At 41.1% G+C, this 72,089-nt stretch overlaps 1 pseudogene; it reads left to right on the forward strand.

Annotated features, from left to right (window-relative positions):
- The first annotated feature begins 9,604 nt into the window (after positions 1-9,604).
- On the forward strand, positions 9,605-56,549 carry LOC110543473 (baculoviral IAP repeat-containing protein 1a-like; annotated as a pseudogene).
- Positions 56,550-72,089: the final 15,540 nt, after the last annotated feature.

Consider the following 72,089-nt stretch of genomic DNA (forward strand, 5'->3'; position numbering starts at 1 on the left):
CAAGTACAATGTTGAAGAGATATGGAGAGAGTGGGCAGCCTTGCCTTGTCCCTGACTTCAGTTTAGTTTGATGTTGGCTATAGGCTTGCTCTAAATTACCTTTACTATGTTTAAGTATGTGCCTTTTTTAACTTATTGTTTGAGAGTCTCAAGTATATATATTTGATTAAAGATATGTCATATATTTTTATGTATGTGATATACATATATATTTTAATTTTTTTCAAAATTTATTGACTATATATTCTGTGAGTTTGTGCGTTAAAATTCTTTGGGCATTTTCTTTAAAGCTTTTAAATTTTATTATTTGAGATTTCATACATGCATGTAATGTGTCTGAATCATCCACACCGTGAGGCTTGCTCACACATCCCACACAGGTCCCTTTCTCATCCTCATTTTCTTCCATCTCTCTCTTTCTCTTTCTTTCTTTCTTTCTTTCTTTCTTTCTTTCTTTCTTTCTTTCTTTCTTTCTCTCTCTCTCTCTCTCTTTCTTTCTTTCCTTCCTTCCTTTCTTCCTTCCCTCCTTCCTTCTTTTTTTTTTTTAACAATAATCAACTGAGTTCAACTAGTACCATCTATATGGGTTTTGGGGCCATCCTCTGTACCATAGAGAACCTACAACTGTCCACATCTCAGGGAGAAGAAAAAAAAAGACTCTGTCCAAAGCACCCATAAACTCCCGATATGCTAGTCAGTTAGAGTGGGACCTTCTGAGACCCTCCCTTGTCTGTGCTGGAATGTTGACTGGCTTCATCCTATAACGTCTTATGCAATTAACTACAGGTGCTGTTGAATTCATGAGTTTAATGTCCATGTCATTAAAAACAACATTTTCAGCTTCTTCCTCATTCTCTAGCTCTTAGTTTCTTTCTGCCCTCTCATTTATAATGTTCTCTAACCCTCATGGGGTGAGGTTGGTATGGATATCTCATTTAGGGCTAATCATTCAAGAGTCACATATTCTGAGCACTTTGACCAGATATGAATCTGTACATTGATATGTCCACTGCAAGAGGAACTCCTTTGACCAAGACTTAGAGCAGAGCTAATCCATGGGAATAAATATTAATACTCAGACAGCAGTTTGATTTACCTAAAGTAAAACATCAGTAACAGGTTGCTGCCCTGGTTGGCTTTGGAGGTCAGCTTGACACAGTCTAAAATTTTTCTAAGTGGCTTTTGGCTTTTGGTCATGGTATTTATCACACTGTCATAGAAGAAAAGCAATTAGAGCAGTTTCTCCCTAGGGTCTATGACCTCTCAGCTCCACGCATTTTGAAAAGATTTATTTTAACAAAGGCTGTCACTCAGTAGCTTTAGCTGGCTTGGAACTTGCTATGTAGACTAGGCTTACCTCTAATTCATAGAAATCTCCCTGCCTGTGCCTTCTGTGTGCTGGGATTAAAGACAGGTGATGCCACACACAGTTTAACCAAAGGCTTTTAACTTGGTTCACAGTATGAGGTATGAATTTCTCCCAGGTGGAGCAGGCCTCAAATTTAATGAGAAAGCCATTCACTACCCCCGTAACACTCATGCCACTATGTCACCACTGTGCCTCTCTCACCAGAGATTCTTTGGAGAAATATAAAGCTATTGGTGGCTACATGGGAACCCAGAGAAAAGTTACTACCATCTGTTAAAGATAAAAACCCCTAAGAGGAACATATATAGAGAGCAATGGAATGGGTTGACATGTAATAAAGGAGAGTTAAGACCCTCCACTGTACAGGTGGACAGAGGGGAAAATGTACAGATTCACAAATGGTCTGAGACAGGGTTCATGAGAACAGTTAGTTCTGTGACTTGTTTTGACCCAGAGACACTGAGGAGGTACATGACAAACTGGCCTTCCTCCGCCTCGGTGAACCAATGGGGTTCACTGTCTCTTTATCTGTCTCATACACATCGGAGATGAAACACCATTCTTATGTTGTTGTTTTGTTTTGTTTTTATTTTTTATGTTTTTTTAAAATTTATTTTTATTTTTTTTACTATTAATTACACTTTATACATTTTTTATTCCCCCATAAGCCCCTCCTTCCTCCCCTCCCTATCCCACTCTCCCTCCCACTTCCTTATGCATGCCCCTCCCCAATTCCACTGATAGGGGAGGTCCTCTTCTCCTTCCTTCTGATCTTAGTCTATCAGATCACCTCAGGAGTGGCTGCATTGTCATCTTCTGTGGCCTGCTAAGGCTGCTCCCCCCTCAGGGGGAGGGAAACACCATTCTTACATAATATCTTTAGTTTTTGTTCCTCACAATTACAGACACTCAATAGGTATTCTGCAGACATCAATAACTTTACTTTTCTTTTAGTTTTTTTCTTCTCTGTGTGGAGTGTGGTTCATGTGTGTACACTATGAGCATACAGAGGCTAGAGGTGAGCCTTGGTGCTATTTCTCAGGGATATCCACCTTTATCGTTCAGGCAGGCCTAGGGGTACCAGTTCTTTGGGTTGGCTGTCTGTCCAGATAGACCTAGAAATCCACCTGTTTGTCTTTCTGTACTGCTGGGATCAGAAGCTTGCATGGCCCCTTCCTTTTACGTAGGTTTCAGGGGTTGAACTTGGGTCATCATGTTCTGGAGGGAAGCACTTTCACCTCCTGAGCCATTTACACCACCTAACTTTGTTCTTGCTTTTGTGCTCATGAAAATATTTCTTTTGTTCAGAACTCCATGACATAACCCATGAGTCCTGAAACTGTAGAAATAATGGTAGAACTCTTAGGTAGCAAAAAATGGATTGAAGGGAGCTATGGAAGGGGTGGTTTAGTGTGAATGACTCATTTGTTTGTGTGTTTGAATACTTGGTCCCCAGTTGATGGAACTGTTTGTGAAGGGCTAGAAGGTGACTTCATGTGTCACAAGGATGGCCTTTGAGACTTCAAAAGCCTAACAATTCTCAGTGCACTCTGTTTCTTGCTCTCCTGCCTGTGGTTTAAGATGTGAACTCTAGGCTGTTCCTGCCATTCTGCTTTCACTCCACCATCAAGAACTCTAACCCTCTGGAGCCATGAACCCACTTAAATACTTTCTTCTATAAGTTGTATACCGCTAACTTGTATACCACCAACTACTGGAAGGATTGTCTTAGCTGAGCAGTTTTCTAAGCCATTTAGCAGGGAGAGAGTTAAGCAGCTTCCTGTTACAGAGAGTGGCAGTTATGGCAGCTTCTCTGTGTGGGATAAGAAAAGGGAACGACTCAGCATCTTCCTGATGCTATTGCCAATCCAAACCATCCCAAGAAGGTGGTGCTAAAGCATGGGTCCTCCTTACTCCAGACAGCTGCTGAATGCTTCCCAGAAGTCAGACACACCCCAGCATTTCAGGCCACGAGGTCATCAACAGAACTGTGTGGATACAAAATTAGTTGCTCACATAGGAAATGCCATGTGGAAGCTTAGTGTGCAGCTGTCATGGTCATGAGCCCTGATATCCACTGAGGTGAACGTCGGGATCTTTGTTTCTGCCCAAGGACTGTGGCTTGTGCAAGGAGAAACATGGTGGTTTTCTCATGTTGCTGTTTTCAAATAAATGAATGACTGCATCACCTTTTCCTATAAAACGGAAAAAAAAAGAGTGAATTAGAAGTTCGGTAGGGCTAAGAAGATTGAGGAGAAATGGAAAACCAACGAGTACTAAAAAATACAGTTCGTTCTTTTGGGAGTGGTAAGTTGTTTGAAAATCACTGATTGTACCAGTCTGGGAATGTCCTAAAATCTATTAACTGCATTGCAAAGAGGAGAATATATAATGTGTGCGTTGTGTCCCAATAACATTGTAATATTAATGGTGAAAATGCTTGAAAGTAGGAATTTATGTGATAAACTGCATGATTGTGTCTTACCTGAACTACTAGAAAGGATAATAAGTTATCTGAATGGAGAACCTATCCCTGACCCCAGCTCTGAGGCAAGAAAGTTCATGAATATCAACTTTTTGGCTGTTTGCAGGTGCTGAATAGAAACATTTGAATAACTGAGGCCTACTTACATATCTACTTTGAAACACTCTATTTTAGTGGTTCTCAACTTTTTTTTATGCTGAGACCCTTTAATACAGCTCCTCCTGTGGTGACCCAGACATAAAGTTATCTTTGTTGCTACTTCACAAGTCCAACATTGCTACTGTATGAATCTTAATGTAAATATCTGTGTTTTCTGATGGTCTTAGGGAACCCCTATGAAAAGGGCCTTTGACCACAAGGGTTCAAGGCCCACAGGTTGAAAACCATGGATCTATAGGCTCTCTGGGGAATGTCAAGAGATTCAGCCTTCATTGAAGACACAGTATATTTGATAACCGTTATGAATTATTTAAAATTCTCTTATGAGGTTTGATAAAAAGTTGATACAGCAAATGAATTGTAGATGATAGTGGAGGTACTAAAGTGTAACCTTCTACTTGCTTCATTCTGAACTGAAAGGGTTTTAAGAACATATTGTCTAGATAGCTCAGCAAGTAAAGGTACCTGTGTGGAAGCCTGATAACATGAGTTTGCTCCCTGGGATACACCTGGCAGAAAGAGAGACCTGATATGCACTCACACACACATACTTTCCAAATGTAATAAAAAGAATTCATTAAGTTATCTAGGATTTTGGAGAGCAGGGCACAAGTTTAAGGCTAGCCAAGACTATATAGCAAGAGTGCTATAAGCCTGGGGACACTGGTGCTCTAAGCAGCTTGCACGTGCTTTCATTATTATTAACCTTATTTTAGCAAAAAAGTAAAAATTAAGCCATGCAAGTGGAGAGGATTTAAGATGCTCTCAGAGGATATTTATTTATTTGTTTATTATTCTTTTTTGGGAGAAGGGAGTTTTAAGACAGAGTTTAGCTCTGGCTGTCCTGGAACTCTCTCTATAGACCAGAATAGCCGAATGCAGGCTTCTGCTCCTGAGTGATGGCACTGAGTGATGTACCACCACACTGGCTATTTCAGAGGCAGTAGAAACCCTCTTGCTTACTGCTACAAACTGTTTAATGAAAAGTGTCCATTTGATTCAACTGGGAAGCACAGCCTCATGGCAGGAAGGAATCAGGTTGAACTAAAAGTTCCAGTTCATCAGCTAACCAATAGGAGGGGCTTGTTAGCTGAGATAAACAGCACTTAACAAATGGGAAAAATTTTTATTTGGGTTACTCTAAAAAAAACCAATTTTCAGAATTATTTTACTAAATACAAGATGGAGATAAGATAGACCAAAAATGGGCTTTGTTTCTTGATTGCTGGAGAAATCACATATCATGTTTGAAATTTTTTGCAAACCTCTATTTTCAAAGTTTTTGAAAGGGTTGGCTTGGGTGGGTGTTTGGAGTTCACTTTATATGTGGCTTTGAAGAACAGAAGGTTCTTTGGGAACTTGAAATAACCACTGACCAATAGATTATGATGGAACCACACAAGCTCAGTTTCACTTACTTATGGCCATGCGTGGAGGCCATGCCTGTCCCCCAGGATGACCACTGGGGTGCTGGACTTGGACGTTGCTGCAATGCCTGACCAGGCTTTTCTCTTGGGAAATCAGTTTTTGGTTTGTAAGCAGACTTTAATTTCTGTTACAGAGAGACATGGAATTCTGATATGTGAAACCTCATTGCAGGAAACCACCTGAGAAGAAGCAGGACCCTGACCTTACTGAAGGTAAAAGGAGCCCAGATGACCATTAGCAAGGCCAGTGCCTGACAGACACCCAAACCCTTAAGAGGATGCATGTGTTTGACTCAGCAATTCTTATTTCAGGAATTTACTCTGAGAAAATGTTTAAACTTAGGGAAAGGTTTTGTTTATAGCAGTTTGAACCCATCTTTGTTTATGAAGAGAAAATTGCTTGGCATAATTGCTCCAATGTAGCGTGATTAGCCATTCAGAAGTCAATGAACTAAACAACAATCAAACAAAGCCCAAAGCAGTGCAGGTAAAAGAGATTGCCTTGTAAGCCTGAGTTCAATCGCTGGGTTCCACTGTGGAGGGAAAAACCAGCCTCACAAACACACTGTGGCCCCTGTGCCCACACTCACAAATCACAAACACTCACACACAGCCTATTAGGGGGAAATCAAGGTTCCCTTCTTGGGTTCTTGGTCTTGTTAATTTTTTTTTTAAAGTTGAGATCAGAAGGAAACTCAGGGATCATTTTATTAGAGTTTCAGAGTAAAACGATGAGGCAGGTAAGGTATAAATCACAGCAACTTTCCAGAAGGACAATGGAGAAGAGAGAAAGTTACGCCTTTGAGTTAGGACCCAAGTACACAGGCAAATTCAGCAGTGGAGTTCAACAAGCAATGTGTGGGTTGGGAGTGGAGGTCATCAGAGAAATGGAGTCTAGTGTGTCAGGAGCCCATGCTTAGGCTTTTGGTCAGTATCTAAAAAAGAAAGAAAAGAAAAGAAAGAAAGAAATAGGAAAAAGGGAAAAGTTACAGGCTTAAGGAATTTTATTTATTCATCATTTATTTTGGGTGTAGGTGTGTTTTGTTTGCATGCATGTCTGTGCAACCAGGTGCATGCCTGGTGCCCATGGAGGCCAGAAGAGGGCGCTAGATCTCCCTAAAACTGGAGTACAGACCATTGTGAGCTGGGACTTGGGTTTACTGGAAATGGAACCCAGGTCCTCTGGAAGAGCATCCAGTGTTTGTAACCCTGGACCCCCTAAGCTACAGTTTCCCTGTTAGAACTAAGAAAATTGGGCAGGTTTAGCAGTGCTGAGGGGTGAAAGCTCTGTAAATACAAACATTATCCTCTGAGGAAATAATTATGCCTCCCAACTTAGCGTATCTTCTGGTGAGTCAGATTCCCTGTGGAATGGTCTCTTAGCTGGGTGAATGGCAGGTTAAATTATCTGTAACGTTCTAATCTTATCTGAGTTCTCAGATAAAACTCAGATAGAACTCAGATAAAAATCCTGATTGCTCAAGCCTTGACTGCAGGGCAGTCTCTAGTACCTAGCAAACCAATAAATATGCAGTGGGAAAATAAAAATGGTTTACTCTTGCAGGAAACCCAGAGACTTGTGTCTCTGTCTACTATTACCCAGCTATGTCCCTGTACTGCCCATGGCTGTGCTGGCTGAGGCAGCTCAGAGGTGGGGTACTTTCCTGGTATGCAACAGGTCCTGGGCTCAGTGCTTAACACCCACCCTGGACTACTGAAGGGACTAAGGGCTGGTTAGTTCAAGTCTGTCAGGCAAAATAGAGGACCCGGGCTCGATCCCTAACAGTCACCCCAGTACATTGCAAGTATATGTACATTTATGCATATGTCTATGTCTGTCTATATCTATGTCTATGTCTCTGTTCTGTTTATGTCTATATCTATGCCTCTGTCTCAATGTCTGTATCTATGTCTATGTCTTTGTATGTCCTTGTCTATATCTATATAGGCTAATGGGACAATGCAACATTTTAACTTAGAGAAAAATAATTGATAAGATAAATACTGTAACAACTATAATAATAATTATGTTCTACTAATATAATAATAGAATAGGGACTAGTATAGAGGAGGAGGTTCCAGAGATTAATACGAAAGACAGTGACAGTGGAAGACTGGAAGTCCTTCCTGACCTGGGCTTCATTTCAACCAAAGGAGCATGCTGAAGAAGAGCTAGCTTTGTGAGAACACTGGGAGAGGCAAATATTGTGTGAAGTGTCATGCAGAGCTGTCCCTTTCCTTTCTTGGGTCTGGGTCACAGTCCAGGCAGCATTCTTAGCTGATTAGAATGTCTTCTTTAATAAACTATCTCCTTGCCTGTAAGCATCCCTGTGCTTCATACAACCCACTGTAAAGAGGTATAAGATCTTGGGAAGCTCAGTGGCTACCTGCCAGACTCAAATCTTCCCAAGCATCTGGAGTTTGTAAGCAAGGGTGAGTAAAACCACTGAACTGGACCACCCATGGGTAATAAAAGGTTTATTTAGGAAATTAAAGTGCCAGGTGTTCACTTGGAGGCCAGGGAACAGTGGCGCAGAAAAAGCCTTGTCAATCTTAAGGGAATAGGGAGGAGAGGTGTGGCTCAAAACAGCCTGGGAGTTAGTGCAGGCTTTTGCTGTTTGGTTAACAGGAACTAGATGTCTGTGCCCCAGGTAGGTGACTGTTAGGGACAGCTGGATAAAGGAAGTGGTGATTTTCCTGGTAAACAGGTGCCTTTGAGGTTCCTGAGGGATGCTGAATTTACCCTCTGGTTTACTCAATAAACTTCTGTTTCCCTGGCCAGAGTCCTGCCTGAGATAGGACATGGTTATTGGCACTACCACTGTGGACCTAACACAGCTTACGCACAGAGCACTAGCCCTGAGAAGTGAACGGAAGAGAAGGGTTTTAAAGAACAGGGTAATTTTACCACATTGTCTCTACGAGGCTATGGGATTTCGTGTATATTTTTCTCTAACATGCATGGCAAATATGTGCCCTCCCGCATTACAACAATGGCGCCATTATTCACATCTGGAACAGGTCTTGGTGAAACAAACTGTGTAGCATCCTGTAGGCTGATGTGGTCTGTCTGTTTTCAAGCTCTTAGCCTTTAATTCAAACAACTGAAAACAAAGGCTCTAAGATTTTCAAAAGAAGCAAAATTACTTTATGTGGAGCAAAGTGAAGCTACAGATTAGAGGAGGATACACTGTCAAGATGGACAAATGGCTGTGTAAATGAGAGTTCTGACACACCCTGATTATTGCTTGGGCTTTCACTCATGGGGTTGAGGAAATGAGGAGTCGAGTTACAAGAAAGTAGACAGGTACTTTGTTTTGTCTGACAGGCTGAATTTAACCAAGCCTTTAATCCCTGAGCATGTCCTTCACAGAACACATCTGACTTTCTTCATATGCATATGTAGTTATGCGAAAGATAAGATGCTCAATAGAGAACTTTCCATAAACATGAGAAAGTAGTTTTACTTTCCTGCATATGCATCACAAACCAGTGAGCAGGTGAGATTAGCCTGTCCATTCTCCCTTCCTAATGCATTGGTGCCACACTTGGCTAGAGACTGCCTACACTTGACTGTCCAAAAGAGAAAAGAAAAAAAAATCCAAAAGCCCAGAAAGTGGCCCAATGAAAGTGGCAGGGTGTCTGTGGTATATGTAGGTTATTACAAGAGGGAGATGTGCACAACCCAAACCAAAGAGGGTCCCAGGATAAACACCTTCCTGTGGTGCCTGCCTGGGCCACAAGTTCTAGGTGGCCCAGTACATGACTAGTTCTAGACCAGCATGGAATACTTAGCATAATTCTATCTCAGAATAACAAACAAAGAAACAAAAGGTGGGGGGAGCCTTTATGGATGGAAACAGGCCTATTTGTCTTGTTCATAGCTGGTCCTCATGGCCTAGTCCACTTGCTTGAGACACAAGTCGACACAGCAATTATTTCTTCTTAGTCCCTTTGTTTTGACATCTGGGGCAGAGTGTGTGTATCCCCATGTCCATGTGGAAGTCAGACGACAACTTGTGGGTGTCAGTTCTCTTCTTTCAATGTCCCGGGTTTAGCTGCAAGTGTTTTTACTCTCTGAGCCACCTCATGGGACCTAAATTCATGTTCTTTATAGCAAAGCATTGCTATCGCCATTATCGGTTTTCCTTTCTCTTTTAGAAGATGGCCAAGCACGGGGAGGCCAAGCATGAGGAGCCAGTTACTGAGTTTGATTATGATCATCTCCATGAGCTCTCTGCTCTTCTTGGTGTGGACGCAGTGCAGCTGGCCAAGAGGCAAGATGAAGAAGAGCATAAAGCACGAATGAAAATGAAGAAAGGTTTTAACTCACAGATGCGCAGTGAAGCCAGGAGATTAAAGACTTTTGTGACCTATGACCCATATAGCTCATGGACGCCTCAGGACATGGCAGCTGCTGGGTTTTACCTTACTGAGGTGAAACCTGGGGTGCAGTGCTTTTGCTGTAGCTTAATCCTCTTTCACACCAGCCTCAGGAAATTTCCCATAGAAATCCACAAGAAATTTCGTCCAGAATGTGAGTTCCTGTTGGGCAAAGATGTCGGTAACATTGTCAAGTATGACATAAGGGTGAAGAGTCCAGAGAAGATGCTGAAAGGAGGCAAAGCATGGTACCAAGAAGAGGAGGCCAGGCTGGAGTCCTTTGAGAAGTGGCCGTTTTATGCCCATGGGACCTCACCACGTGGACTCTCCGCAGCCGGCTTTGTCTTTACAGTTAACTAACTGGGTCCCATTTTGTGAGGTTTTCTGTGGTGGTTAAGGGTTAGGTTCCATTTTGTGGGCAGTATTTTGCTAATCAACAATTATTGGTGAACTGTATTATATTAGACATAATGTGTATTTCATTACATTTCATCTTTAATAACTTTGCTTCTGCTTTAGTGAACATTTAATGAAGCATTGGTTTTCTACAGATATGTATGTATATGTACACACATGCACACGCGCATGTGTGTGTATAAAGTAAAATGTTACTTTTCTTTACATATAGACTTTAAGAGTACCGGCAGTGGGCTGAGTGTGTAGCTGAGTGCTAGATCACCTAGTAGGACCTCCAAAGCCCTGGGCTGTGTCTATGGAGGATGGCCATGGCTGGGATGGGAGGTCCAGACTCAGGAGTGGGTCATTTAGGGCAGTGGGATGTGGCCAGGGATTCAGTCAGAAGGGACATGGAAGAGTAAGCATGCTAGGGTCTGTGTTGCTCTGGTTCAGTATGATCAGCTCCAAGACACACCTGGTGCCATCTCTTCCCTGCATCTGTAGGTGAAAGGGACACTGTGCAGTGCTTCTCCTGCGGTGGATGCCTGGGAAACTGGGAAGAAGGAGACGATCCCTGGAAGGATTATGCCAAGTGGTTACCCAGGTAAGTGGATTGTATTTCATGATTAAACTGTTTAATGTTTTATTTTATTTTATTTTTTTTTCAATGCAGTTTATTCAGGAACATTGAACAATCCTCGGACCCCGGGGAAAGCCAGCCCACAGCTTAAATAGCCTCTGGGTAGCCAACCCAGGCGTGCCACGGGGGCAATGCAGATAGGTCCACATACATGGAAGCAAGCCAGATCCTCGGTCTTAGCCAAATGTGGAGTTGTTCGTGACAGAGAGCACTCACCATCGGGAAGATGGAAGGCGGAAACCAGCTCCATCTTTAAGGGATAGCATTCCGCAGCTCTCTACAGTTCCCCCTTTTTGTTTTAGATGCATCAGGCAAGAGTAGAGGTCTGATCTCTGATATTAGAAATAAATTGGGACTTTGTACTGATGTTCATTTAGGTGTCATCCACCCAAAGAGCATCAGACCCGTCCAATACCTTTTTCTCAGAGGCGGGACCTGGGGCATCAACCCGCATGCAATCAGACATGCTCTTCTCTGGGTCCAAAGCGGCTGACCCTGAGTGCAGTGCTTAGCCTCGCATCCTGAGCATATCATTTTAGCTTTTTATGGTATCCAACCATGCTTGGGGAGAATGTCCTGCTTCAATGGCTGTAAAGGCCTGAATGATCATGGCGGCATCACACTGTTGTGAGACTCTAATCTTGCATATATACCACAGGCAAACCAAGGAGACCAACACCAGAAGGCCTGCTAACACTCCCATGCCCGCCCATTCCTTCAGATGATTCATGGCTGCAGCAATCCATGTTGATAATCCTGTGGCTAGTCCTGCGTCCACTCCGGTAGAATTTACTGTGACAATGGCCACTCTCAGCTGTTCCATCGTAGTATCGAATTCTCCAGTCCAATTACCTAAAATATAGCTCGACAATTGTTTAGACAGATTTGCAGCGCAGGAAAAATTCTCATGTTGTATGCTAGTGACACAAAGTCCAGCATACTTTCATTGACAGCCAGGTTGAGCGATTTGCCATAGGGTATTGATTTGCTCCTGCAAGAGGTCAATCCTCTGATTGAACACCATCAAGCTTCCTTTTAGTTGAGCATTAATTCTTTTATGTACAACTAAGGCATGAGCTACATTGGCTAAATGATTATTCAGGGTCTGAGCAGTCTGCCCAATATGACTCATGGCTAATGCCCTGGTGGTAGCTCCAGCAGCCATCAATGAGATGGTAGTAACAATGGTGGCTGTAGTTCCAAGATCCCTTTTCTGTCTGAAGAGAGTCATAGCGTGAGGGGCATCAATGGGCACAGGCACCCAGTGAGGCATGCGAGTAACCAGGGCATACCTAACTTTACTAGCATTCCAGCATTGGGCAAAAAAGCAAGTATCATTACCACAATTACTTGGCTCTATCTGGCTAATAATGAATAAAAATGGGGAATATAGAGAAACAGGTGTGGGCTTATAGGAAATATTATGAGAAGCCTTAACCCCTCGTTGGAACATCCTGCGTCAGTTCTAGAACTAGCAGTGGTGGTGTCCGAGGTCTGAGTAGGTTCAGGAGACCATTGCCCCCAGGGGCGAGACGTGCTCCATGCCAATTGACTAACTCCATGTTTTCCTCCAATTTTGAAAGTCATTTAAGGTTCTTAAACTATTTTTTCCCTTTTTTCTTAAATTTTTCATCAATTACATTCTATTCATTCTGCATCCCCCCATAAGCCCCTCCCTCCTCCCATCCCAATCCCACCCTCCCTCCTCCCTCTGCTTGCATGCCACTCCCCAAGTCCACTAATAGGGGAGATTCTCCTCTCCTTTCTGATCTTAGTCTGTCAGTTCACATCAAAAGTGGCTGTATTGTCTGTCAGTTCACATCAAAAGTGGCCTGGTAAGGCTGCTCCCCCCCCAGAGGGAGGTGATCAAAGAGCAGGCCAATCAGAGTATGTCAGAGGCAGTCCCTCTTCACATTACTATGTAACCCAATTGGACTCTGAACTGCCCTGGGCTACATCTGTGCAGGGGTTCTAGGTTATCTCCATGAATAGTCCTTGGTTGGAGTATGAGTCTCTGGGAAGTTCCCTATGTTCAAATTTTCTTGTTCTGTTGCTCTCCTTGTGGAGACCCTGTCCTCTCCAGCTCTTACTATTTCCCAGTTCTTACCTAAAATTCCGTTCACTCTGCCCAGCAGTTGCCCATCAGGCTCAGCATCTGCTTTGATAGTCTGAAGGGCAGAGGCTTTCAGAGGCCCTCTGTGGTAGGTTCCTAGGTTGTTTCCTGTTTTCTTCTTCTTCTGATGTCCATCCTCTTTGCCTTTCTGGATGGGGATTGGACGTTTTAGTTAGGGTCCTCTCTCTTGCTTAGTTTCTTTAGATGCACAGGTTTTAGTGGGTTTGTCCTATGTTGTATGTCTATATGAGTGAGTATATACCATGTGTGTCTTTTTGCTTCTGAGACAACTCACTCAGGATGATCCTTTCCAGATCCCACCATTTACCTGCAAATTTCATAATTTCCTTATTTTTCATTGCTGAGTAATACTCCATTGTATAGATGTACCACAATTTCTGCATCCATTCTTCAGTTGAGGGGCATCTGGGTTGTTTCCAGCTTCTGGCTATTACAAATAAAGCTGCTACAAACATGGTTGAGCAAATGTCCTTTTTGTGTACTTGAGTCTCTTTTGGAAATATGCCCAGTAGTGGTATGGCTGGATCTTGAGGAAGCGCTATTCCTAGTTGTCTGAGAAAGCGCCAGATTGATTTCCAGAGTGGTTGTACAAGTTTACATTCCCACCAGCAGTGGAGAAGGGTTCCCCTTTCTCCACAACCTCTCCAGCATGTGTTGTCACTTGAGTTTTTGATCTTGGCCATTCTCATGGGTGTAAGGTGAAATCTCAGGGTTGTTTTGATTTGCATTTCCCTAATGGCTAATGAGGTTGAGCATTTCTTTAAGTGCTTCTCTGCCATTCGGTATTCCTCTACAGAGAATTCTCTGTTTAGCTCTGTTCCCCATTTTTTAAGTGGATTACTTGGTTTGCTGCTTTTCAGCTTCTTTAGTTCTTTATATATACTGGATATGAGTCCTCTGTCAGATAAAGGGTTGGTGAAGATTCTTTCACAATCTGTAGGTGGTCGCTTTGTTTTGATGACGGTGTCCTTTGCTTTACAGAAGCTTTTCAGTTTCATGAGGTCCCATTTATTGGTTGTTGCTCTTAGAGCCTGTGCTGTTGGTGTTCTGTTCAGGAAGTTTCCCCCTGTACCAATGAGTTCTAGGGTATTTCCCACTTTTTTTTCAAGCCAATTTAATGTGTCTGGTTTTATGTTGAGGTCTTTGATCCACTTGGACTTCAGTTTTGTGCAGGGTGACAAGTATGGATCTATTTTCATTTTTCTACATGTAGACATCCAGTTAGACCAGCACCATTTGTTGAAGATGCTATCTTTTTTCCATTGTATGGTTTTGGCGTCTTTGTCAAAGATCAGGTGTCCATAAGTGTGTGGGTTTATTTCTGGGTCCTCTGTTCGGTTCCATTGATCCACCATTCTGTTTCTATGCCAGTACCATGCAGTTTTTAAAACTGTTGCTCTATAGTACAACTTAACATCAGGGATGGAGATACCTCCAGGAGATCTTTTATTGTAGAGGATTGTTTTAGCAATTCTGGGTTTCTTGTTATTCCATATGAAGTTGAGAATTTTCCTTTCCAGGTCTGTAAAGAATTGTGTTGGTAATTTGATGGGCATTGCATTGAATCTGTAGATTGCTTTTGGTAAGATGGCCATTTTTACTATGTTAATCCTACCAAGCCATGAGCATGGGAGATCTTTCCATCCTCTCATATCTTCTTCTAATTCTTTCTTCAGAGATTTGAAATTTTTTTCATACAAGTCTTTGACTTGCTTGGTTAGGGTTACTCCGAGGTACCTTATGTCATTTGTGGCTATTGTGAAGGGTGTTGTTTCCTTAATTTCTTTCTCAGCCCTTTTGTCTTTTGTATACAGGAGGGCTACTGATTTTTTTGAGTTAATTTTGTATCCTGCCACTTTGCTGAAGGTGTTTATCAGCTGTAGGATTTCCCTGGTAGAGTTTTTGGGGTCACTCACGTATACTATCATATCATCTGCAAATAGTGATAATTTGACTTCTTCCTTTCCAATTTGTATCCCCTTGATCTCCTTCAACTGTCTTATTGCTCTAGCAAGGACTTCCAACACTATGTTGAAGAGATATGGAGAGAGTGGGCAGCCTTGTCTTGTCCCTGATTTCAGTGGGATTGCTTTAAGTTTCTCTCCATTCAGTTTGATGTTGGCTATAGGCTTGCTGTATATCGCCTTTACTATGTTTAGATATGTGCCTTGTATCCCTGATCTCTCCAATACTTTGAACATGAATGGATGTTGGATTTTGTCAAAGGCTTTTTCAGCATCTAGGGAGATTATCATGTGGTTTTTTTTCTTTCAGTTTGTTAATATGGTGGATCACATTGATGGATTTCCGTATATTGAACCACCCCTGCATACCTGGGATGAAGCCTACTTGGTCATAGTGGATAATATCTTTGATGTGTTCTTGGATTCGGTTTGCAAGTATTTTATTAAGTATTTTTGCATCAATGTTCATAAGGGAGATTGGCCGGAAATTCTCTTTCTTTGTTGACTCTTTGTGAGGTTTAGGTACCAAGGTGACTGTGGCTTCATAGAATGAATTTGGTAATATTCCTTCTGTTTCTATTTTGTGGAATAGTTTGAAGAGAATTGGTGTTAGCTCTTCTTTGAAGGTCTGGTAGAATTCTGCGCTGAAGCCATCTGGTCCTGGGCTTTTTTTGGATGGGAGACTTTTGATGACCGCTTCTATTTCTTTGGGGGATATAGGTCTATTTAGTTGATTTACCTGGTCCTGGTTCAGCTTTGGTAAGTCAAATCGATCAAGAAAATTGTCCATTTCATTTAGATTTTCAAATTTTGTGGCATATAGACTTTTGAAGTAAGTCCTAATGATTGTTTGGATTTCCTCAGTGTCTGTAGTTATATCCCCCTTTTCATTTCTGATTTTGTTGATTTGGGTGGTGTCTCTCTGCCTTTTAGTTAGCCTGGCTAAGGGTTTGTTGATCTTGTTGATTTTCTCAAAGAACCAGCTCTTGGTTTCATTGATTCTTTGAATTGTTTTATTTGTTTCCAATTGATTGATTTCAGCCCTGAGTTTGATTATTTCCAGCCGTCTACTCCTTCTTGATGTGTCTGCTTCTTCTTTTTCTAGGGTTTTTAAGTGAGCCATTAGGGTGCTTGAATGAGCTGTCTCGAATTTCTTCTTGAAGGCACTTAGTGCTATGAACTTTCCTCTTAGCACTGCTTTCATTGTGTCCCACAAGTTCGGGTATGTTGTGTCTTCATTTTCATTGATTTCTAGAAAGACTTTAATTTCTTTCTTTATTTCTTCCCTGACCCAGCTGTCATTTAGTAACAAGTTGTTCAGTTTCCATGTATGTGTAGGCTTTTTGTTATTTCTGTTATTGTTGAGGTCCAGCTTTATTCCATGGTGATCAGACAAGATACATGGGATTATTTCAATCTTCTTGTATCTGTTGAGGCTTGCTTTGTGACCCACTATGTGGTCTATTTTGGAGAAGGTTCCATGAGGTGCTGAGAAGAAGGTAAATTCTTTTGTGTTTGGGTGTAAAGTTCTGTAAATGTCTGTTAGGTCCATTTGATTCATGACCTCTGTCAGAGACATTGTTTCTTTGTTTAATTTCTGTTTGGTTGACCTGTCCTTTGTTGAGAGTGGGGTATTGAAGTCTCCCACTATTAATGTGTGTGGATCTATATGTGCTTTAAATTTTATCAATGTTTCTTTCACAAATGTGGGTACCCTTGTATTTGGGGCATAGATGTTCAGGATTGTGATGTCTTCCTGGTGGAATTTTCCCTTGATGAGTATGAAGTGTCCTTCCCCATCTCTTTTTATTAATTTTGGTTGAAAGTCTATTTTATGAGATATTAGAATGGCTACTCCTGCTTGCTTCTTGGGTCCGTTTGCTTGGAAAGTCGTCTTCCAACCCTTTACCCTCAGGTAATGTCTATCTTTGTGTCTTAGGTGTGTTTCTTGTATGCAACAGATTGCTGGGTTTTGTTTACGTATGCATTCTGTTAATCTGTGTCTTTTTATTGGAGAGTTGAGTCCATTGATGTTGAGAGAGATTAATGACCAGTGGCTGTTAGATCTCTTGATTTTGATGTTGGCTGTGGTCATCAGGTTGTGTGCTTGGTTGCTTTTTGTTTTACTGAAGTGAGGTTATTTATTTCCTGTGTTTTCTTGAATGTAGCTAGCTCTCTTGGGTTGTATTTTCCCTTCCAGTGTCTTCTGTAATGCTGGATTTGTTTGTAGGTATTGTTGAAATTTGTTTTTGTCATTGAATATCTTGTTTTCTCCATCTATGAGGACTGAGAGTTTTGCTGGGTATAGTAGCCTGGGCTGACATCTGTGTTCTCTTAGGGTCTGCATGATATCTGTCCAGGCCCTTCTGGCTTTCATAGTCTCTGTTGAAAAGTCAGGTGTGATTCTTATGGGTTTGCCATTATATGTTACTTGGCCTTTTTCCCTTGCAGCTTTTAGTATTTTTTCTTTGTTCTGTATACTTACTGTTTTGATTATTATGTGGCGGGAGGATTTTCTTTTCTGGTCAAATTTGCTGGGTGTTCTGTAGGCCTCATGTATTCTAATTGGCCTCTCCTTTAGGTTGGGGAAATTTTCTTCAATGATTTTGTTGAAAATATTTTCTGGGCCTTGGAGAAGGGAGTCTTCTTTTTCCTCTATACCTATTATTCTTAGGTTTTGTCTTTTCATATTGTCTTGCATTTCTTGGATGGTCTGTTTCAGGAATTTTTCAGATTTAACATTTTCTTTGACAGATAGATCGATTTCTTCCATTGTATCTTCTACACCTGAGATTCTTTCTTCCATCTCTTGTATTCTGTTGGTTATGCTTACCTCTGTAGTTCCTGTTTTCTTCCCTAGATTCTTCCTTTCCATTATTTCTTCCATTTGTGTTTTCTTTAATTTTTCCAATTCTATCTTCAGGTCTTGAGTTGTTTTGTTTACTTCCTTCACCTGTCTGATTGTACTTTCCTGTTTTTCTTTTAGTTCCTTCAACTCTGTTTCTTTCATTTCATTCAGTGTTTTAAGCATTTCCTTTCTAAAGGCCATAAACTGTTTGGCTGCAGCTTCCTCTATTTCTTTATGGATGGCAATATTCTGTTTGAGTTTATCTTCCTCTATGTCTTTACGAATCTTATTTGTTTCCTCTGTTATCATCTTCATGAGCATACTTGTTAGGTCATCTTCTTGGATTTCAGTTATGGTGGGGTGTCCAGGGCTACTTGCCCCTGGGTAACTGGGTTCTGGAGATGCCATATTGCTCTGTCTTTTGTTGCTTGAGCTTTTACGCTGGCCTCTACCCATTGTGTTATCTTAGGAGTTTGGGGTTATTTTCTGGTGGTTCCTGGGGATCCTGTGGTGGAGAGAATCCCCTTTGCAGAAAGCTGGATTTTCCTGAAGGATGTCTTCTCAGCTTTTTGGGTATAGTCCCTGGATGGCTGGTGTTTTTTCAGGAGTTGCTCACCTCAGGGATATAGACCTGAGTGGTAACTGTGGTCTTTGTTAGTCGAGAGGGTTCTCCTCTCACCCAGGGAAGTCCTGAGGGCAGCTGCCCTGTTTCTGGGTTTCTTGTTGCAAATTTAATGATCAGCTGCTGTGACCCAGTTGGACATCAGGCGCGCCTCAACTGTTTGTGCTTGTGTCTGGAGCACAGCTGAGTGCTGGCGCCTCGGCCCCACTAGACTGCTAGACTTTCTAGGGAAGGATTGGGTGATTTAGATCAGTACAGTTTCCTTCCTTCCCCTTGGATTCTCTGGAGACACAGACTCCTAGTGTCTTTTTTTTGCCCTGGTGCACACTGCTCAGTGTCCGCCAGCTGGCTGGCCACAGAAATTTGCCTGTGCCTGGAGCACAGCTATGTGATGGCGGCTCAGTCTCTGCCAGCTGTCTGGTGTGCAGAAACTGCCTGTGTCTGCCTTTGTGGCTTTTGGGAGTCTGAGTGGCTCCCTAAGCTGGGTAATTTTCCGGGGACCTTTTCAGGTTGGGGGTGAGCTGAGTGCTCTGAGATCAGACCCGCCGTTTCTATCTCTGGCGGCGAATCAGTCGCGCAGGCAGGCAGGGCTCTGTGCAGGAACCTGGGTCCCCGGCTCTGGCTCTGGGCTGGCTCCTGGGGTGCCCGTGGAACCCGCCCGAGTCTTTTCCAGGGGATGTCTGGGTGACCTAAGGCCGGTCCCAATCTTTTCCTGTACCCTGGGGTTATCTCTCGACTGAAAATTCCAGTCTCTGATAGTGTGGTGCCCAAGGTTCAGTCTGGGACCTTGACCAGAGACACTGGCTTGTGGCTCTGGGCTGGGGCTGGGGCTGGCGGCTGGCAGCCAAGCGTCTGGCGGAACCGGGATCTCTTCCGCGGTTTAGCCGGGTGAGTTAAAAGCTGATTGAATCCCCCACCGTGGGGTATCCTCTCACCTGGGAAACACAATGACTGTGTTTTATGGCCGAGAGTTCTGATTGCTGTTCACTGTGCTGATCCTGCTGTGCTGCTGCTCAGAATTAGAGTCCTCCCGGCGCCGCCATCTTGCCCCTCCTCCCTGTTTAATGTTTTACAGAGCAAAATAAAACTAGAGATAAAAGAGCCACATTGTTGGGGTATTCCCTTGAGTTCTGATCTTCCTCCTATCCTATATGGGGTCACCCCAGAACTTTTTAAGTGGTCATATAGTGATAAGTTTGAATCACACGAATTTAGCTTTTTCTTCTTTTTTTAAAGTTTTTTTTTTGTTTTGTTTTGTTTTTTTTTTTCTGGATTATTGAGTGATTTTATTGGCTTGATCCATAAAGGATATTTTTAATACATTCTTAGTTTTTTTAATCAACCTTGTAACCACTACTTTTCTTTTTTTTTTAGCCTTTCTTTGTCTAATTTTTATTTTTTATATTAATTACAGTTTATTTACTTTGTATCCCCGCTATAGCCCCCTTCCTCATTCCCTGCCAATCTTACCCTCCTTCCCTCCTTTCCTCCCTGCCCCTCCCTAAGTCCATGATAGGGGAGGTCCTCCTCCCCTTCCATCTGACCCTAGCTTATCAGTTCTCATCAAGACTGGCTGCAATGTCCTCCTCTGTGGCCTAGAAAGGCTGCTCCTCCCTCGAGGGGTGGGAAGGGTGAAAGAGCCAGCCACTGAGTTCATGTCAGAGACAGCCTCTGTTCTCCTTACTAGGGAAACCCACTTGGATGCTAAGCTGCCGTGGGCTAGAGGTCCTCTATGGTATGCTCCCATTCTGTTTCTTGTTATCTCATACTTCCAATGTCCACCCATTTTTCTTTCTAAGTGAGGAGTGATCATTTTATCCTCTTTCTTGTTTAGTTTCTTTATGTGTACAGATTTTAGTATGTTTATACTATAGGCTTAGTATCCACTTATAAGTGAGTAGATACCATCTGTGTCTTTCTGCTTCTGGGATACCTCACTCAGGATGATCTTTTCTAGATCTCACTTTTTTCCTGCAAATTTCATGATTTTCTTGTTTTTAATTACTGAGTAGTATTCCATTGTGTAAATGTACCAGAATTTCTGTATCCATTCCTCTGTTGAGGGACTTCTGGGTTGTTTCTAGGTTCTGGCTATTATGAATAAAACTGCTACAAACATTATTGAACAAATGTCCTTGATATGTACTTGAGCATATTTTAGATATATGCCTAGGAGTGGTATAGCTGGATCTTGAGGAAGCACTATTCCTAATTGTATGAGAAAGCACCAGACTAATTTTTGAACTGGTTGTACAACTGACATTTCCACCAGCAATGGAGGAGGGTTTCCCTTTCTCCACAACCTCTCTATCATGTGTTGTCACTTGAGATTTTGATCTTAGCTATTCTGATGGGTGTAAGGTGAAATCTCAGGGTCATTTTGATTTGCATCTCCCTGATGACTAAGGATGTTGAGTGTTAATTTGGTGTTTCTCTGCCATTCTATAGTTCTCTACAGAGAAATCTCTCTTTAGCTCCTTTGTGTTTACTTGATTTGTTGCTTTTTAACTTCTTTATTTCTTTATATATTCTGGATATTAGTCCAGATATAGGGTTGGTGAAGATCCTTTCCCAGTATGTAGGCTGTCGATTTGTTCTGATGACAGTGTCCTTTGCTCTACAGAAGCTTTTTAGTTTCATGAGGTCCCATTTATTGATTGTTTTGCTCTTAGAGCCTGTGCTGTTGATGTTTTGTTCAGAAAGTTGTCCCCTGTGCCAAGGAGTTCTAGGCTCTTCCCCACTTTTTGTTCTGATTTAGTGTGTCTGGTTTTATGTTGAGATCTATGATCCACTTGCCCTTTAGTTTTGAGCAGGGTGATAAATATGGATCTATTTTCATTTTTCTGCATGTAGACATCCAGTTGGACCAGCACTATTTGTTGAAGATGCTGTCTTTTTTCTATTGAATGGTTTTGGCTTCTTTGTCAAAAATCAAGTATCCATAGGTGTGTGGGTTTATTTCTGGGTCTTCTATTCTGTTCCATTGATCCACCATTCTGTTTCTATGCCAATGCATGCAGTTTTTATTACTATTGCTCTGTAGTGCAGCTTGAGATCAGCCAAGGAGATACTTCTAGATGATTTGTTGTTGTACAGGATCATGTTGGAGATTCTGGGTTTTTTGTTTTTCCATATGAAATTGAGAATTTTTCTTTCACAGTCTGTTAAGAATCGTGTTGGTATTTTGATGGGAATTGCATTGAATCTGTATATTGCTTTAGGTAGGATGGTCATTTTCACCATGTTAATCGTACTGATCCATGAGCATGGGAGATCTTTCCATCTTCTGATATCCTCTTCAATTTCTTTCTTTAGAGACTTGAAGTTTTTTTTTTTTTTTTCAAACAGGTCTTTCACTTGCTTGGTTAGAATCACACCAAGGTATTTTATGTTTTTAGTGGCTGTCATGAAGGATGTTGTTTCCCTAGTTTCTTTCTCGGCCCTTTTATTTTTGGTATACAGGAGGGCTTAAGAGTTTTTGAGTTAATTTTGTATTTAGCCACTTTGCTGAAGGTGTTTATCAGCTGAAGGAGTTCTCTGGTTGAATTTTTGGGGTCACTCATGTGTACTAGCATATCATCTGTGAATAGTGACATTTGACTTCTTCCTTTCTGATTTGTATTCCCTTGATCTCCTTTAGTTGTCATACTGCTGTAGCTAGGACTTCAAGTACAATGTTGAAGAGATATGGAGAGAATGGGCAGCCTTGCCTTGTCCCTGATTTCAGTGGAATTGATGTAAGTTTCTTTCTGTTTAGTTTGATGTTGGCTATAAGCTTGCTCTAAATTGCCTTTACTATGTTTAAGTATGTATCTTGTATCCCTGGTCTCTCCAAGACTTTAATCATGAATGGGTTTTGGATTTTGTCAAATGCATTTTTGGCAGCTAAGGAGAAGGTCATGTGGCTTTTCTACATAAGTTTGTTTATGTGATGGATTACATTGATGGATTTCTTTATGTTGAACTACCCTTGCATGCCTGCGATAAAGCCTATTTGGTGATGGTGGATGGTATCTTTTATGTGTTCCTGGATTCCGCTTGCAACTCTTTTATTGAGTAGTTTTACATCAATGTTCACAAGAGAGATAGGTCTGAAGTTCTATTTTTTTTTGTTGGGTCTTTGTGTGGTTTAGGTATCAAGGTGACTGTGGCTTCATAGAATGAGTTTGGTAATGTTCCTTCTGTTTCTATTTTGTCAAATAGTTTAAAGAGAACTGGAGTTAGCTCTTCCCTGAAGGTCTGGTAGAATTCTGCACTGAAAACATCTGGCCCTGGTTTTGTTTTTGTTTTTTTTTTTTTTTTTTGGATGGGAGACTATTGATGACTGCTCCTATTTCCTTCGGGCATATAGGACTTTTCAACCTTTCTGCCTGATCTCTTATTTAACTTTGGTAAGTGCAATCTATCAAGAATATTGTCCATTTAATTTAGATTTTCAAATTTTGTTGCATATAGCTTTTATAGTCAGACCTAATGATTGCTTGGATCTCTTCAGTGCCTGTTGTTATGTCCCTCTTTTAGGTTCTCTTTGCCTTTTAGTTAGTTTGGCTAAGGGCTTGTCTATCTTGTTGATTTTCTTAAAGAATCAACTCTTGGTTTCAATGATTCTTTGAATTGTTTTATTTGTTTCTAATTTATTGATTTCTGACCTGAGCTGTCTACTCCTCTGGTGTGTTTGCTTCTTTTTTTTCCTAGGGCTTTCAGGTGAGCTATTAAGGCTTGTATGGGATGTTTCAAAAATTTCTTCTTGCAGGCACTTAGTGCTATGAGCTTTCCTCTCAGCGCTGCTTTTGTTGTATCCCATAAGTTTGGGTATGTTGTACCTTCATTTTCATTGAATTCTAGGAAGTCTTTAATTTCTTTCTTAATTTCTTCTCTGATCCAGCTGTCTTTGAGTAGTGACTTGTTCAGTTTTCATTTATGTGTAGACTTTTTGCTATTTCTGTTGCTGTTGTTGAGGTCCAGATTTAGACCATAGTGATCAGATAGGATACAAGGGATTATTTCAATCTTCTTGTATCTGCTGAGGCTTGCTTTGTGACCAACTATATGGTCTATTTTGGAAAAGGTTCAATGAGGTGTTCAAAGAAGGTATACTCTTTTGAATTTGGGTGAAAAGTTCTGTAGACATCTATTAGGTCCATTTGATTTAGGAGCTCTGTAAGTGCCCTTATTTTCCTGTTTAGCTTCTGTCTGGATGATCTGTCCCTTGGTGAGAGTGGAGTGTTGAAGTCTCCCACTATTAAGGTGTTGGGATGGATGAGTGATTGTAGCTTTAATAATGTTTCATTTACAAATGTAGGTGGTTTTGTATTTGGGGCATAGATGTTCAAAATTGTGATGTCCTCCTGGTGGAATTTTCCTTTGATGAGAATGACGTGCCCCTTCTCATCTTTTTTGATTAATTTTGGTTGAAAGTCTATTTTATTAGATATTAGGATAGTTACCCCCAACTTGTTTTCTGGGTCCATTTGCTTGAAAAACATTTTTCTGGTCCTTTACTCTGAGGTAGTGTTTATCTCTGTTGCAGAGGTGTGTTTCTTGGATGCAGCAGAATGTTGTATCCTGTTTCTGTAACCATCCTGTTAGTCTGTGTCTTTTTATTGAAGATTTGAGTCCATTGATGTTGATGGATAATAGTGACCGATTAATGTTAGTTCCATTTATTGTGGAGTTGGTGGTCTTACTGTGATTCACTGCTTGTTTTTTTTTTTTAATTTTGTTGGAAAATTATCTGTATCCTATGTTTTCTTGGGTGTAGTGTTTTCATTGGATTGGAGTTTTCCTTCTAGTATCTTCGGTAGGGCTGGTGTCCTGTGTAGATATTGCTTAACTTTTGTTTTGTTATGGAATAGTTTGTTTTCTCCATCTCTGCTGATTGAAAGCTTTGCTGGGTATAATAGTCTGGGTTGGCAACTGTGGTCCCATAAGGTCTGCATGACATCTGCCTAGGTCCTTCTAGCTTTCATAGTTTCTGATAAGAAATCTTGTGTGTTTCTGATAGGTCTGCCTTTATATGTTACTTGGCCTTTTTCTCTTGCTGCTTTTAATATATTTTCTTTGTTCTGTAGATTTAGTATTCTGACTATGATGTGACGTGAGGAGTTACTTTTCTGGTCTAGTCTATTTGGTGTTCTGTAGGCCTCTTGTATATTTACGGACATCTCTTTAATTTGGGAAATTTTTCTTCTATGATTTTCTTGAAGATATTTTCTGGACCTTGGATCCTGGTATGTTCTTTTTTGTCTATTCCTATTATTCTTTGAATTTGCGTTTTTGTGGTGTCCTTTATTTATTTGATGTTTGTGTTTGGGACTTCTCCGATTTTACTTTTTCTTAGAGAAAAGTTTCAATTTCTGCAAGTGTATCTTCAGCACCAGAGATTCTCTCTTCCATCTCTTGTTTTCTATTTTTGATGGTTACCTTTGTGTTTCATGATCTTTTCTCTAAGTTCTCCAGCTCCAGGGTTTTCTCTGTTTGTGTTTTCTTTATTGCCTCTAATTCTGTTTTCATGCATCATTTCCTTCATCTGCTTGAATGTGGATTCCTATGTCTCTATGATAGTCTCTGTTTTTTTGTTGTTTTCCTCTCTATATGCCACTAATTGTGCTTCTACTTGTTTGGCTATATTTGCCTATGTTTCTTTGAGAGCTTTGTTCATTTCCTCTTTATTTGCTTCCATCCGTGGTTCAGTTTCTTTGAGAGATTTGTTTGTTTCCTCTTTATGTGCCTCTAATAACTGGATAAGCGTAGCTTTAAAATCATTTTCCTGTGTTTCCGATGAATTGGAGTATCCATAGATTTTTGGGGTTGCTGGTGACACCATGATGTCCTGGATTTTATTGGATGTGTTCTTTTGCCAACCTCTGGCCGTTTGCTTATCTGTAACTGTCCCACTGTTTGTTCCTGGATTCTTCATTTCACAGTGGTACCATCTTTTTCTGGTGTCTACAGAATTCTTCAGGAAGATGAGAGAAGTCCAGTGGTATGAGAGTGTGCGTTGGTGCTTCAGCTGTACCTAAGGGAGAAAGATTCTTGGGCACAGAAGGACAAATGTGGGTGGGCATGTGAGTGTGTGTGCATGGGCATGTATATGGAAGTGTGCCTTGACTGACAGGGTATTAGAGAATATAAATGCCTGAAGTGTGGGGCAGGAGACTGTGCAGGCACCAAAGGGATTATAGGTGCTGGAGGTCTTCACAGGTGCAATTCGCTTGTGCAGATTCCCTGAATACCTTAATGGCGTTGCAGGCCACAGGTATTCAGCTCTGAGCTCCAGGAGTTATTTGCCTGAACTCCACTGGTAGACCCCCAGTATTCTGGGGGCCTCAATGTTGAGAACACTGTCCCTCTGTTTCCCACAGTTTGCACATGGGTGGGAGGGTCAGATGTCTGGCTGGTAGCTTAGAAGGACCCTGGATCTGGGGCTCTGCAAGCTCTGGAAGGCACCCTCACTCTGTAGCAGGTCAAATTGGAAAGCACAGGGGTTCTCCTTGTTTTCTATTCTCAGTTGGGGCCTGCTCAGTCAATGTGGGGGTAGGAGCTCCTTCAGCTCGCTGGTGCTGTAGCCGCTGAACTTAGAAGTCCAGCTGCAGCAACGAGACTGGGAGCCTGGGCCAGGTGCCTGCTGGGAAGTCCTTGGGGGGCCACAACAGTGGTCCACAACAGTGTTCCACAGACCTATGTGGCCCGGTGCCTGGTGTTACTGGGTGGTTTGGCTGGTCTGGCAACTTTGGTGGGTGTACAGCCACCTGTCACCACTGAGGGATTGGGTGGCCCTTACAGTCACTGGCTGGGAGGACCTGTGGAGTTGGTATGGCCACCTGCATACCTGGGACTAGGAAGGATGATACTGTGGATCTGGGAATCAGAAGGCTGGTAGAGCTGGCATCTGTGGCTAAGGAGCTAGGAGCCCTGCCTCTGCTGTCTCAGTCCCCAGGCAGTGAGTTCTGTGCTAAGAGTCTCTGGAGTCTCTAAGAGTCTCTGTGGGCCAGCTCCACTGAAGAGGAGGGAGCCCTTAAATGGGGAAGTGAATGTTCACCACTCTCCATCCTCAGAGAAGTCCACGGGTGACCTGAATCTAAATGGTCTCAGCTCATGTATTGTCCCCGCTCATTCAGGATGCCTCAATGTTGATTTTGTGGCTTCAGTTGCCCTTCTAATCACCAATTTCAGAGTTTCAGTTCCTCTGCCTCTCTGATATGGTATGCTGCCATCTTGGATCCACTTTAAAGTAATTTTGCTTTCATTTGAAAACATATTTTTGGTTTGGTTTGGTGTGTGTGTGTTCACTTTTGTGGGCACAGGTTGACCTAGCATGCTTTCCCTATCACTCTCTCCCTATCTTTAGACAGGGATCACTGAACCAGAACTCACAGATTGGCTGACTAGCTGGCCAGGGAGTGTCTAGGACCTGCCTGTCTCTGTTGACCCAGGGTGAGAGTTGAAGAAGTGTGTGACCATACCCCACCTTTACATACACACTGGGCTTCAAACTGCAGACCCTCAAGCCTGTACTGTGCCATTTTCCCTACTAACCCATCTACTCAGTTACCCAAATACTAAGATAATGTCTGTCAGGCAACATCCCCATGACTTATCCCAACTAATAAATGCGTTAGTCTGTACGGGGGTAGAATTGGTGTATAAAACAAAGAAAGTCAGAATGTTTAAGGCATTACAAGTGGTTTCACATGTGTGGAATATGCACCAAATGAAAATGCTTGCTGGATGCAGTGGCACATACCTGTAATCCCAGCACTAGGAAGATGAAGAGTGGAGAATCAGGAGTTCAAATCCACCCTCTGCTGAAAGGCAAGAGGGCCAGATGTCTAGGTCATCCACATCCCCGTGCCAAAAGAGAAAAGTTTTGCTTCAGAGATTCAAGGATTTTGGAATTGCAGTGGTCTTTAGCTCCCCGCTTAGAAAAAACATATTTTAATTAATTTTAGTGATCTGTTTTGTATTGGTTTTGTCATTTCTTTGCTTTTCTTTATTTGTTTCTGCCAACAAAGATTTACTTCTTTCACTGGTTTTCAAGCCTTGATTATGGAACATCTCATGGAAATGAAAAGATCACTATAATAAGCACTTGTCAGCACCTGGTCAGGAACTATCTCCTCCTCCACATCCTGCCAGTGTTTTCTATGGAATAACAAGAACAAGTCTACTTCAAAGTGAGTTCCAGTGACCACATAAAGCATCTGTTAGTATTGTAGCATGTGAGATGGGACCATAGTATCCTCATGTCTTCTAGGAAAAGATGGCATAAGTGCCTAATGTTAAATACATGATTCAGCATTCAAATGCTCATCTCCCTCCCTCTGTTACAGTTTTGTTTGTTTATGTGTTTGTTTTTAAAATAAAAAGTGCACTTCTGGGGCTGTGAGAATGGGAGTGCTGTTCTTCTACCAGGATGTATGTGGAGGTCAGAAGATGGCCTGAGGGAGGGGCCCTGGGTATCACATTCAAATCATCAGCTTTAATAGCAAGCACAGCTGCCCTCTTAGCTGTTTTTCCAGTCCAGAATTAAGAATCCATTTTCCTGACCTTTCACCTTTTCAATTATTTCTTAAAAGAAATCACTTAAGCTGCTCTGTATAATTTCCTACACTTTATACTTGGATGAATGTTCCTACTTATTTATTTATTTATTCATTTATTTATTTATCCCTGTGTTTTTCTGTAATGTCAGTGAATGGTGCTCGACGAGAAAGGGCTTTTATTTTATTTTATTGATGGGCATCTTTATATATCCCAGGCTGGCCTCAACTTGCTCATCTTTCTGCTTCACCCTCTGACATAGGATTGTGGGTACACACCACCATGACTGGGCTTTTTTTTCCAAATAGTTGTACCTCATACTGTATATAGGAAAGTTCCTGGGTAGATGCTAGATCACACACAAACCAACTAGGCAAGTATTTACCAGACACCTTGCACACAGGCAGCCATGCTCACAGAAATGAAAGGCTGTCTAGGATTATTTGTAAATGGAAATATAAATATGCACAATTCATGTATGGTGAGCAGTCTTTAAAAATTCTAAAACTAGCACCTGGGAGGCCAGAGGGCATGTGGATCTCTATGAGCTCAAGGGCAGCCTGGTTTCTGGTCTATAAAGTAAGTCCAGGACAGCCAAGCCTACACAGAGAAACTCTGTCTCAAAAAACAAAACAAAACAAAAACAAAAACAAAAACAAAAACAAAAAACCCCAAAACTAACCAAACCAAAAAAAAAAATTCTTAAATTATATCACAACATGTTCACAAATGTATAGAAAAAGCTATGAAATGATGATGTAAATTAAATAGATGATCTTGGGCTTAGGTTTGTTGAGCTGTGAGGTGGCAAGAAAACTTCACATTTTACTTGCTTCACTTAAATTATTGGAAAGGAAGCCTAAAAGAAAGTAAGAGGAGGTTTAAAGGGAAGAGGGGAGACAGAGGAAAGGAAAAAGAGGTGAAAACAATAGCTGAGGAAGAAATGATTCCTGGAAATCAATGATATAGTCATAGGAACAATGGGCCCTGATTAGCAAATCATAGAATGTCACCATCTCCTTAGGAGTTGAGCTTGTACCCTGCAGATGTACCTGCTGCAGTTCAGCCTCAGACAGGGGCCCCACTGCTGCTCCTGGGCTCCTAAAGCAGCTCTGGCCCAGCTCAGGGCCCTGGGTTTAGTGTTGCTGGCTACACTCTGGATAACTTCCAGCCACACCATTCCCATGTTAACAGCCCTAACTAGAGCTGCACATCTGCCTCAAGTGGTCTTTGGTAGCTTCTCTTACACAGCAGAGTGAACATGACCTACACAGGAAGAGGAGACGGTCCAGTGACTGGCCCATAGCTGAAAGGAGTAAGGCCTTTTTACGCCCAGCATGAGCCTAAATATAAGAAGGTATGAAGAGAACTCAAAAAACTAATCATCCATCCATGCAAAATGGCAAGAGGTTCATCTTGACCATTGCGCAATGGGGTCACCACTGCTGGTCAGCTAGGAGTGGCACCGGGTTAAAATGACCTTAGGTTTTTAAAAGACACAAGGCTGGAATCTCCTGGGGTTGCTATCTTGGCAATTCGGGATTGGATGAGGTGTTTAACTTTTAAAATAATTGGTTAGTTCTGGTCACCCTTAGGTCTGGTAAGCCCTGTCGTAAATATCTGATCTTCAAGTCATTTTGGAATTTCCTGCCATATGAGATATAGCTACAGTTAAAGGTGGGAGAATAATTAACTCATCTCGGTTTCCAAACAAAGCTCATTTTACAGGCACCAGCCGGTGATTTACTCTCCATTTTGTAGGGATCTTTGCTTGTTCTCTTCCTTATCTCTGACCTCACAAATGGCTGATGTCAGGAACTTTTACATTTCTCAGCTCTCTGGAGAAGCACTAAGAGGCTTTAATTAATATGGGCCTAAAACATGCAAATATAAGTTAAAATGCAATTAAAAGAAACATAGGTTACAAAGTTAGTCTGATTCTTTCAGCCTGCTCACACAAGAAGGACCAGACAGAGCTGTAGTGAGGCAAAATTGCACATGCAGGACACCTGACATCCAGTCCTGAACTGAGGCACTGACCCTCGTAGAGCCTTGTAAAATGCAGATAATATCATATAGCTTGTAGGTCTTGTAAAACCTACCATGCATCACATGCAATGAGTGACATACCTTCCATATGTCTGTCAGCATGAGCACAGGGCTGACATCGGAACTCAGTCTCCAAATATCCTGTTTTGTTCTTTATCCTTAGCTTCTGAGACTTCAGTTTTAAACACTGGCTTGATCACTTCTTTTATGAAATTTTGGTTAAATATCTGAATATTTTTGTTCATTTTTTTAAAACTGAATAATAAATGTGAGCTGATTTTAGTATAGTTTTATAGGATCCCTGGATGCCACAGAAACTGAATGGAAGTCCTGGAGCTATGTGGAGTTCATCTCCTCATGCTATTAAAAGCAGCAAGGCAAGGCTGGTCTCATCTGCATTGACAAAAGAGTTCTCAGTCTCCTCCTTTTTTCTTTAGGATTATGTGGAAAATAATTAAGAATGTCAGGGCCTCATTCTTAAACCCTGTGTGGCAAGTTGGGAGACAATTTGGTTGTACTTAAAACTTGTTCTAGAATCTATCAACAAACTTTGTTTTATTTTAATTAAAACTAGCATATGTAATGCGTATCTACTGTACTTATGTATCTGGTTGAAAGGACAATAACAATTAAGCCTAGGAGCTGAGCGCTAAAGTCAAGAAGTCAAGGTCTCTCAATGCCTTAGAGGCCACCGTGTCACTACCTTGTCCTGAGGATGCTGTCTTCCTCATCCAGGGGCAAACACAGTCCTGTTTTTCAGTTCACTGTCCTTTTACCAAACAAAAGCACACACACATCTACATGAACCTTCAACTTTGCCTGTCCTTCTTCAGTTGTTTGTTGTTTCTTTTTGTTTTAGTTCTATGTCTGTTGTGTGTGTGTTTAAGGGGATAGAAGGTTGAATCCAGAGTGTCATGAGTGAGAAGCAGCACTTTGCCACTGAACTGCATGTGTGAGGAAGTCAGATCCCATGGAGCAGGAGTTATAGACAGTTGTGAACTGCCATGTGGGTGCTGAGAATTGAGGTCTGGCTTTCTGGAAGGGCAGTTAGAGCTCTTGAACACTGAGCCTTCTCTTTAGCCCCAGCTTTTGTTTAGATAGACAACAACAGCAAGATGAAAACTTACAATTGGCAACAATGACCATATCCTTTCTTCCAAGTGTCTCTTTGGGACACCCCAGGGCTCTCAGTTGCTAATGGAAGTCTTGAATGAACATGAATTCAGACCTCAACAAGAACAGAATTCCAGAGACTTACAACAAGGGCAAAGTGGAGACAGGGTGTGCTCATTCCTGAGGGAACACTTCCTCCTCCAAAACTCAGGGACCATTGCAGAAGAGGGGCCCAAGAGGCCATAAGAGCCAGAGGCTGTAGAGGACTTTGTCTTGGGTTTGTCTTGTTTTGTGCACAGCAGGGTCCTTCCCTCAGGAACTCACAGTTGCTGTGGTTGCCTATCCATACAAGCCTGCCACAAATCCAGCCAAGCCAAGCCCCACCTGTAACAGGGGAGCTGTTGACACTTGTTCAGCCAGTGGGCCTTGAGGTTTCCCTGCACTCTGCTGGATGGCCCCATGTCCACTCACACATGAGCAGCACATATTGAATTCAGTTAAAAGAGGATACGAAGCTGGGAGGTGACCTGACTTGAGGAGGAGGGTCTGGGGAAACTGAAGAAAGGCAGTGGGGGTGATATAATCCACATACATTGTACACACATCTGTGATTTCCAAAGAATAAAATACTTTTTAAAAAAGAAAAGGCTTCCAAACCGTGGCTCAGAAAGCTCTGCCACTTTGTTCAGGGTTTATGGATGAACGAGAGCAACAGAGAGTGGTGTGCAGAGGAGATAATTGGTGAGGGAGAGTGGAGTGAGTCAGGAGAGGTGCTCAGGGGAATTTTGCAGTTCTGATTGACTAGCAATGAGATTGCTTCTTTATTACACAGGTTTCACAGAACAAAGACGGACTAATGAGAGACTAACCTGTCCAAGAAGTGCAGATGATTTGTTTGACTTTTCATTACGAAGTGATACAACTGCAGTCATGATTAGAAAATATAAACAGAACAGATTTATGTTTATTATAAGCCTTATAACTCCAAGTTATAGAATCTAAAGATTGTGTTATCCAAAGCAAACACATTTCTTATATAACAGCCTGCTTTTAGGCAGGCAGTATTTGTAGTTTTAAGGCACTCCAGACAAATAGAAAATATCTGAACTTTTTTTTTATGAAGAGCAAATATTAATACCTAACTCCTTTTACTACTTGTGTCATCATCTACACTATAAACTAGGAACAAGTTATTTTAGTCAATCTATCTTATTTACTGAGTTCTCTTCCTCCAAGGGTGTACTCTGTATGACCCCCTAACTTTAAACTACATTTTCAGAGAGTTCTAAGCGTATTGTAAAGGGAGGCCTTGAATCTGTTACCTGGTATTCTGGCCAGTCAGAGCTTGTCAGCTATCTTTGTTTTCCCTTTACCAATTACACTGTTTGAGTTTGCTTAAGGGCAGATATCCACAAAAGATTCCTGTAGTAATGGCCTCATAAAAGAATTGCTAGTTTATGTGCTAATCTGTGCTCAATGATTTCCAAAGCATTAAGAAACGTTCAGAACAGTGGCCAAATAATGTTATTTTTCCTAAATGGAAATAACTCTGACATAATTTTCTTGGGAAAAGACAGAAAAAATCATAATGGAGAAAGGATTCCCCGCCCCCCAATAAAACACATAGATCCTAAAAACCTACAAAAGAGGGAAAGAATGAAAATGATTGCTGCATTTGCCCCACCTGTGCTAGAGCCATGTCAAACAGCTGTGCTGGCTTCATGACTTTTGCTGTTTCCCATGGATATGGCTGTGCCATCAGATCTCCCAGAGCCTTGGTGTGAGGTTGACATAGACATCTCATTTATTGCTGAACACTCCATAATTAATTATTATCTAGCCAAGGATCAAAGCAGCAGCATTCTTTGCATAGGAACATAAATATTTAGAAGGAATTTTGACAGGATGTCCATTAAGCCAGATAGCATTCCTAGACCCTTCCCTGCTAAGACCTTTAGAGAGTTTCTGGGCCATGTGCTTTTCACCAGATTTAATTTAGGTTTTTGTTTTCTTTCTTTTTGCCTTTTTGAAATAGGGTCTCACTGTGTTGCCCTTTCTGTTCTGACTTTGCTATGTAAATCAGTCTGTCCATTGACCCAGAGGTCCACCTGTCTTTGACACCCAAGTGCTGAGATTTACAGGCCTGCAACACCACACCCAGCTTGACCACCATTAGAGCATCTGTGAAGCATCCTCAAGTCCAATTCAAAAGCAGTCCGTTATCCCCAAAGATTCAGGCCACTCTTCACCATTGGCCACATCTTGTCTGGCAAGAGATGATGTTGTAGAATGAAGATGCCCTTCCTCCCCCAGCAGACTGCAAAGCCTCTTCCACTACTGTGACAGGGAGACAGCAGGGAGGAAATTCTGAGTCAGTTCCAGCTTGATTCCTCTCTATCCTGAAAGCAACATGTTCTGTGTATTCAGAAATAGGTCTGTAGATCTGTCCAACATATTTTGTGAGACAGGTCTCTCATTAAACCTGGAGCTGGCCAATGAGACTTACTGGCTGGTTAGTGAGCCCATAGGGTCTTCCTGTCTCTCCTTCCCTGGCACTAAGATTACACTGTCCCTATTGCCTCGCTATTACACAGGTGCTGGAGATGAGCCCAGTCTCCATGTTTGCCCAGCAAGCATTTGCCAACTGTGCCATCTCTAAGCTCTGGATATCTACCTTAAAATTTTATTTGTGTGATATCTATGTTTCTATTCTTAATGTGAATTTCATGTATTTGGCACACTCAGATCTTGTGGGTTTGTTTCTGACAGTCTGACAAGTGTTGAAATGGTTAACAATTATTGTTATGTAAATTATTAATTGTACACTTTGTTTAGTATTTTTACTGTCCTTTGTTGTTCTTTTTCCATGACTCTATGGAGTTTTCTCATTTTTTAATCTGTGAATTTTTATTTATTTTTACCTTCTTCACTTAGGTAATGTGTGTTTGTGTGTGCGTTGTGTGTTCTACATAGGGGCCAAAGGAAGACAGGGAGTCTCCTCTCCTTTATGTCACCCTCTTGTTCCCTAGAAGCAGGGTTTCTCTCTGAACCTGTTAGCATCCAGTGAGCCCTAGTTATCCTCTTGCCTCTGTACCCACAGTGCTGTGTCACTATTTTCTATTCTTTAAGATTATTTTATCCGGTTTCACAGACAGACACTAACTCTGTTCTCATCCCAAAACACTCCCTGAATATCCTCACCATTACTTTACAAACCACATGCATTGTTATTGGAACCCACTGACTGAAGGTTATACAGGATGCAAGACTGACAGAGTCACTGAGAATGTTCACTTTCTGTTTCATTCCTGGTCCTGAATCTTCATGTTCTCCATAAAGCTAATTCAGACACTTAACTGCATGGAACCATTTCATGACTTTTATCTTCTTTGCATAGTTGTGTATTTCTTCAAAACTTGAAGTCCTCTGTAGAAGTGATTCCAGCCCTTGAGAGCCACCATGCACTTCTGGAAGCCATGGTAATGAGCCCTGTCCCTTCTCTGACTCAGCAACACATCATTGTGGGTTTGAGCTGTGATTGTCAACTGTAAATGTATCATAATTAGATGGAGTCCATGAGAATCTAAGAAGCAACTGTCACACGATAGCTATAGATGGGGCGTCACAGTGAAGAGTGAGCCCTTCTCCCTGAAGAAGGAGACCCTTGAGACACTTTTAGATTTCAACTTGATTAAAATGCAGACTAAACACATTCCATCTGCCCTTTTCCTGCAGGGCAGTAGGCTAGACTTTCTTCTAGAACTTTTGAACCTTAAACACATGTGTCATTTTCCTTGGTTGGACTTTTGCTTGAGACAAATTTACAGATTTTCAGCTTTGGCTGATCTTGAATTTTCTGTGTAGCCAAACCTGACCTGGAACTTGTGATCTCTGCCTCAGCCTTAAAAATGCTATGGTTCCAACTGTCTGCACCCATGTCCAGCTGATTTGACTTTTGATGTTGTTTCTTGTATTGAAACCAAGACCCCCATTGTCCTAGGCAAGCACTCTAGGACTGAGACATATTTCTGGCCCATGAACGTGCTTTATGAACAAAACCAAATGCCGAATAATAAATCAGGAAATCTATTTTTGCAACATAAGACACAACTATGAATCCAATGGGCACACCAACTGCTGCATGCTGCAGTTGTTTCGTAGGTGTGCAATGATTGCCTTCCCACAAAGCAAAAGCAAAGCTGGGAATCATGGCTCATATCTACAAAATAGCATTCTGGAAGCCGAGGCAAGAAGATGGCTGTGAGTTCAAGATCAGCCTGGATTATACTATAAAACCCCATCTCTAAAAATAAAACAAACCAGAAAAAAATGAAGAAGTAAGGGTGAAAACTGAAAAGTTAATCAACTCTGTGTTGATGTGATATGTGTACAGTATTTGTGAATTTCAAAATGACATTGCAAGGGCAGGAAACGTTCTTCATTTGGTAGAATACATGCCAAAAACAGAGTGAAGTCTAGAAGACTTTGGTTCTCAATGATAACATAATGTCTCACTATCATGCAAATTTTAATTTAATAAAGGATTTCTCTTTTGAGGAAATCACAAGTGAAAGCAATCACGAGGACCCAATTCATCCCACCAAGGCCGGTAAGAACGTGAAAGCAAATGGGATTCTGTGTATTTGTACGTGGGCTTTGGACATGAAAGTGTGTTTATAATTGTCTGAGGAGCTCCTAGAGGAGAGCAGTGAGGTGAAGGGAGCTGTGCATGAGAGAGGGCTCCCGTGACATCTTGAGAGTGAATGCAGGACTACAGACAGCAGTCCTCATGCCAGATCCAAAGCAGCCACTGTTAAAGGCATCATGCAGCAGGCTGGTATCCTGAGATCCTAAAGGGAAATTAGGGTGCCAGGATATCCAACTCCCTGTCAAATGAGAGGATTAGACATAGTACCCCACACTGATGCTATGGAAAGATGAGAGAGGGTCTTAGGGTATGGAGGGGCATCATGGGAAGGAGAGGAGAGTCTTAATCCACTCTTAGCAGTCAAGCAATTAGACAGATGTGAAGGTACAACTTCCTCTGCCTCCCTTCTCTCCACAGGCTTGGCTCTGAGGGAAGCCCAGTGGTATCAAGAGGCAAAGAGTCTGAGTGAGCAGCTGCAAGGTGCCTACATCAAAGCCACTTTCCGCCACATGAATATGCCAGAGGTGTGCTCCAGCCAAAGCACTGACCACTTGCTTGGCTGTGATGTGTCCATCATTTCAAAGCACATCAACAGGCCCTGACAATCCCTGAGGTCTTCGCCAATCTCAGCTCAGTCATGTGTGTGGAGGGGGAAGCTGGCAGTGGGAAGACAACCTTCCTGAAGAAAATAGTTTTCTCTGTGCATCAGGGTCCTGTCTCCTGTTGAACAGGTTCCAGCTGGTCTTCTACCTCTCCCTTAGTTCCACCAGACCAGACCAGGGTCTAGCCAGCATCATCTGTGCCCAACTCCTTGAGGCAGGAGGCTGTGTTAGTGAAGCGTGCCTGAGCAGCATCATCCAGCAGTTAAAACACCAGGTGCTGTTCCTGTTGGATGACTATAATGGGGTGGATTCGCTCCCCCAAGCCCTAGAGACACTGATTACAAAAAACTACTTGTCACAAACCTGCTTATTGATCGCTGTCCATACAAACAGGACCAGGTCCATCTGTCCATACCTGGATATAATTCTAGAGATCAAATAGTTTCCTTTCTATAATACAGTCTCTGTATTAAGGAAGGTCTTCTCACAGAGTATAACACTTCTGCAAGAGTTTATGGTTTATTTCGGAAAGAATGAGGATTTATGGGGAATTCACAAAACTCCTCTCTTCATAGCAGCAGTGTATACTGACTGGTTTCAAAATCCTTCTGACCAGCCCTTTCATGATGTGGCAGTTTTCAAGTCCTATATGAAGTTCCTATCCTTAAAGTACAAAGCTGCAGGTGAGGCCCTCAAGGCCACTGTGTCCTCATGTGGGCAGCTGGCCTTAAGAGGGCATTTTTCTTCATGCTTTGAGTTCAACAATGATGACCTCACAGAGGCCAGAGTGGATGAAGATGAAGACCTGACCACCTGCTTGATGTGCAAATTCACCGCCCAGAGACTGAGACCAGTCTACCGGTTTTTAAGTCTTCTCTTCCAAGAATTTCTTGCTGCCATGAGGCTGACTGAACTCTGGGTTCAGACAGACAGGAAGACCAAGATCTGGGAATTCATTATTTGAGACGAATTAATTCTCCCTTGAAGGCTCTGATTACCTACAACAACTTTTTATAGTATGTCTCCAGCCACCCTTCATCAAGGGCAGGGCCAGAAGTTGTGTCTCATTTGCTTCAGTTGGTGAATGAGAAAGCGTCGCTGGAGAACATGTCTGAAGAAGAGGATCATGTAAAGCCTTCCTTTATAACACAGTCAATTAAAGAATTGTGGCAGTTTTCTCCTGAAGCTTTGTCTTCAAATTTTTCAGAAAATTTATTGAGACTTGCTCTAACCTTTGCTTATGAAAGCAACACAGTTTCTGCATGTTCTCCATTGATTTTGCAATTCCTTCAAGGGAGAACACCGGCTTTAAATGTATTGAATCATTGAATTTCCAGTACTTTAGGGACCACCCAGAAAGCCTATTACTGTTGGCAAGTATAAAAGTCTCCATGAAATGTCACCTAATGTAGGTTATTCAGTCATGAAAAAGTGTTATGAAACATTATAGCCACCAACTATAGATAAGGACTATGTATCTGCCTTTGAACATATGAAGGAATGGGCAGAAAATTTAGCTAAAAATCAAGAGAATGTATACAGTTTTTTCAATAACCTGAATAACCAATGCAGCCATCTACCCAAAATAAATTCTGGGTATTGGAAACTGTCACCCAAGCCACACAAGATCCCTATTTTGTTGGAAGTTGCAGTGGCCAACATGGGCCCAGCAGACCAATCACTGCTCCGGGTCCTAATGGAAGTCTTCTCAGCTTCACAGAATATTGAGTTCTGCTGTCCAACAGCAGTGGCTTTCTTGAAAGCATCCGCTGGGGTCTGGAGCTGAATAAGACCTCTGTCACCAAGTGCTCCATGTGCAGGCTGGAGCTCAGCACAGCAGAACAGGAGCTGCTTCTCACCCTGCCTGCCCTGCAGTCTCTTGAGTTCTCAGGGACGAACCAGTTACCAGGTATCCCTGGATGTGCTTTCACAAGCATTCTGGCTGAATCTGTGGTTTCTCATCCTTACTGTTAGATGAGTAAACTTCTCAGGTACAAGCTGTGGATGTGCCTTGATAGGAGAGATCTGAATACTCTCACTGTTTGAGGCAGTGTATAAGGCCCGAATCCTAGAATGGGTTTCAAGTAACTCAGACAACACTAGGAAAATATTGCCACCATAGTTTCACCTCTCAAGGTCCTCAGAAGGGTGCTTGAGTAGCTTGTTGTTGGTTAATGGGGCATTGTGTGTCAGATGATTCTGGAGAACCTTCCGCACTCTCGCTGCCCAGAGGAAAAAATGGCTTCTCCAGAGAAGACATTTAATCTGCATAAATAATAATTATGTCTTCTTCTAAACACTGTTTGATAGTTTTCAGGATAGACTTCATAATGATGTCTTTTAAAATATATTTATTTGTCTGTTTTCCTGTGCTTGTGTGTTAAGTTGCCCTCAGAGGTAAGAAGAGAGTGTCAGATCTTTTGGAGCTGTGGTTACAGGTTGTTTCAGCTGCCTAATGTGGGTGTTGGGAACCTAACTGTGGTCCTCTGCAGAACAGCAGGAGCTCTTAGTTGCCGAGCCATGTTTTCAGCTCCTAGACTTTACTATCTTTCATTCAGTTCATTCCTCAGTTTTTATACCATGGCAAATATTTAATTTTTAAATTTTGTTATTGTTAGTAGCAGAACTTTGAATTTTTTTAGCAGCATGGTATATGCTCAAGTATTCTTTGCTCTGTCTGTATTGTCCTTTTTCTTTTTTTTAACTCTTTTAAAGACTTTTTTATTCTTTTTAATAATTTATTTAATTTTTATTTTATGTGCATTTGATGTGATGATGTCAGATCCTTTGAAATTGGCATCACAAACAGTTGTGAACTGCCATGTGGGTTTTCGGAATTGAACCCTGGTCCTTTGGAAGAGCAGAAAGCACTCTTAACCACTGAGCCATCTCTCCAGCCCCGTCCTTTTTCTTTTTAAGAATTACTTTTGAAACTATAAAATATATCATGTCCTTTTTTCCTATCTTCCATCCAAGCCTTTCCATATACCCGACCTTGCTATCTTTCAGATTCATGGCACGTTTTTAAAATTAGTTGTTGATATTGATATTGACATATATACATACATGCGTGTATATATATTTCTAATATACTTGTATACTAATTATGTGTATACATTTCTCAATACTTAAATACTGGCTCAGTCTGAATACTACTACTTGTATATATGATTGAAGGGCTGACCATTTGTTAGTTCATAACCAACTGGCATGCTCTTCCCTGGGAAGACTGTTTTTCCCATCATTAGCATCCCTTAGGTTTTTATAGTTCTTTGTGTAGGGTTGAGGCCTCATGAGCTTTCAATCTTTCTTTTTCCTTTTTATTTCTTTTTTCCTTCCTTCTTTTTATCTCTCTGTTTATTTTGTTTGCCTGTTTTATTGTTTTTACTGACATTTATTTCATTATATTTTTGACAATGTCATACATGAGTGCTATATTTACATACTTTCTATGCCATGCTCTCTTCCCTCCAACACCTACTATTGTTCCCCAGTTCCCTGTCAACCTAGTCTACATATCTGTATATATAAACACATATATAAATACAAACTGCCGAGTCTATTAGTGTTGCTTGTATACATATGTGTTCAGGGCTGACCGCTTGGGATTGGATAACCTGCTGGGCATTGTCTGTGGAGAAGCTGAGTCCCCCCTCAGCGTCCACTAATCACACATAGCTCTTCATCTAGGGATGGGACTACCCATATTGTTTTAAACTGGTGTTGTCATTGTATAGGCCTTGCTTAGGCAACCACATTGTTGAGATTTTATGGTGTAGCTTTCTAGTCATATCTATGGAACTCACTATCTCATAGCAGATATTCTGATCCTCTGGCTCTTACAAGCTTCCTGTCCCCTCTCCTACCATGTTCCCTGAGCCTTGGGTATAAGAGCAGTCTTATATACATCAATTGGGGTGGGCTCCACATGGTCACTTGTTCTCTAGATTTTGTCCAGTTGTGGACTTCTGTTATAGTCTCTATCTTTTGTGAAAAAGAAGCTTCTTTGACAGGTGATGGTGGCATACACCTTTAATCCCAACACTTGGGAGGCTTAGTCAGACAGAGTTCTGTGAATCTGAGACAGTCTGGTCCACAGAGTGAGTTCCAGGACAGCCAGGGTTATGCATTGAAACCCTGTCTCCAAAAACCACACACACACACACACACACACACACACACACACACAAAAGGAAAAGAAAAAGAAAAAGAAAGAAGAAGCTTCTTTGATTTATTTGATGCAGATTGACAGCTACACTTATCTGTGGATATAAGGACTAGTATTCAGAATGCAGTTAGAAATTACACTTGTTTAGCAAATGGCAAGAGTAGGCTGTCTTTCAGGGTCCATGACTTTACCAGCCACAGGAATTTAGCTAGGTTTATGGTAGCAGGCATGAATTTACTATTCCTGAGCAGCCTTTACATTTTATTGGGTAGGTGTTGGTTACCTCCAAGATACAACAAGCCATTAATATACCATAGGATATACCATCCATGCTGGTCATTGTTGTGGTTCATAGGCTTTGTGGCTGGATAGGACAGTGAATTGCTTTTCTCCCTTGACAGCTTTCATAGCACCTTTGGGTACTGTGAGAGTTAATCTTGTTTGTTTGTTTGTTTTCTTTGTCTTAATCAGTGGTGAAAGAATGGTCTCAGAACTGTTTGTCTCAATTTGCAATTTAAGTTTAATAGTAAAATAGTGGTTAATGATAACAATTCATCCTAAAACCTTCAGAAGAAAAGAAGAATGTTTCCTGGACCTTTGTGTGTAGTTTTAAATTATTAGTTTTAAGTTATTAGTTTTCAAAATCAGTACTTTTTAATGGACACAACTTGACCAAAAATCTGTCACAGAAGTTTGAGACGCATTAAAACAAGTTTAATGGGAAAAGAGAGAGAGAGAGTTAGTCTTTAGGGAAGAGGCTTCCAAGGACAGTTCTAGATTCTTTCACGTCTTGAGCCTGAAGTATGTGGTGTCTTGAGTAATAGGATCCTGTCATCAAATTCTGTGAGGCAACCAAAGGAAAGAGCAAAAGCCTATGTTATATTGGACGGGAGTGTCTCCTGACCACAATGTGAAGAGAAATTTTTATACCTTGCACTTGGACTTTATTTTTTTCATGGCATTTTCACCTCCAGTGGCATAGCTTTACTTCATTTATGTTTATATGTACACCTATACTTACATAAATTATATGTGCATTTTTAGGTAAACATTTAATATGGCTTTTTCCTGGTTTTTAAAAATGTGCCTCCTGTTTTTGGTTTTGGTTTATAGATAGTGTCTTTGCTTGCGCAGGTTAGATTTAAACTCACTGTGTGCTGGATACTTCTGCTTCTACATATCTCATCCTTGAAAAAAAATTTTAATGTGATGAAAAATATCCACTCACAGATTCCAAAAGAGCTGATTGACTCTCATGCAACAGGTAGACAAAGCAGGGTATGAATGTAGCCTAGCTGGTAGAATGTTGATATGCCATAAACATGCATTGTATAACATTAACATTTGTAAAATCTTGGGTTGAATTCCCAGCACTGTGCAAACTGAGCAAGGTTGTTCATGTTTGTATTCTCAATACATGGTAGGTGGTGGCAGAAGAAATTCATGGGCAGCCTCGGCTACATACCAAATTTGAGGTCAGACTGGGAACTTAAGATCCTGTCTTAAAATAAGAGAAATGAGAAAAATGTAGATGGAGGGATAGATGGAAGGGAGTGTAAAAAGAAAATGAAAGGTGAGAAATAATGTAATTTTATTTTTTCCCATTTTCTTCACTTTATTATTATTAATTTTCCCTTTATTTTAAATTTTTCATCAATTACACTTTATTCATTCTGCATCCCCCCATAAGTCCCTCCCTCCTCCCCTCCAATCCCACCCTCCCTCCTCCCTTTGCATGTATGCCACTCCCCAAGTCCACTGATAGGGGAGGTTCTCCTCTCCTTTCTGATCTTAGTCCATCCATTCACATCAAAAGTGGCTGCACTGTCCTCTACTATGGCCTGGTAAGGCTGCTCCCCCACAGGGGGAGGTGATCAAAGGAGAGGCCAATCAGATTATGTCAGAGGCAGTCCCTCTTCACATTACTATGTAACCCAATTGCACTCTGAACTGCCCTGGGCTACATCTGTGCAGGGTTTCTGGGTTATCTCTATGAATAGTCCTTGGTTGGAGTATGTAATTTTATTTTAATCTCAAAAAAGTTTTAAAAATTAAAGATAAGAGAGATAGGATAAAAATATAGCTCAAAGTAGATCAATGACAGTTCAAGAATGAAACCATAACAGGTAATTTTTAAGACCTTAGATTTGAAAATGGATCCTTAACTATGACATAGAACAAAAAAGAAAAAAAATATGCCTTTGAACTAAGAAAACAACCAACAGGTCACTATTACCCTAAGTTTACAGTAGTGGAATAAATACCTTGACATTAACTAATAGCATTTTTATTAAACAGAAGGCAGAAACACACACACACACACACACACACACACACACACACGTAACATTGGACAAACCATTCAGGTGTATTTATATATTTTGGAATATATATATACACACATATGTGTGTGTAAAACAATTATATTTTTCTCCCTTCTTCGTCTTTGTTTCAACCTCTACCATGAACTCCCCTTGCACTCAATCGAATTTATGACCTTTTTCTTTAGACGTTTTATACACACATACATAGACACACACACACACACACACACACTCTCACACACATACACATATGCAACATGCTAAGTCCATACAATGTTGCACACACACAGAGTGCTGACCATTTGTCATTGTATAACAGTTGGTGTGCTCTTCCCTGGGAAGAGTATTAATCCCTGTCTTAGCATTCTTAGTTGCCTGACATTCTTCCTCGTGGTTGAAGCTTCCTGAGCTTCAGTCTGTCCACGTTAGCATGTCCATTGGTGTGAGTCTTGTTCAGGTCATGTTTAGGAAACTTTCTTAGTGAGACTTCATGGGTGTAGATTCTCTGACATTTCCAGAAGACAGAACATCAGTAAAACTTGGTATTCCTCTGGCTCTTAGAATCTTTCCTATTCTTTTTCCCACAGTGATCTCTGAGCCTTAGGCCAACCAGTCATGATGTAGATGTGTCAGTTGGGACTAGGCATCACAATTCTTAATTTTGATCAGTTTTGGTTTTCTGTAATAGTCTTCCTCTGTTGCAAAGAGAAGTGTCTTTGATGAGGGTAGGGATAGTCTGTGGGCACAAGGACAGATATGGAGAATGTACTTAGGGATTATGCTGGTTTAGTACAGTGGTATTTGGAGGTTGTTCTTCAACATCCAAGCTTTGTAAGCCCTGAGAACTTGGCTAGGTTTCCAGTACCAGTCATGTCTTCCCTCTTGTTGAGTGGTACTTATGTCCAATTAGAGATGGTTGGTTACCATTAAGGTGTAAACATCACCATTACACTGTTAGAGGTATTGTGTCACGCTGGTCATTGCTGTGGTTCATAGATATCATAGCTGTGAAGAATTGGTTGCTTCCCTCCCTTGGAAGCTTGCATGCTGCCTTCTGGTACAACAAAAGCTAGTCCTCAGGGAGGAGGCTCTCAGGTCAGTTCCAGATCACATCTTAAGGTCCTGTGCCTGAAGTGCATGGTCTCTTCAGCAATAGAGATATATCTTCCACCTCTTGAAGGCAAACAATGCCATCAGAAATAGTCTTTAATGTTTTGGGAGCTTCTTAGACAGTCCTGACTGACAACACAAAAAGAGGGCTTCTCATGCCTAGTGTCAGGATTTTTGTTAGATAACCTAGGGCTTTTGGGAAGAGCATTGTCAGCACAGATGGGAAATTTTCATTTAAATTATGTATATTTGTATGGTATTTTTATATGTATGTATGTATATAAGCACATATTTATTACTTAAATATATCATAGGTATTTTTAAGTAGATAATTAATAGTGCCTCCATCCTCCTTCTCTATTTATCTCCTTCCTCTCCTCTATGTTTAAAGTCCTCTGTTTTTCCTATTTACTCTTTTACATTGCTTGAACCCTGCTATTTCCCCTCTGTTGCAATTTCTCTCTCTAGTGCTCTCCTCACAATGGTCTTTTCCCCCATTTTTTTATGCTGATACTCCAGATGATATACTCATATCTGAGATTTTGAGCCAGGAACCTCAGGTGACAGTTGTCTTTCCAGGTTTGGGTTACCTCACTTGTTTAATTGGGCCAAGGGCCTGTCAATCTTGTTTATCTTCTCAAAAAAGCCACAATTCTTATGTGCTGATTCCTGGTGTTGTTTTATTTTAGTTCATTAATTTCCACTTTGAGTTTTACTATTTCTTGCCATTAGCTGGATCTGGGTTTGGTTTCTCTTTATTTTTCCAAATGTTTGAGTTGTACTATTAAGTCATTGATCTGTACTTTATCTGTTTTTTTTTAATGTAGTACTTACAGCTATAAAATTGTCATGTAGGATTATTTTTAATGTGTCTCCAGGTTTTTGTGTTGTGTTGTATTTATTTAGTTATAGGAAATCTTTTTCATTTCTGTCTTGATTTGTTTTTTGACCCATTTATCATTCAGTAATGCGTTTAATCTCCATAATTTGTGTATTTCCTAGAGATGTGTTTGAAGTTGATTTTAAGTTTTATTATATTATGGTCATACAGGATACACTGAGTTATTTAAATCTTTCAGAATTTGTCCAGCTTTGTTTTGTGTCCCAGAATATGATCTATTTTAGAGAAGCTTGTGTGCGTAGCTTAGTAGACTTTATATTCTTTGATGTTTAGGTGAAATATTCTATAGGCATCTGTTAGGTTCATTTCATAGATGATGTCATTTAAATTTGATATTTCTGTGATTAATTTTTATTCTATTGGAGAAACTAGGGTATTGAAATCAGCTAATGCCAAGGTGTTGGTGTTAGTGTATGTCTTTAATTCCAGTAGTACAGTTTTTATACAATTGGATGCACCAGAATTTGGTGAATATATGTTTATAATAATACTGTGTTTTGGTTAGCTGTTTTCTGATTACAGTGAAGTATTTTTCCTCATTTCTTCTACATCATTTATGTTTATTTTGTCAGATATTAGCATAACAATGCCTACTTGACTCCTAGTGTCATTTAATTGGAGTATTTTGTCTATTCTTTACTCTATATAAGTGCCTATCTTTATTTATTTTTTTAATATTCATAGAAGCTATATTCTTTTTTACAATAATTTTTATTTTTTTATTAATCACAGGTTATTTACTTTGTATTCCAGCCATAGCCCCATTCCTCATTCCCTCCCAATCCTGCCATCCCTTCCTTATCTCCTCCCTGCCCCTTTCCAAGTCCACTGATAGGGGAGGACCTCCTCCCCTTCCATCTGCCCCTAGCTTATCAGGTCTCTTCAGGACTGGCTGCAATGTCCTCTTCTGTGGCCTAGCAAGTTGCTCCTCCCTCGGAGACAGGGGTGTCGAAGAGCCAGCCATTGAGTTCCTGTCAAAAATAGTTCCTGTTCCCCTTACTGGGGAACCCAATTGGACACTGAGCTACCATGGTTACGTCCGAGCAGGGGTTCTAGGTTATATCCATATATGGTCCTTACCTGGAGAAACAGTCTCATGAAAGACCCCTATGCCCTGATATATTTGGTCCTTTTGGAGCTCCTGTCCTCTCAGACAATTAGGAATATTGATTCCTCAAGATCCATCTATACCACTCCTAGGCATATATCCAAAAAATGCTGAAGTACAAAACAAGGACATTTGCTCAAAAATGTTCATAGCAGCTTTATTTGTAATAACCAGAACCTGGAAACAACCTAGATGTCCCTCAGTTGAGGAATGGATACAGAAATTGTGGTACTTTTACACAATGGAATACTACTCAGCAATTAAAAATGAGGAAATCATGAAATTTGCAGGCAAATGGTGGGACCAGAAATGACAATCCTAAGTGAGGTATCCCAAAAGCAGAAGGACACACATGGTATATACTCACTTATATAGACCTATAAGATAGGATAAACATACTGAAATCTATACACCTAAAGAAGATAAACAAGAAAGAGGACCCAGGGTAAGTTGGTGAATCCTGACTTAGAAAGACAAATGGGATGGACATTGGATGTAGAAGAAAACAAGAAACAGGACAGGAGCCTACCACAGAGGGCCTCTGAAAGACTCTACCTAGCTGCGTTTCAAAGCAGATGCTGAGACTCATAACCAAACCTTGGGCAGAGTGCAAGGAATCATAAGAGAGAAGGGGGAGTTAGTAAGTGCTTATCTTTAAATCTAAGATATGTTGCTCATAGACAACAGATAGATGAATTTATTATTATTGTTATTATTATTATTATTATTATTATTATTATTATGTTTCTACAGACAGGGCTTCTTAGTTTGGCATTGATTATCTTAGAACCTCCTCTGTAGAACAGGCTAGCCTCATTCACAGAGATCCACCTGCCTCTGCCTCCTCAGTACAGGAATTAAAGGTTGTGCTACTACTGCCTGACATGATTTTATTTCTTGATTCATTCAGCCAGCCTGAATCATTTGATTGGAGAATTGGGACCATTAATATTTGAAGGCATTATTGAAGTGCATATGTTGCTTGTAGTGATGCGTTGTTGATTTCTGGTGTTGTTTGTGCTCTCAGTGGTACTTTGTACTTTAGTAATCATACCTTCAAATTCCTTCATCTCTTAGCTCAGTTCACCCCTCTCTTCAGTCTGAAATAATGTCTCCCTTAATTTCTTTAGGTTGGTTTTTTGGATATAGTTTTTATAGGCTATTTATATCATAGAATTTCCCCCCCAATCACGTATGTTAGATAGTTTTACTATCAGTATTAATCTAGATTATCTGTTGTGGTTTTTTAGGATTTGATATGCAGTGACACAGACTTTTCTGGCATTCAGTGTTTCCATTGAGAAATCAGCTGTTATTCTGATGGGTGTTCCTGTATGTGTGACTTGTGTTTCTTCTCCTGATGTTTTCAAATTTTTTGTATACTTAATATTTTCATTAAAATATGCCATGAAGCAGAGTGCAGGTAATCTTATTAAAGAAGGGGGAGAAAGACCTGGAGGGGTCAGGAGCTCCACAAAGAGAGCAACAGAACAATAAATTCTGGACACAGGGGTCTTTTCTGAGACTGATACTCTAACCAAGGACCACTTATGGAGATAACCTAGAACCTCTGCACAGATGTAGCCTATGGCAGCTCAGTCTCCAAGTGGGGTCTCTAGTAAAGAGAACAGGGACCGTCTCTGACATGAATTCAGTGGCTGGATCTCTGATCACCTTACCCTGAGAGGGTGCAGCCTTGCCAGGCCACAGAGGAAGACAATGCAGCCAGTCCTGATGAGACCTGTTAGGCTAGGGTCAGATGGAACTAGAGTAGGACCTCTCCTATCTGTGGGCTGGGAGATGGGCATGGGAGGAGAAGAGGGAGGGATGGTAAGATGGGGAGGGGATAAAGGAGAGGCTATAGCTAGGATGCAAAGTGAATAAATTGTAATAAATAATAAAAAAGAAACAACAATAGTTGAAAGGTTAAAAAAAGACATCAGCATTAAAGTGTAGTTAGTAATTAAATTATTGAAAGTAAAAAATATGCCATAATGGGTTTCTTTTCAGGATTTTTCTATTTGGTGTTCTCTGTGCTTCCTGTATCTTCTGTATGGGTATGTCTTTTCTTAATCTGGGCAAGTTTTCTTCTATGATGTTGTTGGAGAGCTGGTCTATGTCATTGACCTGGGCTTTTTCTCCCTCATCTATTTTTCAAATTTGAAAGTTTGGTCTTGTCTTGGTGTCCCACATCACCTATATGTTTCTTTGCTGTGTCCCCCCCCACATATTCTTTGCTTATTTCATGTACTTTATCTTCAAGTCCTCATACTGAATCATCTGCTTGATTCATTCTACTTGTAAGTCTGTCCTTTGAGTTTTTTTTGAGTTTTTTAGTTCAGTTATTGGGTTATTAAATTATATATATATATATATATATATATATATATATACAGATTGACTCCTTAGTGTTTTTATCTTTATTGAATTTTATTTTCAAATCCTAGATTTTCTTTGTCATTCCATCAGTTTTATGATTGTGAGGGTTGGATTGGGCCTACAAGTTGGATATGGCTCAGGTGGACACCAGAGCCTGAGCTGATATGCAAGATATGCATTTTAGTCCAAGCTTGTGGGGGTTGGGGAGGGTAGGAGGTGGGGAGCATCAGGAAAACTCACCCACTTAGACCCTGGAGAAGATTGTGTAGGATGTGGCTGAAGGTTGGGGGTGTAAAGGAAGGCAGGGTGGATTGTGAAAAAATTCTAGTGTTTGGCAGTGACACAGGCAGAGGTAGTTGGACTAGACCCAGGTACTGGATGTGGGATCCAAACTAGATCTAGGCAGTTTTGGGATGGATGAGAGAGGAGGGTGGGAGAATTACCTGGACTGACTTTGGAAGAGGATGCACAGGATCAGATTGGTGGAGAGGATCTGAGTTACATTTTTATGTAAGTTGGAGGTAAGAATTCAACTATAATCGTTTGCATGTGCAAAACCAGTTGTTTCCCATGCTGTTTGTTGGTTGGGGAAAATTTTATATATTTTGTGAGTCTAGAGACCAGCACAAGGCTTCCCCTGTAGTATCTAATCAGCAGATGGAGCAGATGGCAGTATCTTCATGGCTGTGCTTCCTACACAGATGTTAGGAAGTCTGAGAAATTTCATCCTGAAAGCATTAAAATGGCTAAAAATGACAGCACAGCTTAGAATCTCCACTGGGGACCTTGAGTGATGGGAACTATGTGCTGCTTTCCACATCAGCTCTTTGCAAATTTGGACAAGTTCCTGGGCCTGAAAGAACTGTCAGTGAGACTACATGGCAAAGCAGATGTGCTTTAATTCCTTCCTGGAGAGTTCCCAAACCTCCACCACATGGAGAAGTTATTCATCCAAACTTCCATGGAGTCTGACCTCTCCAGACTAGGAAAAGATGGTGCTTGGATCTCCAGCTCATGTCTCAGCTGGAAAAGCTACTTGGCTAGTAATTGTTAGAACTGTTAAATCATCATTAGTTAAACCTTTCCTGGGCTTCACAGTGTGAAATGTTCCTACATGGGAAGGTGGGAACAGTGCTCTTCCTCCTTAAGAGGGCAGAGATTTATTTGTTACCCTACTCTTTAACATATGGGGAACTGTTCTAAGCCCTTCACAACCGCTGACTCAGTCTTCATAGCCCCTGTGTGAGAGAAGGTTTGATGATTATTGCTGATTGTCAGCTGGGGAAATGAGGTCAGGGATGGCTCAGGGCTAAGGAAATATGTCTCCATAAAGAAGGTTTGACTGTATAGCCTGAGCTTTATACTCCTAAAGCTTCCTCTGCAAAGCAGTGTGTTCTTTTGCTGTCTGAGTGGCAAGTGCAGATCTGTTTACTGAGGGCGAAGGAATCTGACTGGGAGCAGTGTAGGTGTTGCAGCTCTGAAGGGAAAGGCTTCCCCTACAGGAGTTCTGCTCCAACTGCCTGGAGATTTTCCCCAGTGTAAGTGTAATAGTTCTGCTTCTGCAGGGGAGGTTTCCCCAGCAAAAGTTCTGCTCAGACAAAAGGGTTTCGGTGCACTCCAGAAGAAATTCTGGCAGTCCAGAGCCAAGGAATACCACCAAGCCACACCACATAACAAACCTTGCACAAGAGATTTATTGGGAGGGAAGACTTGGGGGAGGTGGTTGCTTCTTCTTAAAGAAAAAGCAGCAGAGAACTGGGTGGAACACAGAGTTTATGTAGGGTTGCATGGTGTGAGGTTGGAGCGGCACAGCTTTCCAGGGAGGTCTAGGAGTGGAGGGATTCTGTGGCCTGATTGTTGGGAGGAGATCACGGATTGAGACAATTTTACTGCTTGTAGGCCTGGGACCTTGTGGGTTTACAATGTACACAAAGTTTACAAAGGGAGTACATGGCTTTTGAGTTGGCTTGAATAGCCAAGAAGCAGTTAGAACCCTTTCTCCATTTCTCTTCTTCCCAGCCTCTTGTTGACAGACAGCTGTGCAGCCATCTTTCTACAACATGCCATTTAGCAAAATGACAAAAGCACCATCAGATCCTTAATTTTTAAAGCACTGAACACTAAGGAGATGTAAGCTAGGAACTGACATGGCTGATTTGCATGTCAAAAAGTCACTAGAGTATGGAGGCTCCTGCCTATAGTTCCAGGATTTGGAAGGCTTAGACAGGAAGACTATCACATCAAAGCCAGCCTCTCCCTGTAAATGTAGTTATTTCCAGGCTAGTCAGAGATACAATATGAGACCCCGTCTGAAAAGAAACCAAAGCAAGCAAACTAAACATTTTCCAATTTGAAGGTAAATGTGCTTAAGTCAGTCCTGTTGGCTTCAGTCCCATAGATGTGTGGTGAAAGGAAACATCGAGTTCTCCCAGTTTTCCCCTGACCTCCCAAAATGTGCTTGGCACATGGATGATCTCCACACACCACATACATATAGACAAAATAAATAGGTTTACATGTTTTTAAAGTTGTGTTTCAGACTTGTTCTCTTTTTTTTATGTTACTTTGCACAGAATTCCTATTGTGTCAGTAAAGGGTGCAAACATGGAGACATCAGGATGCTGACACTGGGGGTGAAATATAGTGAACAGAAATAGTTTTCTTTATCAGTTCTCTGTTTCCAGAGGGGGTCCAGAACTTGCCCCAGGTTATCTGCCCACTAGTCAGCTGCAGAAACTGAGCATAACCCCAATGAATGTAGTCTGACTTCTAGATACTGTGCCACTGTGTCATAGAGGCACTGGGCCACCAAGTCACTGCCTGTTTAATCACTGTAGCTGGAACTGATGTATTGAGGGTCAAATTCTGGTAGAAATTCATGGCCTTCTCTCATTTCTGAAAATCCTTCATCTTTTGCAGTTAAATTGATTCAGAACTCTCCAAATCTTCATGTCTTTCATATGAAATGTAATTTCCTGTTGAATTGTGAGTCTCTTTTGGCTACGCTTGCTTCCTGCAAGAAACTGAGAGAGATTGAGTTTACTGGACAATGCTTTGAAACCACATCATTTGGTAAGAACTGTAAAACTTTGACTTCAGATGCTTCTGTGCACAGTCATTCAGTACTCTAGGATTAAAATGAAAATGTTCTTGTGGGAACTGTGATCACACTTGATCTTCAGTGAGGCTTTCACCAAAGTGAAATACATCTGTCTATAATTTAAATCTTTAATTTTCAGAGCAATGTCTTCTACATAGTCATAGTAATTCAACCTGAATATTATATCATCTTTCATCACATTTGAAATACTCTTTATTTCAATGATACTCTTCTTTGTCATAGGAAATGTGTCTGGCCTAACTAAAATTTATTTTCCCTTTCCTAGTCATCATCTTGCCGAATTTTGTTTCTCTGAAGATACTGAATCTTAATGACCAACACTTTCCAGATAAGGAAACATCAAGAAAGTTTGGTAAGTTTGTAAAACATTGTTTCTTAATTTATTTTTCATCTTCTCCTCTCCTGCCTCCTAGAATGAGCCCACAACCAAGCAAGTTGTGTATAGTTGTTCCTTGACACCCATGGCAGTTGGGTCTAGGGCCTGCTGCTGCTGTAAACACTAGAAGATCCTCTATGATACAAAATGGTGCCATGTTTGCCCATGACTCCACACATCCTCCATGTACTTTAACTCATCTCTCAATTGCCTACAACACTATCGCCCTGCAAACAAATGTTATGCTGTGTTCTTCTGGGAATATTGAAGAGGAAGAAGAGTCTGTATGTGTTTGGTACAGACACAATGTTTAAAAATTCAGCCTGTGGCTTGTGGAATGTGCCCATACTTTTTAGCACACTAACTCATCTATCCAGTCTCCCCACAAAGCACACATGTATACACATGCGTGCACACATACACACATTCACACACACACAAACACACACGTGCACACACACACAGAGAGTTGTTATCTCTACCTAAAAGAAACAAAAGAGATCAAGGAGAAACTCAGGCTCTCCTTATGCACAATAAATCTGAGAAGAACTGTGAAGAGAAAGCTCTCTACCCTATATTGGCATTGTCTTGCTTTTTTTAAGAGTGTTTCCCATAAATGCTCATTGTTTGATGAGACTAGATCTCAGACTCAGCACAGAAATCTGAACACTTGCCTCCTCCTGACTGGGTCTTATGAGGCCTGAGGAGTGGCCTTTCCCTGGGCCTTTTTTGTTTACATTCATTGACTTATTTCAAGTCTGTGTTGGGTGGCTGTGCATGATCCACCAAAGTATGGGTCATGCATCAACCATGCTGGTCCTTTGGAGGACACCATAGTGATATTCAGTCTCACCTCTCCCATTCCCCCTCCTCAATGCTTGTCACTTGTTGATCTTCATTCATTAGTCCGGTGCCGTCCTTTGCCACACCTTTTGCATACTTCACAAAGGTGAGAGGCCTTCTGTTTCAATGATTTCTAGGGGAAAAACACCCCCATAGTTTCTAAGAATGCTTTGTCTACGATCACTTTAAAAATGACCTGGCTTACCATAATTAAAACATCTCACATTTTGATTGTTCTTAAGACTGTTAGAAATTACTTCTGATATCAGAGCAGCATTATAAACATGAGATCCAATATCAGCCATATTTCTGATCCATTCCTCTATTGGTGCCAATCCTGCTTAAAAGGACTGCTCACACTTTTGCATTCTGAATTAGCATTTTTTCTGTTTTGGTTTTTTTTGAGAAAGGATTTCTCTGTGTAGCCATGGCTATCTGGAACTCACTCTGCAGATCAGGCTGGCTTCAAACTCACAGATCCACCTGCCTCAGCCTCCTGACAGCTAGGATTAGAGACATGTACCAACACCACCTGTCTTTGAATTAGCATTTCAAAAGCCAAAAATTCAATCAAAATTTGTCTGACTTGTGAATCTGATACTACTTTATTCACAGCTGAAGTCAATCTTTGCAAAAGGGTCAGGATAGGCATATTTTGGTCTTTGTAGATTTTAGTAAATGACTCCAACCTCTTTCATGATTCTTCAACTTTGTACCAAACGTTTAAAGCTGCTAAGCAACATAGTGTCATGGTGTGATTATCATATTCAAGCTACCTTTGTAACTCATCATATTGACCTTTATCTAGCAATGGATCCTGGGAAATATTAATACTTCTAGTCTTATATCATTGTTCTATATTCCTAGCTTCCTCTTTCTACCATGTTTGCCATTGTAACTGAGAACTGGCTTCCAATATTGCTGTTGCCAAATCTTTCCAGACAAAGGATAATTCTGTTCTAAGTTGCCAATACATAGGGTGAATGCATACCAAATAAAATAATTACTTCTTTCAATCTCAAATTCAATATGCCTATAAGATTCCATTTACCTTCCTCAGAACATTGGTGGTGTCTATCATCTTTTGTATAGTTACTGTATAATAGAAGGTTGGTTTTCTAATAACCTTAAGCTGCCCCTCTTCAGTTTCATCATGCAGTGGCACAGTAAGTTCTTATTTAAATGTCTCTGTCTTTGTCTGAGTGTTGTTCTATTTTTATTTATAAGTATCTCTAATTTTTCTTCTAAGGCTTGTATCCTATCAGTCCACTTTTGATATTTTTATTTTCCCTATATCTCTAAGTTTTCTTTTTTTCCTTTGAGAGGGTACAAAAATCTACTATGGCTATTAAGGATAAAATATTAATTGCTAGGCTGGTGTAACTATAATCTGAATTATGTCAATCTCAGTCAAGTCGTTTATCTTTTCATTTACTGCTGCTGTTTTAAAGCCATTTAAAGCAGGATTATGCAGGGTCCTAGCACCTTGTATTATGGTATTTCCCATCTTAACTTCTTGGAGAATTTCCAGGTGACTTACCAAATCTTACAGCTTCTCAGTTTGTCTGCACTGGCATAATTTCTCTGTTCATGTGTTTGTGCCATGTGTTGAAGCAATATATATATATAAATTTTGAAACAAATTTCAATCACTCAGTTGCACCAATAACGATTCAGGAGCAAGATGCTTGGGTAAAAAATTTAAAAAGGCTGCTATATGACAGAAGCACAGAAAGCATCCAGCTGACCTTCCTGCTCAACCTATGTAACAAAGGGAAACTCTCTTTCCCAACACCATCTCAAAACTCAATGTCTTACCCTTCTACTTTCCATATGTTTCTTTATCCATCCTTCTGACTTTCTCTTACTCTCTATTTTTTTTTCTACATTCACTCCCTATCAACTGGTTTCTCTGTGTGTCTATTCAATGGGCACTTGAGTTGTTTCTAGTAGCTGGTTACTGTGAAATGTTTCTAAGAGCATTCTTATAAAATATACATGTTGGGTATTTCTGGGGATGGAATTTCTGAGATACCTCACATATATTGATTAAACCATGTTTTTTGCTTAGATGTGGTACATGCTTGTAAGTCTACACTTGAGGAGGTTCAAGGGTTCCTTGTCTAAATAGCAAGTTCAAGGCGGGGTTGGGTCACATGAGACTGAGCACAAACAAAGAAACAGGAGCAAAAGTCTCCATGGTGATGTGGTAGCTTTTACCCTCACCAGAGGCTGGTTCACATTCTTTCCCTAGTAGATATTGTCAATCCCTTGTAGTTTGGGTACTCTGATGATTCTCATGGGTAATGAAATCCAAGGCTTTACTGTTGTTATAAAAAAAAATTTACCAATAAATTTTACCAATAAAGACTCAGGAGCCAGATGCCAGGATGAAAACCTACTAGCTCAGAGAGGCAGAGAAAGGACCCAGCTGATGTTCCTTCTCAGCTCAGGTCTGGATGGAAAAATCCCAAAAGGCTTACTAGCTCAAATGACAGCTCAGGAAGGAAAGGCCAAAAAACCCAAGGCTGAGGGCTTCCTAGTTCAAAGCCCCAAAGCCATGGATCTGAAGACCTGAAGCCTAAGCTAAAGCCAGAGCTTGAGGTAATAGCTCTTTTCTATGTCTTCACACTGTCTTAAATACCCCTCAATGCAAAGTCCCTCCTATTCTTTAATCACTATGAGCTTGTTTATTGCTCTGCCTCTTGATCTAAGGTTAACTTTATTAAATTTGCTGTATAGAAAGCTCTTAAGGGTGTGTGCTAGGGCTGGGTAAACCATACCCTAATCACCTGTTCACATTGAAACATTCTTGGACTAAAGGTGTGTGATAGGGCTTGTTATGCCCAATGGTAACTTTTGGGGGGTGTGGGTCAGGCCTGCTACTCTCAGCTCAACCAAATGAGATAAGAAACAAGATTTTACAGTTCACAATTATGGGGTTCATAATGGAATCAAATATCCTGCACCACTTTAGTTGAGGAATTGAGGAACATCTTTCAGATTGACCAGCATCTGAAAGAAAGACATGAGACAAAAAAGAAATGGTTTACCTTTCTGAGATGCACCTCAGAAGCCAGACAGATCCCACTTCGCTAATGGATACTGCACTAGGGCTCAGAAATTCTGAGAAAAAAAACACATTATCTTAAGGTGAACCCATCTTCCTAAGGGTGGTCTCCTAGCCAGGTCCCTGACCTGCCCCACATGATTAACTCTTAAAACAGGAGCTAAGGGCAGGATTCCATGTGAGATAGATTCCATTATTTACACCATAATTACTTCCAGAATGTGTGTTTAAATCTCCAGGTGTGAAACTGGAGATGTACTCAGCAGTACTCATTTAGATTGTGTGAAGCCCTGAGGTCATGGCCAAGCACTACAAAAGTCAATCATTCATTCCATTAATCAGTCAGTCATTCAATCTATTGATCTCTCTGCCACTTTGTCTACCTTCCTTATGGCTCTCATTTTCTTTTATACCTTCAAGCTAAGTGCAAAGCACATGTAGAGTTGTAAGATCTTTCAGGTAGATCAGTGTTTTTGTTTGTTTGTTTTTTACCTGTCTAGGCACTTTCTCCTGGTTTCTGTTTCCTCTTTGCAGTTTGGCGAGGTCGTTCCATATTTGCAAAGCAGCTCTTTGGTGCTTTAAAAGAAAGACCTCTAAAACATCATGTTGACCATTTTCTACTTTCATTGTCAGGGTTGGGAGTAGTACCAATAACTCGTCACAATTACTGACAGCCTCGTGATTCTCTTTTTTAAATGTTTTGTTTTCTAGCCAAGGTAGCAACCAGTGGAGGCTTCCAGAAACTTGAGAACTTAGATCTTCAGTGAATCACAAGATTACACAGGAAGGATACAGACATTTCTTTCAAGCTCTCGACAACCTGCCAAACTTGCAAGAGCTGAACATCAGCAGGCATCTCTCAGAATGCATACAAGTTCAGGCCACCACTGTCAAGGCTCTGAGTCAGTGTGTGATGAGACTGCCCAGCCTCATCTGGCTCGGGATGATCAGCTGCTCCTGGATGAAGAGGACATGAAAGTGATGAATGCTATGAAGGAAAGACACCCTCAGTGCAAACGCTTGACTGTCTTCTGGAAATGGGTACTGCCATTCTTTCCTGTCATTCAGAAGTGAAGGATGCAGCTGAAGGCTACTGACAGTTTTAAATATCTGATTTCCTAAAACATTTTACTGTAGCTAAGCAAGGTGGTACTCCTCTGTCCTTTCAGCATTCATGAGACTGAAGTGGGAGAATCAAGAAGTTCAGAGCAGCCTGTGTTATATAGCAAGATCTTGTCTTAACTAATTGGCCTGCTCTTTGATCACCTCCCCCTGAGCAGGAAGCAGTCTTACCAGGCCACACAAGATGACAATTCAGCCATTCCTGATGAGACCTAATGGACTAGGATCAGAAGGGAGGAGAGGGGGAACTCCCCTATCAGTGGACTTGGGGAGGGGCATGTTTGAAGAAGGGTGAGGGAAGGTGGGATTAGGAGGGGAAGAGGGAGAGATTTATGGGGGGATACAAAGTGAATAAATTGTAATTAATAAAAGTTAAAAAAATAAAATTATAACTAATCATCATATGAAATAATATTTATTAAAGGTGTAGGCTGATGATACTTTTCTAGAAGCCTGCCTGTTCCTCACTAAACTTAGCAGCTATGATGAGCAGTGCCTTGGCAGTCCTTGTATGGTCCTCCTGTCTAAAGATTACAGCTTTTGTCAAGTTCACACAGAGACCCCTCCATTGCCAAGGTCAACAGGAAGGGTCTGGGGAAAAGAACATCAGTGTATAAAAGCCAGAACATTTGATGGAGGTAAGAAACAGACGGTTTAGTATTGCATCAGTCTCACAAATGATGAAGCATGAGGCAACTTTACCACAGGATGCAGCTGACTTTCCAGGAGATGCTTAGTATTTGCATGGCTTTTGTATGTTCGCAAGCCTTGGTGTGGCCATGTTTACTGTCATCTCTCATTCATTGCCAATGTGAGGGGGGAAACGGGCTTAGAGAAAACTGCTATTCTTCCAGAGGCTTTTGAAAAGTTTGCATGTGCTGTAATTGCCTTAAGGTTTCCTTTGTTTTTCCATTTTGTTGTTTAGAGACAGGTTTTCACTAGGTAGCCTTTGATAGCCTGGAACTGAATGTGTGGATCAGGCCTACCTGGAACTCACAGAGATCTGCCTGCCTCTGCCTCTTGGGGACTAAGATTGTTAAAATCATATTTGTAGAAACATTAAGGACTCAGGGATATATTACCTTGGCTTTGACATTCATTTAGTATTCCACATGAATATAAAAATCTTACCTTGATACTTATTTTGGCTTAACATAAATATATACTTTTAATTGGTCAATTTATACCTCAATAAATCTGGAGGAAATAGATTTCCAAACAGATTTTATTAAATCTTTGATTATATCTGTAAATTTGAGTCAGAAAGTATTCTTACTTTCCATTCTACTCCTTTCCGTATTATTCTTTACCTTACAGTTCCCTGTGTTATTTTTATGTTAAAAATAAATATTCAGGACCTTGAGAGATGTTAAGAACACTTGTTAAGAGATTGTTAAGAACACTTGTTATTTTACAGAGGACCCATGTTTGGTTAAAAGACAGTCTCTCTTTCTCTATTTCTCTTTCAGTTCTCCCTCTCTGTTTCTTTTGAGACAGGGTTTCTCTGTGTACTCATGGCTGTTTTTAGACTCACTCTGTAGACCAAGCTTACCTGAAACTCAGAGACACCCTGTCTCTATAGGATCAGACATTAAATATTTTATTATCTGATTTGACATGTAATACTTTTTTGTCAGAAATGTTTAAATGTTATAACAGAATCCAGTGAGTAGACAGAAATGACAGGTCACTCTTTTCCAGGTAGCAAGGTGTAGTTATGCTTGACAATGAGGTGGACTGGCAGTGCTTTAACTAAAGAAATCAATAAATCTGTAATTATGAATTGGCCTTTTGTACCTTATTCCACTTCATTACTGGTAACTCCAGTGGGGCCCATCACTGGCCTCAGGAAGTACCTGCTCCACCTTCCCTGAGGCATCACTCCTCCTCAGAGAGCTGCAGCTCAAGCCCCTGCTGTTTCTCCTCTCTGACCACATGTGTGGTGAGGGAAGTAGGGGCTGAGTTCTCCTGACTTTGTCTCTGTTAAGTGCACTTCCTGGACCACCTCATCCAGCTCAATGGCTTTGAGTTCCAGGTCTACACCACCTCCTCCATCTCCAGCTCTAGCCTGAGACTATAGATATACCTCCAAAAGGCATTGAAATATCACATCTCCAAAGCTAACTCCCCTTCAGCAAAGTACTCTTTTTTAATTAAATTTCATATTTTGTATTAATTAAGGTTTATTCACATTGTACCCCAGCTGTAGTCCCCTCCCTCCTCTCCTCCCAATCCTGCCCTTCCTCCTTCATCTCCTCCTATGCCCCTCTCCAAGTCCATGGATAAGGGAGCTCCTCCTCCCCTTCCATTTGACCCTAGCTTATCTGATCTCATCAGAACTGGGTGCATTGTCCTCCTCTGTGGCCTGGCAAGGCTCCTCCCCAATCTGGGGGAGGTGGTCAAGGAGCCAGCTACTGAGTTCATGTCAGAGACTATCCCCTTATTAGCTGCCACGGGCTACATCTGTGCAGGAGTTCTAGGTTATCTCCATGAATGGTCCTTGGTTGGAGTATCAGTTTCAGAAAAGACCCCTAAGCCCAGATATTTTGGTTCTATTGCTCTCCTTGTGGAGATCCTGTCCTCTCCAGGTCTTACTATCTCCCTCTTCTTTCCCAAGATTCCTTGCACTCTGCCCAAAGTTTGTTTATGGGTCTCAGCACCTGCACTAAAGTACTCTTTCTGCAGGCTTTCATCTCCCCAAACTCCCACTTGACTGTCTGAAACCTCTGCTGCTAAGGTTTCAGTTCACCACAACCTGAAAGCCCATAATAGAGAACACTCTTTGTTAGCTGGCTTCCTCTTGTCTGATCAGGAACTTGGGATTTCCACATCCTCTACTCCGAGTCCTCCACTCAGGGATTTATAACTACTCTGGGTACCTCAATCCCTTCTCCAAAGTTTTATATAGCCCTTGTTCACCCCGAATAAAATTGATCTGTCTTCCAGAAGCTGGTCCCGGCAGCTGGTCCCAGAAGTCATCATTTGCATCCATACTTGAGGGGCTTTGAATCCATCGCCTCTGACCAATAACTGCCAATGATCCCCAGGGGCAGGGAGGGTGACACTACACTCCTACAGTTGCTTAGTGAAACCCATGGAGTTATCCTTATCTTCATTTTCATAGTCAATGTGTAACCCATTGATAGATGTTGGAAATTCCATTTGATCTAGTCACCCATGGTGCCTCACACCTTAATCTAGGCCCAAGGAGGCAAAGCAAGCATCTCTCTTTGAAGTTAAAAAGCCAGCCTAAAGAGTGAGCTCCAAGCTAGCCAAGGCTACATAGTGAGATTCTGTCTCAACAACCAACTAACCAAACAAAACACCCCACAGATTCTACCTGGTTAGCCTGCTTCCTGTTTTGAAACTGGTGGCATGCTGTCAGAGGCTCCTCCTGGAAGTCAAATCATGTTCTCCCTCTGCCTCGCCATTCTTCACTGGACTGCCGCTTAAAGTAAATGCAGCTAACTCTCCAGTGGCCTGGACCTTGACCTCCCCATATCTGCCTCCTTAATTTCTTCTCTTACTCTGACTACACTGGTTTCCTTGATGCTCCGTGACTATTCCATAAACATTCTTATACAAAGGTCTTCGTAGCTGTCTTCTCCTTTTCTTAAAAAGATCTCTCTTGCTATGTTCAGATATAGTTTGTATTACCCACAGCTTCATGTGTTGACATGTGATGCCACTCTGAGAATCTAGGAGTGGGAACTTAATGTATTGTGTTTAGAGGTGGGCCTTTTGGTACCAGCCTCAGCCAGTGGAAGGTCTCAAGATACGGAAGACTGGATTGGTATGAGAGAAAAATCACACACAGGGGCAGGTACAAGCTGATGAATGACTCATTTCAAGAGTCTGTTCTTGGGGGGCAGTCTCTCTGGTGGCTACTCATCCTCTCCTTTTTTTTCTCTCCTTGGAACAGAGAGTCAATCCCAGTCTGTTATTGTTAAATCATTTCCTTATGTATTTTTATACATGATCATGTCCTTTTTTTCTTTCCCCAGAATACTGGCCTTTCCCCCAAGACCTACAGATGAGAATAAGCAGATTTTAGCAGGCTGTACTCAACATGCACAGTACAGTGATTGCAGCCAAGAACTCAGAATGCAGCAAGCTGTATTCTTCATACATGCTACAGTGATTACATTGCAAGCAAGCAGATTTAATCACTAGCTCAATGCTTCTCCCACCCAGACCTCAATATTGTAGGTCATCTGGGCAGAACCTGTGGTTATACTAAGCAGCATAAGAACAAAGAGGTGCCAGACACACTAGGCTATTCTTAATTCCCAGCTGTTGTTTGTAGTTGAGCAAGTTCCTTTTGAGCTCTTTATAAACGTCTTTTGTAATAGGAGTGATCATTCAGAGGGTTTCTAGCCCCTTCCTCATAAACTAATCATCAGTATAAATCTAGACACTAGTTTTAGTTTCTCTAGGGTCTAACACCTTTCTGACTGCATCAATCTAGGTTTTGAGCAGGAACTCAACCAATTCCTGATATCATTTGCTATCCATGAGCTGACTAACATTTTTCTGGGAACAATTAGCATAAAAGGCCTCTATGGATTCAATTTCTTGTTCAGTTAATTCAGGGTCCACTGCCTTTACAGCCAAGATAAATGTTTTCTCCATAGTGGTTTTTCTGAGCCATTTCCTTTTCCCCAAGCCCCCATCCCCGGTAATCTTCCTGGTTGCATTGACTAGGGTTGAATTAATGGAAAAAGATGGAGTCACAGTAAGAAACAAGGCAGGCAGACATATAGGAAGAAGCAATGCCAATTCTAGACTAGTAATTTAGAGATGTTTTGTCAAGCAGCTGCTTCCACAACCAGGTTGTACCTGATATTTTGGAAGGTGATTAGGAAAAGGCCATTAAGGTTAAGCCCCCATTGTAATTAGTGGCTTGCTAACACAGAGAAAACACAGCATACAAACACACACATGCACACACATCATACTCCTTGTCATGCCACACCCTGTTGCAGTGGTGTATGGGACAGATTTAAGAAGCAATCCATGTTATGATTTGGCAGTTTTCAATTTATGAAAAGATGAAAAGTAGCTCTTCATGCTCCTTGTCACATACCCTGTGCTGAACTAAATCATGTGGTGTGAAGCTTCCTGACACCCTGAAAGGTTATAAAACTCAGACCGTTTGTTTGTGCTGGGATTTAGCCAGAGACTCCTCAGGAAGACTGCTCATGGATTTGGTCTGCAAATGAAGACTCTCTGCAGAGGCTCCTTCTCCTTCCAGTCTTAGTCACTTTTCAATTTCTGATACAAACACCATGACCAAGGCAACTTGTAAGAGAAAGGCTTTAACTTGGAATGTATGTCTCCAAAGGTTTAGAGTCCATGGCTGTCATGGCAGGAATCATGGCAACAGGCAGGAAGGCATGCTGCTAGGTCACTAGCTGAGAGCTCAGGTTTCTAGATATCTTCAGCCCCAAGCACCAGGCAGAAAGAACTAAATGTGAATACTGTGGGTTTTTGAGGCCTCAAAGCATTCCCTCACATGACCAATCTCCTCCAGCAAGACCATGCCTTCTGATCCTTCCCAAACAGTTCTGACAAATGGGGATCAAGTATTCAAAAATATAAGCCTATGAAGGCCATTCTTACTCAAACCATTACATCATTTTCATGGTGATTATCTCTTTTACAGGCTCTCATTCTCACTGTTAACCAAGCCCTTCTCAAGGCTTTAAGGGAAACCCACAGTATCCTATTAGATTTACACCTGACTTCTCAACAGAAACTCTAAAAGCAAGAAGGGCTTGGGCAGATATCTTACAGACAATAAAAGACCACAAATGTCAGCCCTACTACTATATCCAGCAAAATCATCATAGATGGCCCACAACAAAAACAAATGTAAACAATATCTATTCACAAATCAAGCCTTACAAAAAATATTAGAAAGAAATTTTTAACCCAAGGAGGCTAACTACACCCAGGAAAACACAGGAAATAAATAACCTCACATCAGCAAAAACAAACACCCCCCCACACACACACCCCACACACAAAACCACCACTGACATAAAATATAAGAGGGATTAATAATCATCGATAAGTAATATCTCTCAACATCAGTGGACTCAATTCCCCAATAAAAAGATGAAGGCTAACAGAATAGATGCAAAAACAAGATCCATTATTCTGCTGCATAGAAGAAATACAACTCAGCAACAAAGACAAATATTATCTTAGAGTAAAGGGCTGCAAAAAAGGTTTTTCAAGTAAATGAGCCCAAGAAGCAATCTGGAGTAGCCATTCTAGTATCTAATAAAATAGGCTTTCAACCAAAATTAATCAAAAGAGACAGAGACAAAAACTTCATACTTGTCAAAGGAAAAATTTACCAAGATAATGTCTCAGTTTTGAATATCTATACCCCAAACTAAAGAGCACCCACATTTGTAAAAGAAACATTACTAAAGCTTAAACCACACATTACTAGTAGGAGACTTCAACACCCTACTCTCACCAATGGACAGACATTTGAGCCAGAAACTAAACAGAGAAATAATGAAACGAAGAGACATCATGAACCAAATGGACCTAACAGGTATCTACAAACACGAAAGAATATACATTCTTCTCAGCACCCCATAGAACAGTTTCTAAAACTGACCATATACTCTGTCACAAAGCAAGCCTCAACAGACAAGAAAAATAAAATAACACCTTTTATCTTATCAAACACCATGAATTAAAGCTGGATTTCAACAACAACAAAAACACAAGGAAACCTACAAACTCATGGGAATTGAACAACTCTCTACTCAATGACCACTGGCTCAGGTGAGAAAAAAAAAGAAATTAAAGACTTTTTAGAATTCAAAGAAAATGAAGGTACACTATATGCAAACATATAGTATATGAAAACATATAGGACACAATGAAATCAGTGCTAAGGGGATAATTTATAACACTAAGCACCTTCATAAAAGAAATTGGAGAGTTCTCATACCAACAATTTAAAAGCATCCCTAAATGTTCTAGAATATAAACAAACAAATAAATAAAGCAAACACACCCAAGAGGAGTAGATGCCAGAAAATAATCAAACTCAGATCTCTGATGGGGTTAAAGACTAAATAGCTTAGTCTCATAATTAAGTTGTGTTGGTATAATATTCTTGTGGAATGTATACAATTTATTAATTGTTCATTCAAATGCTGATTTCTCTACCCCACTATCTGGTTCCAATCCTGACAGTGTTTGTGATGTTTATTCTAAGTATCACCTGTCTCAAGTTTTTGTAAACATGTCACCATTTGTTCTCTGTATTGTCCATAAAACAACCAGCCAATGCTATACAGTGGAGAGAATAGGGTGGGACATCCGGGTCCAGAGGGAAGAGAAGGAAGGGAGTGGGAGGAGAGGAGAGAGATTGGCAGGACAGGACTTTGAACCATGAGGGGAGATAAACTGACCTAAGATATGACTAAAAGCAAGTAAAATGGGTGAAATCTGAATGGTAGGAAAGTATTCAGGCTTGGAGGTTTAGTATGGAGTAACTATTACCCAGCATTTTGCTCTAGGTTAATTAAATAAATCCTAGTCTCTGTATGGTGATTAGGGTTTACAGCAGGTTACAAATAACTGCTGCTTTACTAAAAGGCAACTCTATAATAAATATTAATATTCAACAATAAAGTTGTTTAGAATTTAGAAAATGTTTTCAAAAAAATATATATTCTAAGTAGAATTCAAATGTTAAATACTCGCCCCCAGGATTGTCTGATTTCTAACCAGACAAACACATACTTACATACACTATTTGATGTTGTGTAAACCTTGCTTCCCAATTTAAAGTTGGTTGGTTAATAAAAATAGCTAGAAGCCTGTAACTGAGCAGAAGAGAAGTAGTCATAGCTCAGGTTCCAGGGCTTAAGGTCAGATGGGACCTTGAGGCAGGAGAGGAATCTGGAAAGAAGGAAGTCGCCATGGGGTAGTATGGACCATAAGCATGTGTCCATGAGGGCTGACATGATGGAACAAAAGCATCCCAGGCAGGAACAATTATGGCAAGTAACTTGGGATACGCAACTGGGAAATAGAAAAATACCTTACAGAGTTGATATCTACTCCATTACTGTGCTTTAAAGCTTTTATAAATCCAACAGTTCTCTGTCTCACTTCCTTGGGAACTAGCTGAGGTAGAGAAGCTCTCTGGGGTCTAATAGCTTGTGAAAGACAAGCTTTGACAGGTCAGGGAGACTGGGAAGGTTTGTGTTGAGTCAGTTCTTAGTCACTCAACAGACTTTTCTCTGAGGATACAAAACTTAATTATCTGGGACTGGTGAGAAAGAAAAAAGGGAAGGAAGGAATCACGAATTCACACACACACTTAGTAGATGAAGCAAAGCAGGCTCCAACTTTACTTTTTTGGTCGATAGTGGATGGAGCAAAGCTTCAACTTTCACAACTTTACATACATACACATCTACATGCACATACTGGGTGGGTGGAGCACACTCTAAAGAGAGAGCTCCACCAAGCAGGTTCCAACCACTGTTTATTATTTCTTGGTGCCTCTTGTACCCTCTAAAGCAAAATTCTCTATGTCAGAATAAAAATTACTTCATGCCCATGAAAGCAGTTGTCAGAAAAACAGAAAGTCATTACTCAAGAAAGAGTTAGAGCAGGATTATTGATTACATGTTGTTCCATTAAGACTCATATCTAACTAAAAATTTTTTAGCTCTCCTTCACACTACAAGTTCGTTGTTAGCTCAGAGCAAAAGCTTTTTATGCCATAGGTTAAGAGGATTTAAGGAGTTACAGCAGAATTACTGTTTACATGTTCTTTTATTAAGACTAATGTCTGACAAAACATTTTTCATCTTTCTCTTAGCTCCACAAGTTCATTATAAATTCAAAGCAATAGTTTCTTTATGTTGTAGGTTAACAAGATTTTTACCAAGAAACAGGTGATTTGTCATGTCTCATTCTTAAAGTCTTGTATAGAAAAATTATCTGTTCTTAATTTTATACTCATAATAAAACCATACATACTTTGTTCATGGCTATTTTTATCATGGTGCATACCAAGACCTGATCTCATCTCTGGACCTGACCTAGAGTGAATGTTTTATTCTATCCCAAGCATGTTCTTCCTAATGCAGTTTATGTGCTTGTGACACATGAAGCCACACCGAACTTCTTCTGCAGCTTTTGCTATCCTGCAGGGGGTGTTTAAAATTATTTGAACCGAATTAGGAATTTTACAACATCTCATGGGTTATCTCTACTGACAAAATAAGCAAATCCAAGCCTGATTAAAAGTATAGAAAGAGCAGGTTTATTTGGGAACTGAAGTTCCTGGGTGAGTGCAGCAGCCTCAGGTGACAAAGCCAAATGAAGCTGCACCCTGACTTTTGCAGGTGGGGTTTTTAAGGATTGTAGGCCCAAAGGAAGATGATGTTTCTGCACCTGCTGGACTTGGGGGACTGGTGGCTCCAGGTGAGGTAATTGGGGCAGTCCTCAGGAATGCCAGGAATGGGGAGGCTTTCCTCAAAAGGGGCAGGGTTGGACAGAGAAATTGGGGTTTAGCAGATTATGTGGGGGAGGGGAGGGCAACTGGAGATGCCAACCAAACACACTGACCTCTTTGGGTATGTGGGCACTGAGTTCATATTTCTTGCTGGAAAATGATGGTACTGAAACCCCAGAGTAGTTGAGTCCCCATGCCTGGTGGTGGGGAATGGGTCAGAAGGTTTCAGGGTTTAGGGCAGGACTGGAGATTAGGGTAATATGGGGGTTTTCTAGAAACAGCAGACAGAAGGCTTGAATCTGTGAGGGCCTAAGAAGGGAGAGAGAGGAATGACTCAAAGGGTCTGAGAGGCAATGGGAGGAGTATACCGTGATAGGCTGAAACAGGGTTTTAGAGAGTTTCCTGGGTAAGTTCCATTGCTGATATCAGGGCTCTCAGACACAGCTGCCATCCACATACCATGGGATTGAGAGACCAAAGAATTTTGGGTATTGGTTTAAAGTTTAAAGCACAAGCCTGAACAAAGATCAGCCAGGTAGAGACATGTCCAGCCACCTGCTGGGAGGAACTAACTTGACCACATTCTTTTCCTGACCACTAGAGATACAGTTGCTAGGAAACCAGCCCATATGGCCAGGCCAGAACCATTTCTGATCTTGGCTCCTAAAGTAAACCAATCATTTGAAAGGTCAATTTTCCTTATCCAATGATGTAACACCATGGCATGTAACTCTCTGCTTGTAGTTTTTCCCTTTAAAAACGTTGTTCCCCTAGACAGGCCCCCCCACATTGTTCCTATTCACCAGGGAGGTTGCTGAGACCAGGGCCCAGAGCTTGTATTAAATAAACCCTCATGTATTTGCAGTGGAATTGATTCCTGGTGGTCTTTGGGGATCTTTTCAACTGGGCATAACAAGAGCTAGCTGTTTTGACAAGAAGGTACTGCTGGATGGAGGGCCCATCCAGTTGAACTAAAACACCTGGGTTCACTCGCACTCTCTCATCAGTTAAGAGGTGGTAGGGTTGGTTGGAGTCTGGGAATGCCAGGGCAAGGTCCAATAAGAGCACATGCCACAGTAAAAAGAAGTGAGGGAAGACAAGGGCTGGGTAGGTGAGGGGCCCTGGGAGGTCTTTCTGGCTGCCTGATATAGTGGCTTAGCTATCATAGCAAAATTGGCCATGCAGTGTCTGAAGAACCCCACCAGGGTTCAAAATGAAAGAATCTGGTCCACTGTAGTTGGTAGCTGTAGATCTTTCAGAAGCCGCACCTAGTCAGACATGAGAGTCTTCCACTCTGAACTGAGTTGGATGCCTAAGTAAGAAAGAGAGAGAGAGAGAGAGAGAGAGAGAGCACAACTGAGCTTTAGAAGGAGAGACACGTTAACCTAGGGAACCAAGATAATTTAATAGTTCAGCAGTGTTTCTCTGAGACAAAGACAAGGAAAGACTGAAGAGTAAAATGTCATCTACATAACAAAGGAATACGCTGGGATGAAGATCTAAGGAGGAGAGGCCAGGCCCTGTACAAAAAAAATGTGGGCTATCCTCAAAGCCCCAAGGAAGAAATGTCTATGTGAGCTATCTTGTAGTCCATGTATCAGGGTCCTCCCAGGTGAAGGCAAAGAGAAACTATGAGTCAAGTTGTAGGGTTACAGGAAAGAAGGCATTTTTTATATCCAGGGCAGTAAAGTGAGAGGATGTAGGAGGAATGTTAGAGAACAGAGTGTAAGGGTTAGTGACTACGGTTTGAGTAGGGATAACTGCCTGGTGAATAAGGTGGAGGGCCTGTACTAAGTGGCACACTCCAAAAGGCTTAATCACTGAGAGAACGGGAGTGTTATAAGGTGACTCAGGAGGGATTGGAAGTCCCTGAGAAGGCAAGCAGGTAATGATAGGCTTAAGGCCGGCCATGGCAGAGAGTTTCCCCGATGGGAAACTGGGGTTTGGAGGGGAAGGAAGAGAGGTTCTAAAGGCCGATGAGGACTGGTGGGTAGCAACTACTGGTGTAGAAATGTCCCATACTTTATGATCACCTGTCTCTGGTAGAGTTGGAATAGGGCAGTCTGGGATGGGAATCTGTGAGACGACTAGGATTAGGAGAAGGTGGGAATCAGGAGAGATCATAGGAGTGAGAAAGAGGGTAGCCCCAAAGCGGCTGAGGGCATTTTGGCCTAGCAGATAAACAAGGCAGTTGGGCATGGCCAGAAAAGAATGTGAAAATAATCATCATGCAAGAATACATGGGAGTGGTGGGGTCCTGGGTGGAAAGGAGAGAGTTTGGTGATCAGCATGCAGATTTTAAAAAATTACCATCCCTGGCTAGAGAGATGGCTCAGGTGTCAAGAACACTTGTTTTCATAGAGGACCAAGGTAGCACCCAAATAAAAGTTCTCAACCATCTATTGTTTTGTCCTGTTCTTGAGACCCCAAAAGACCAGGAATAGACTCCACTATAAATACATGAGGTTTTTTTATATTATTATTATTGTAAATGTGTTCGAACACGGGATATGAACTTCCTCCATAAACAAGAGAGGAATACAACCCCATGGTCTAGAGGAACAATGTTTTTAAAGGGCAAAACTTCAAGCAGGGACATATATGCTTTGGCATTACATGATTGGGTAAGGGAAATTGACTTTTGAAATGATTGGTCCATTTTAGGTGCCAAGACCACAACCGTTCTGGCCTGGTCCTATGACCTGGTTTCCTAGCAACTGTATAACTAGTGGGTGGGGAAAGAATGCAGTAAGGCTAGTTCTTCCCCTCAGGGCATTGAGGCTAGTTCTTCCCCACAGGTGGCTGGACATGTCTCCACCTAGCTGGCCTTAGCTCAGGCTTGTGCTTTAAACTTTAAAATAATAGCCACTTATTTTTAATCTTTGGTCTCTCATTTCCCTCTTCCCATGATCATGTGAAGACCCAATCTTGGGTCTTCCAGTGGCCTGTCCCATGGGCAAGTCAAGCAGTGTCTACCTGAAAGAGGGGGTGGGAATGAAAGGGGCAGAGACTCGAAGAAGGGAGTCAACACAGGTTTCTGATCTAGACTCATTTATTAGGCACTGAAGCAGCTCTTTTAAAGAAACAAAACAAAACAAAACAAAAAAACCCACAAACAACTTTCTCATGATAACAGCTCATTTGCTTCACCTGGCAAAGTGTCTGAGTCACTCAAAGTTACACAAAGTTTGCTGTCTGGTTCCAAGGTTGTACGGAGTTTGTTATCTAGTTCATAGGAGCAGAGCACCGTACTGGAGAAGCTGCTAATATCAGCTTCTAGAAGCTGCCAAGGTCAGTTTCTGAGAAAGTGAACTTGAGATTAGACCCCTATCTGCCAAGGCCAGGAGGTAAAACTCCATTACTAGACTCTTTCAATCCAGATATGACCCCTGGAGTCAGTTCTCCAACTTTACCTCTCCATAATGGGATCTGAGTACCATTGCTGTATTGCTCACAAGGGTTTCTTCATGAAAGCCATCGAGTAATTTAAAATACAAAGCCTAAAGGTAAAAATCAAAATGAGTAGGGGTCCCTTCAGGGTGGATATAAGGGTACTAAGCCAAAGAGAACTATTATACCAGGATTGAAACCATCCTCTGGAATCTTTTCTCTCTAGGGTCTCTCCAGGCTTTTTGTTCAGTTGCTGCAGTACCAGTTCCTACTCTAGCTAAGCAGATACCCAAGATAATAGCTAATGTCAGGGAGCCGCCTTTGACCTAGTATTTCAGTCTATTAAATAGGATTTGGGGCCATAGGGATCTTCTTCTGAAGTTACTTCAGTGGTGACAATAGGACCATTGGCATCAGGGGCTGAAATGCCAGCTAAAGGCTGGGAAATAGAGCAGTCCTCAAAAGCATCTGGTTAGTTGATCCACCTGAAGAGGCAGGGAGCAATCATGTCAGCTTCTAGCAAATCCAGATTTTCAGCTTGCACACTGTAGCTGATCCTGGAATACAGTCAACCAGGTGAAAATCTGCTAAGAGGAATTCAGACTAGAGACAGAAGTTAAACTTTGTCTAATAATTACAGAAAGTGAGGAATCCCAGGACCAAGGGAAAAACTCATCAACTGAATATAGGAAAGCAAAGAATTTACTGTCTCATGAGGATTACACACATGAAAAAACTCAGAAAAGTAACATATCAGCAAATCCAATATAACAACATTCTGAGAGTAACAGGTGAAACTGCATCCAACTAAATGAGTATCAGTTCTTCTTAGCTGTTTGTTTTGTAATATTTATAAGCAATTTAAGTGTGTCCACAGTCTAAAACTCTAACACTTTTCCTGTGGGCACAGCTGTCAGTAATCAGCCACCAATGGAGCTCAGCCACTTTTTGTACACTCAGCATGCACTTTTAGCCCCTACCTCCATGTCACATTGGAAATATAGGTGGGAATGCATTAGTGATTTTAGTGGTAAACCCTGGATGCATGAACTTTCCTTAACAAAGCAACTAGAACAAATAGGTTTAAGATATTACTAAATCCTATGTAAAAGTCTAACTTAGAAATGGCAACTATTAAAAATACCATAGTAAAAGCTATGGCTTTTGGGTCATATATAAACATTAAACAGATGTTTTTAGCATGATGAGGTGCACCTTTAAGTCTATCTGCAAAAGACAACCAAGAGGAAATTAAAATCTCAAACTTGTGATTGGTTAATAAGCAGTCAGTGATCCTTCAACTTATCAGATCTCTAATGATCAATGTCAAAACTCTGAATTTCTGAAATATTTTAACAACATAAGCACAATACCAAAGAGGGGAGAAATCTAAAATATCTCCCATTTCCAATATGCCTTAAATCACTTTCCTAAACCATAATACAGCTCACATTCACATACCTTAAAATACCTACTTAGACCCTCCAATCTTTCTTGAATTTTTCAACCTTGAAACATTTTCCTAGACCCTTAAACAATATTCTGTATAGATTCTCACAACCTAAACTCCTATATCCTCAGACCCTACATAAACTCCACATCTTTCCATCCAGCTATTTACCATAAGACACAGGCAACTAACATGAAGCCTACAAGACAAACCTGTTTGCCTTTCTAAATAAAAGATCTAGTATCTAGTAGTTCTAACTACCTAATGGACTGACCAACGAACTACAGTGGACCTAATTGTCTACTCTTTAGCTGCAAAGCAACCATAAGGTTAGCCTAGCCATCAATGTGGTCAGAGACCTGAGAGGGATAAATTGTAAGCTAATTATATGTACCAATCAATGTTCCAATCAAAATGACAGAGATGACTATTTAGTCCATCACCTGGGCAGTGTCCCTGGTTCATGGCATTATGACCAGAGGCAGTCCAGTGACCAGGCACAGAAGATGAGAGACTGTTTCTCTGGAGAAAGAAACATGAGAGATAGACATCACCTCACCCTCAGCAATGTGAAATAATGACTCTCCAAGTGTCCACAGCTTTGTCTACAGTTTCAGCTGGGCCCTAGAAGTGGGCCAGTTGGGGCAGCCTTGCTCAATGGTTAGCATACCACAATCCAGAGTCACTGTCATCTGTTGTTGTGCCCAAATCTTTTTGGAGACCTTGGGGGAGCTATTGCCAGGATTTGGGTCTCTGTCATAATAAGCTCACACATGTTAAAATGCCATATTCATCTGACCTCTGACAAGCTTGAGGGCCAGCATATCTGAGTTACTCTTT

The sequence above is a fragment of the Meriones unguiculatus genome, chromosome 6 (assembly GCF_030254825.1).
Source record: "Meriones unguiculatus strain TT.TT164.6M chromosome 6, Bangor_MerUng_6.1, whole genome shotgun sequence".
Lineage (NCBI taxonomy): Eukaryota > Metazoa > Chordata > Mammalia > Rodentia > Muridae > Meriones > Meriones unguiculatus.